At 35.8% G+C, this 60,948-nt stretch overlaps 4 protein-coding genes, 1 long non-coding RNA gene and 1 other non-coding gene across 15 annotated transcripts; 3 read left to right on the forward strand and 3 right to left on the reverse strand.

The window, feature by feature from the left end:
- The first annotated feature begins 5,592 nt into the window (after nt 1-5,592).
- On the forward strand, nt 5,593-10,603 carry LOC136205937 (PHAF1 protein At3g51130). 3 transcript variants are annotated; one of them, XM_065996813.1, is made up of 15 exons: nt 5,593-5,840; nt 5,974-6,056; nt 6,186-6,260; nt 6,465-6,532; nt 6,615-6,720; nt 6,813-6,873; nt 6,947-7,113; nt 7,333-7,395; nt 8,061-8,108; nt 8,546-8,659; nt 8,824-8,914; nt 9,019-9,068; nt 9,702-9,824; nt 9,960-10,019; nt 10,325-10,603. In XM_065996813.1, the coding sequence occupies exons 1-14, from the start codon at nt 5,732-5,734 to the stop codon at nt 10,005-10,007; spliced, it is 1,206 nt and encodes a 401-aa protein (XP_065852885.1). In that variant the 5' UTR covers nt 5,593-5,731; the 3' UTR covers nt 10,008-10,019; nt 10,325-10,603. The 3 variants fall into 3 exon arrangements, with proteins under 3 accessions (XP_065852885.1, XP_065852877.1, XP_065852893.1); XM_065996805.1 differs by having other exon boundaries at nt 5,595-5,840; nt 10,309-10,603; XM_065996821.1 differs by having other exon boundaries at nt 5,598-5,840; nt 9,720-9,824; nt 10,309-10,603.
- Nucleotides 10,604-20,781: 10,178 nt separating this feature from the next.
- LOC136211298 (probable pectinesterase 53) lies at nt 20,782-22,769 on the reverse strand. The gene is made up of 3 exons (XM_066002712.1): nt 22,160-22,769; nt 21,129-21,571; nt 20,782-21,058 (listed from the first exon to the last, which is right to left on the reverse strand). Exons 1-3 carry the CDS (start codon nt 22,670-22,672, stop codon nt 20,911-20,913), a joined length of 1,104 nt encoding a protein of 367 aa, XP_065858784.1. The 5' UTR covers nt 22,673-22,769; the 3' UTR covers nt 20,782-20,910.
- A 5,312-nt stretch (nt 22,770-28,081) lies between these two features.
- Nucleotides 28,082-34,041, reverse strand: LOC136205955 (uncharacterized). Of its 6 annotated transcripts, none has more exons than XR_010676152.1 (8): nt 33,899-34,041; nt 31,929-32,011; nt 30,798-31,063; nt 29,983-30,152; nt 29,666-29,803; nt 29,478-29,514; nt 28,571-29,289; nt 28,082-28,425 (listed from the first exon to the last, which is right to left on the reverse strand). It is a non-coding gene; the product is annotated as an uncharacterized lncRNA (long non-coding RNA). The 6 variants fall into 6 exon arrangements; XR_010676150.1 differs by having other exon boundaries at nt 28,571-28,766; nt 29,165-29,289; nt 29,478-29,803; XR_010676151.1 differs by having other exon boundaries at nt 28,571-29,514.
- A 9,172-nt stretch (nt 34,042-43,213) lies between these two features.
- On the forward strand, nt 43,214-43,286 carry TRNAE-CUC (transfer RNA glutamic acid (anticodon CUC)). Its single transcript has one exon. It is a non-coding gene; the product is annotated as a tRNA-Glu (tRNA).
- An 82-nt stretch (nt 43,287-43,368) lies between these two features.
- Nucleotides 43,369-45,862, forward strand: LOC136205962 (protein CHAPERONE-LIKE PROTEIN OF POR1, chloroplastic). 3 transcript variants are annotated; one of them, XM_065996840.1, is made up of 5 exons: nt 43,369-43,552; nt 43,872-44,015; nt 44,104-44,204; nt 44,901-45,345; nt 45,511-45,862. In XM_065996840.1, the coding sequence occupies exons 2-5, from the start codon at nt 43,891-43,893 to the stop codon at nt 45,665-45,667; spliced, it is 828 nt and encodes a 275-aa protein (XP_065852912.1). In that variant the 5' UTR covers nt 43,369-43,552; nt 43,872-43,890; the 3' UTR covers nt 45,668-45,862. The 3 variants fall into 3 exon arrangements, with proteins under 3 accessions (XP_065852912.1, XP_065852921.1, XP_065852928.1); XM_065996849.1 differs by having other exon boundaries at nt 43,878-44,015; XM_065996856.1 differs by having other exon boundaries at nt 43,884-44,015.
- Nucleotides 45,863-51,988: 6,126 nt separating this feature from the next.
- LOC136205980 (probable serine protease EDA2) lies at nt 51,989-56,531 on the reverse strand. Its single transcript, XM_065996865.1, has 12 exons — nt 56,254-56,531; nt 56,012-56,137; nt 55,635-55,790; nt 54,994-55,176; nt 54,750-54,866; nt 54,572-54,625; nt 54,420-54,491; nt 53,679-53,884; nt 53,470-53,564; nt 53,113-53,187; nt 52,665-52,748; nt 51,989-52,428 (listed from the first exon to the last, which is right to left on the reverse strand). Exons 1-12 carry the CDS (start codon nt 56,431-56,433, stop codon nt 52,313-52,315), a joined length of 1,464 nt encoding a protein of 487 aa, XP_065852937.1. The 5' UTR covers nt 56,434-56,531; the 3' UTR covers nt 51,989-52,312.
- Nucleotides 56,532-60,948: the final 4,417 nt, after the last annotated feature.

Below are 60,948 nucleotides of genomic sequence, written 5' to 3' on the forward strand. Positions count from 1 at the left end.
ATTTCTGGTTTTTATACTGAATACATAAACATTCTGAAATATGAAGATTAAATTATGTATATCAATGGTTTTAATTTTATTGGAGACCAATACTCATAATATGTTTATATTTGTGCCTAACGTCAATCCATATATCTTGAATAACCAATACATTTCTGAATTAAAACACCAAAATAATAACCAATACATTTGTGCCTAACGTCAATCCATATCTTCCATAAGTCAATCCATATCTTGGAGTAATAATTAGGCCTATAATCCCAAAGGTTTTGCTATCTGCAAAAGCCAAACATGTCATTAATATTACACACAACCCTAAACTCAGTAGTAATTACGTGACCCTTCCCCTAACATGACCTTTCACTTACCACAATCATATCACTATAAATATATGCATCATAATTCAGAATCATACCTTCAACAACCAGAAAACTTACCAACAATGGATCCCCTTGTTAAAACTCCAGGAGAAATAATTACTGACTTGAATAAGTTGTACATGAGAACCCAGAGTGGCTTCTGGCCATCAATGGTACGTATGTCAATCCATAGTTGTTCTGTAACCCTTCCTGGTTTCTTTTATGTATTTCTAATGATTCTTCTTGGATGATAACATACAGGTCCTCTCGATGGTAGCTTCTTCAAATGGTTGATCAGAATGAAAGGCCCCCAATACACCCCATATGAAAGGGGTGTATTTGAAATCAGAATCAGCTACCATCTGGATTTCCCAAACAGACCTGCAAGAGTAATATTAACTCATATTAGTAAGATATAATCACCTATATGAAACATACACTAATACATCTCTCCTCTTAATCTCAGTTTTGGTTCTGGAATAGGATATATCATTCTAACGTGGCTCCTCAGGGGTCGATTCATCTTCCCCGTATCCTTAATAACCATCGCTTTTCCACTGCCATGGTATAATGCAACCATTTATCCATTTCATTTGATAAACATACAATATCATATTTTTGTTCTAATTATTCTATGCATTTTGTAGTGTCTGTGGCACATATATGATCTACTTCTACAGCCCCACAGTGAGGAGCCATTTCCTGGGTAAGAAGCAGTTGCTGAGCAATACCGCAGCAACATGGAAGAGTATGAGGGGATCGCCCGGATATGGATTGAGGAGTATGCAAAGTGTATATGAGGGTGTCCAAATCTCCTAAACTATCTTGGCTAAGATAAAGGAGAATCGGAAGGCAATGTGTGCTCCAAATGTGGTTCTCATTCCAATTCCAAATTTCCTTTCTTTAGTCAAAATAGTTAAGGAGCTTTGGACATTTAATTCCCCCCTTTCTGTAATATATAACGTAGAGCTTTGTGCTCCTAAACTGACCCTTTTATAATGCTCCTTCCCCTTGGTAATGAGGGTTATGATGCTGTCACCACAAGGGACTCTGTTTGTGCTGAATATGAAGGGTGTTCAAATCTCCTAAGTTGTCTTGGCTAAGTGAAAGGAGAATTGAAAGGCAATGTGATATCCAAATGTGGTTCTCATTCCAATTCCAAATTTCCTTTCACTAGTCAAAACAGCTAAGGAACTTTGGACTGTCAATTACAACTGAAAGGCAACACTCATCCCCCCTTTTGTAATATAACGTAGAGCTTTGCTATTCAGTTTGTATGTATGTGCAAGTAGACTAAACTGACCCTTTTTCAATGCTCCTTCCACTTGGGTTGTACTCGTGGTACTCTAAACTTGGTAATGAGGTTTATGATGCTGTCAAAACAAGGGACTCTGTTTGTGCTGAATGCATCATAAACCTATCACCATGTTTAATGTTGTTGTTACGATATCAAACCGAGTGGAAAGGAACATAGTAAGAGTATGGCCAATGCACATACATAACCCTTTATGTAGAGCTTGTTATTCAGTTCGTATGTATATGTATATTCTATCTAATCAAAATATATCTTATCATTTGCAAGCCATATGAGTACATGCAATTAGCCTAAATTTACCCTTTAATACATGCTTCATAAACGAATTGCATTTAGAATCCTTACTTATCATTTCAAATAAAAATGAGCCAGTTGAGTCATAACATTTTCAGCTTTAAGAGTATGCCTAACATGCTATAACAAGTAGACAACTTATTCAAGTAGACATGTATATTCAAGTGAACATGCTATAACAAGTAGACAACTTATTCGTGCATGTCTATTCCTTACTTATTCAAGACAACTTATTCCTTACTTATCATCATAGGTCATGTTCAATTTCAAAAAGAGTATGGATATATCTTATCATTTGCAAGCCATATCAGTACATGCAATTAGCCTAAATTTACCTTTTAATACATGCTTCATACATGCTTAATGACCCTTTTACAATGTTCCTCTAATACTTGATGCATGATTAATAAGTTACATGCCCAAATGATAAATCGTACACATACTCATACAGAACCTCAAACATAAGCATCAACAGAACATCATACATAAACATGTTTCATACACATACACATACTCAATCACTTCTAGCAATATAACTCATAGGTGTAAGAGTAGTGCCAATCTCAATGAACATTCAAAGCTTTAGAGTATGCCTAATCAGCCACATGCTTAATGACCCTTTTACAATGTTCCTCTAATACTTGATGCATGATTAATAAGCTACATGCCCAAATGAACAATCGTACACATACTCATACATAACCTCAAACATAAGCATCATCAGAACATCATACATAAACATGTTTCATACACATACACATACTCAATCACTTCTAGCAGTATAACTCATAGGTGTAAGAGTAGTGTCAATCTCAATGAACATTCAAAGCTTTAGAGTATGCCTAATAAGCCACATGCTTAATGACCCTTTTACAATGTTCCTCTAATACTCGATGCATGATTAATAAGCTACATGCCCAAATGATAAATCGTACACATACTCATACAGAACCTCAAACATAAGCATTAACAGAACATCATACATAAACATGTTTCATACACATACACATACTCACTAGCAGTATAACTCATAGGTATAAGAGTAATGCCAATCTCAATGAACATTCAAAGCTTTAGAGTATGCCTAATCAGCCACATGCTTAATGATCATTCATACATAAACTCTATGAGTCCTAGCTTTCTAAACAGTTATATCTAACCAATCAGTTCATACCAATCATTTCACCATCACCCAGAACATCATACATATATGTAATCGTTCAGTTCAAACCCACATAACAATATATATACTAAATCAGTCTAGTTTCCTAAATCAATGAGTTCTAGGTTCCAAAACAGTACATCAAACATACACAATCACTTCTAAAGGCATGACCAATCAGTTCAAACCAACATAACATTAATATATATTCAGTAAGTTAAAGAAATCTTCCCATATGCTAAAGGCATGAACCGATTGACAATCTCTTCAGTCAGCCTTCCCATGTACTGAAGCATTCTTACTATCCCTGCAAATAGTGTTCAAATAAAAAGGAATCAGATGAGTTCATACCATCTACTGTATCAGGCACTATCTTGCCCTAGATTAAAAAAGATAAAGACCCAATCTTTACAGCAGTGAATCTAAATACAATAAAATCAGTGTAGCTAAGCGAGAGATCTAAACCTTTCAATGATAGGTCTGAAAATCACAAGATCCTTATACCAGCTAGTAAAATCGACATACACAAAAGTAAATCGGATGAGGAAAAGATAGAGTAAGGAACAATGATACATCTAGGAACGAAGAAAATATGGCTTACCAGTACCGTGTTTCGAGCTCACCCAGTGATTGCATGTTCAAATCAACCATGGAGATAGAGAGGGATGAGAGGGATGAAGCTTGCGTAACCTAAACTGGGGTTTGGGATTGAGAGAGGGTTTATATATCAGCTGAAATTACAGTCAAATGATATAGAGCGCCTAAAATTTGGTATGGTCGCGTAAGTGATATTTCATTTGCCGCTTTTTTGTTTTCGGCATACAATGACATTCATTTATTAGAAGTGTCATCTGTTGAGCGCATCAAATTTAACGAAAACACGCGTTTTCTTTGGATGACAGATTTCTGTAATCGTAATGTCATCTGAGAATCGAGCGCATTTTTTATTTCGCCTTAAGATGACATACAGTTAAAATACTGTCACGAAAAATATTCAGACGACACGAAAATAAATGTCTGTCATGTATCTTGTGTCATGTGAAATGGAAAATGGCATAATGATCTGCAGGACTAATTTCGAGAAATTTCTCGAAAGATGTCTCCCAGACAATCCTAAATAATTAAACGAAGAATATTTTCACCTCCAATAGGCATTCGTTCCACTAAAAAAATGCAGGTCAAATGACCAATTAATCAGCAAAGAGGCGAACCCTCTAAGATGAGACAAATCTCAATCAGCACCAGCAGCAAACCCTCTAAGACGAGGTAAATCTCGAACAAGCCAAAAGACGAACCCTCTAAGACGAGACAAAACCCGAATGGCTTCAATAATGACATCTCTAAGACGAGGCAAATATCAAACAACCAAGAGGCAAATCTTTTAAGACAAAATAAACCTCGAACAACTCTAGAACAATCCTTCCAAGAGTATGCAAACAACTTTGTTGCCAAACATCAAAGAAAAAGTCGACACCAAACCCTATCCAATAAGAAAGAAACCAGTCTTTTTAGGTAAAAGTCTAACAATATACCAGTTAGGTAAGGATTGGAACTGTCCTGTTTATCCTTCAATCGAAAAAGTAAGTCCATTAATTTTCTAAAATCTTCATTGATTGAAAGATAAACACATGACTAAATTAGTAACAATAATAATAAATAGCTAATAACAATAAGTTAATAGCAAACAAGTGACAATACAAAAATTAAATAACTATTAACAATAAATAATAAAATAATAACAAACAGTAAACAACAACAGCTGAACTAAACATGTTAAAAAAATGTTCTATGTAATTTATAACGGTAGGAAGATAAACAACATGATTGAGATAGTTTGACACATCATTAACTCAACATGTCACATCAACAAAAATTAGCAATTCAAGATATCACATTAGTAAAAATTAATGATTCAATATGTTATATTCATAAAATCACCATATCACATTAATAAAACCAATGTATCACCTTAGTGTAACTAATACTATTAATTAAACTTTTTTTATTTTACTAAACATAATTTCTTTTACAACAAAATAAATATCATATCTCTTATTTATAAATGCGAAAATTTTAACAACTACGGAGTCCGATAAGAATCCCATATATAAAACGACACATGTCATTTTATCTTCTAAAACCCGATCCAGACTAAAACAACCTCTAAAAAATGCGATAAACACTTTGTTTTTCTTTTCAACCTTTCTCCGGTAAGCCGCCGCCGGTCATATAGAGCGCTCCGCCCGCCACCTCATGTTATAGTATCTTTTGTACGTAAAAGAAAAAATTCTACTCATATTGTGTCATACGTGCTACTCATAATTTGGCACAATCTACAATCTAGATTGACCATAGTGAAATCAATCAAGCCTAAAGAGCAAGGGGAAAAGAAGTATTGAATTATTTTCAGCCTCAGTACAGAAGTGGGACCCAAGACGTTTAGGTGGCATTCCGTGCAGTAGATGGCAATCAAGCTCCAAAACCAAAACTACATTCATATAGATTTTTCTCTGTCTAACGATTGAAGCTTCTGTCGCGAAAGAATCGGAGTCGTAAATAAATCCTATTTTCTCTTAACAAAACTACCTTTTTTACCCCCACATGTTGCAGCATCAACCCCAACGACCTCGACGCCGGTGCGAGGGCACCGCCATGGGCGCCATCGTTCTCGATCTCCGACCAGGCCTTGGCATCGGTCCTTTCTCGCTCGGTACTTCCCCAATTTCCTTATTTTTACTTCCTATTTTATGCAATTTTTTCCGATTGTTATGTTATTGGCTTCTAGAAAAGAAAAGAGAGAGTGTCAGCTTTTCTGATCAATTTAATTTATGCTTCGTTTTCAGGGATGCCGATATGTGAAGCCTTCGCGCAAATTGAACAGCAACCGAACATTTACGACGTTGTTCACGTTAAATACTTTGATGAGGTTGTTCTTTTAGCATTAAAATCTGTCATGTTTATTAATCAGCTGTTACCTCTAAATTTATTGAGTTTCCGATTTTTTTATATACAATTTTGGATTATTTCTGCTTATTCCAATTATGATACACTCCAGGAACCTCTAAAAGTCGATATTGTAATTAGTTTTCCAGATCATGGTTTTCATCTACGTTTTGATCCTTGGTCTCAGGTACTTAAATTTAACCTTAATTTTTCATTTCAATTTTTTCCCCATTATGTATGTCTCTGTAGTAATTTGCATTTTGGAGGAGGATTTAATATGGAGTTCTCCTTATTTTGGTTCTTAACACTTCAATTTTTATGTGACAAACAATTCATATGTTCGTTCTCCATCTAAACCAGTTTGTTTATTGATCACTAAATGTTCTTTTAGAGACTCCGTTTAATTGAGATTTTTGATGTGAAACGGTTGCAAATGCGCTATGCTACTTCTCTTCTCGGGTAAGGTTATTTTCTGAATTTTATTTCTTTTTTTTTTTTTGGTTCTTTATATATAAATGTTTGTTGTTGTTTTAACATACAGGGGACCATCCACTCTAGCTACTTTTGTTGCTGTGTATGCACTATTTGGTCCGACGTTTCCTGGAATTTATGACAAAGATAGAGGAGTTTACACTCTGTTCTATCCAGTATGTATATGGAACTTGCTAGTGTAAAATTAGTATTTCTTGCAACAAATACTTCTTTAGTAATACTCATTTTGATATCTGTAATTGTATAGGGTCTATCATTTGCTTTTCCAATTCCTGGCCAATACACAGATTGCTGTCATGATGGAGAAGGTGATCTGTTCCCTCTTATGCATATTCTTTTAGCAAATTTAATATTCTAATTATTTTTATTTCTTTCTGGCAGCGGAATTGCCGCTGGAGTTCCCTGATGGAACTACGCCAGTAACTTGCCGAGTCTCAGTATATGATAGTTCTACGGACAAAAAGGTTGGTGTTGGGTCCTTAATGGACAAGGCTTCCGCTCCTCCATTACCTGCAGGCAGCCTGTACATGGAAGAGGTGCATGTTAAGGTTCGGTACTATCTTAATCTGCCTTAACATTTTCTTCTGATTATCTGGATAAACATTTGACCAATAATCCCTAGTTGTAAGGTTACTGGCGTCGTTTTTAATCTATTGATTACAAATTTGTGCTGGCATACTTCATAGTTACATCATTTTATTTTTGAGGGCTGGTTTTATTCCTTCAGTTTTGTCAATTCATTTGTTGATTTCACTTTATCTGTGCAGCTTGGAGAAGAGTTATATTTTTCTACAGGGGCGCAGCATGTTCCTTTTGGTGCATCACCGCAGGTAATTTCTGTTTGTTATGGGTTCGCCTGCTAGCTGTCTGGCATATGCATTACTTATTTACTTATGTGATATTTTTATTTCTTTGACTAGCATAAAGAAATTGACAGTTGTCTTATAGCTCATCCACTGTTTGAATTTAGATGCATTAGTGCATCCACTTATCATTCAATTGCTATCTATCTACCCATAAAATGGATGTCTTGGATAGTCCTTTCTGGTTAATATGTTTTCTATAACTTCGCTTCTTCTGAATAAGATTTCCTTTCTGCCTGATTTGAGAAATTGTTGGAGTTGTAGAATATGCCTTGGATGCTAAAACAGGCAAATAATCCTAGAAAAGTAAGCAGTAAGGAAGCAATGAGTTCTTCCTTGTTACATTTATGAATTTTGTGGATTGTAACTTAGTTTGTATTTTGTAGCAGGAGTACCTTGTTTGTGTAACATTGGAAATCGGGTTTAGTCTTTTGTTGTTGCCATATACTTGGTGGTGGGGTTTTATTGGTGAGAGTTAGTTGTCCTGAGGAAAAAGCCTTACTATTTCTGTACGTCTCACATAGCACATCGAGTTTATGGTGTGCATGTGTTTGCATAGTCATTTATGAGATTGTGATGAAACTGATATTTTCGCCACTTATCTTGCTAAAGCCCTCTTCTTCTAAATGCAGGATGTTTGGAGTGAGTTAGGTCGTCCTTGTGGAATTCATCAAAAGCAGGTAAACTGATAAAAAGTGGTTTAACTACATTTGGACATGCAATCCTCTCTTGTATAAGCTAAAATTCGATTGAGATAATTGGGACTAGTAGTTTATTAGACAGTGTATTTTAACCTATTAAGAGGTACTTAAGTTATCAACTGCTCAATCTAAATTAATGACAACGCATTGGGGTGGCAATATGAAAATTTCACCTATTTTGCGTTGAAAACATTGTAGAGGTATAGATGCATATAGCATTCATGTCAAATTAAACGACATCAAAATCAAGTTGTTGTTAGAAAGTCCCTCCCCCTCCTTATTTTTCTCTTACCTACTGGTATAGTTATTATTATTTTTAACTGAGAGATTATCTTATACAATTCAATTAGCATATTCCTTTAAATTCATTATGGCATATGGCAGGCAGCTCTGTGCTTACTTCTTTAGTTGTACAGGTTGACCAAATGGTCATTCATTCTGCATCTGATCCTCGTCCTCGAACAACCCTTTGTGGAGATTACTTCTACAATTATTTCACTCGTGGTTTGGACATCTTATTTGATGGACAGGTACCAATATCTTTCACTCTCCTCTTCTTTCTCTCTCCTTGCAAGTTGTTGTCCTCTATGATTTCGAACTCTGTAGCATGGGACGTTATTTACAATTTCATAATTGGATTATGTTCAATAATCATTTTTGGATGAGCACACTGATTATCATTTTGGTTTTGCAGACTCATAAGATCAAGAAGTTCGTTTTGCACTCTAATTACCCTGGACATGCAGATTTTAATTCATATATAAAGTGCAACTTTGTTATTGAAGGTTCTAACTCTAATTTTGTATCTTAACTTGGAAGCTTTGTCACTTCTTAAATCAGAAATGATAAACTAATTTAGATCCCCTGTTGCTTCGTGTCTGTTTTGAAGTACATAACTCCAAACATATTACGCCAAGCACAAAGTGGGACCAAGTTAAGGTATTCTCTTAGTACTTGTTTAGGCCTTTATTTTTAATTTAATGATAAAATTTCTTTCACTAAAAAGTGACTAGAGCTCGAGGAAGATTGATGCCTATACCTATTATAAATGCACCTTTAGTCCACTACTCACATGGAACAGGTTCCATGAAAAAGTGCAGCTGCTTTCATGTGAGTGTGGCATACATGCTTGGGGTGTGGGCAAAATTTCACTGTAGAAAAATATATATATGATGATAAGATATGAGCTGGTTATATACAACTGATTATCTAAATTAGCTTTTTAATTTTTTTTTTCTTATGCCTTATATTGTATTCTAGAAAAATCTTCTGATTTCGCGCCCTCCCTTTCTCCATATTAACGTTTGGGACCCAATTGTACTTTCTGTTGCTGTTTAATTTTGTAACAGCTCTCCCCTTGTAGTGTCATTCTTTGGTTGCTAATGTTCACAGTTGAGCTTTTAATTTTCTTTTCTTTTTTACAAAATTTGGTTTTCCTGTTCTGGGGTACACTATCTATAAGTTCTATGTGACTCATTATCTTTTAGTTACTTTTTAAAAATATTTGGTATGGGGATTTTTGTAACATAAGCAATCTTGTCCTCCACTAATGAAGGATTTTTGTTACTAAAGAGTAACTATTCACCTCAGGAAATCCTTGGAGACTGTGGGCGAGCAGCAATCCAAACGCAAGGATCTACAAGTAATCCGTTTGGATCCACGTTTGTATACGGTTACCAGAATATTGCTTTTGAGGTGAGATAGTGCTATTATGTACTTGACCAAAGATGCATTATCATATAATTTGCAATGTACATGTTGATTCTTACCATAACCCACACGTTACAGTTTCATTCTCGCTAACAGATACCACTTTTTTATGGTTAACAGGTTATGAAAAATGGTTATATTGCAACTATCACTCTCTTCCAGTCGTGATTATTTATTCTGGTATATTTAACCATCCAAACTGAAGATCTCAATCTACTTAAAACTTATATATTAGTAGAAGCATCACATCTTTTCTTCCTTTTATGCAACGGAACCTTTTATATATTCGATTTCTATCCTTGTGATTCAAATCACTTGCAAAAGTCCCTGCATTTAAACTTGAAACGTTTTGAAAACTTTACAGTAGTGCAATGAAATTATGTGATTGTTTCCTTTCAAGTTAGTAGTAATTCCTCAAATTTAGAAATTGCATTGGCTGATTATCCGTCTGTGTTTGATTTGTATTTAGTTGGGTTGTGGTGTAGCTTTTGATGGTGGAATTGGCGAATTCCGTAGATAGCATCTTTCACATGAGATGAGGAGGCAAATATTGGAAGTGTAAATAACGTTGTAACTTTGTAATGGGTTCATTTGTAAATAATTAGTATGTATTGTATTATTATTTGCTTTCTCCTTGTCTGATTGTTCAACCTGTTGAAGAAAATTAATCACACACAGGTATTACTTATTAAGATAAATAAGTTGTCATTTGACTTGGGATAAGAAATCACATATACTAATTGAAGTTTGTTTTCCTTCTACCACTTCCCGTCTATTATTTTATCCCTACATTTTTTGTGCTTTTTCTTTTTATGTGCGTTTAATTTGTTTGGAATCCATATATCTCATTAATTTTTCTTTCCTGCATATGCTATTTATAATTTTTGCATTTGCACCTTCTTTGGGTTCAACATGATACTCATGGTGTATGCAATGCATATTATTAAATCTTCGTGATTTTATAGGGATTAATTCAGATCCTCGTGATTTTATTAGGATTAATTTAGATCCGTTTGTGGTTTTGTATTTGCGAGAAACATGCGATTTATAGTTATTATTAGGATTAATTTAGGGTGCCTTCTACGGTTACTTTGTTTTTGACAAAGTACCATTACTTGGTGTGTTTTCACCATTGGATGATGGAGTATAAAATTAATCCAATGGTGAAAATACACAAAGTAAGGCTTACTTTAATTTAGATCCGTTTGCGGTTTTGTATTTGCGAGAAACATGCGATTTATAGTTATTTTGTTTTAGGTTTTTCTTTTATGGATTTTATTATTTTTTAAGTTTTAACTTGGATTTTTGTGGTGTGTTTTAACTTGGATTTGGATTTGTGTGGGTTTTTTTTTTATTTTTTTTTATACTGCTGTTTTTATCCAAATGATATGTGCTTTGAAAAGCAACATCACGGGATCAATGATGGCTATAATGAATTTTGGAAGGCTATTGCAAATAAGTACTATTTAATGGGTGAGTTTTCTTTTCCGATTTGATGTTTGCTATAGAAAAGGAAATAAATGATCCAAAAGAGCTCATTTTGTTTGAGATGCAGAGGAGGGAAGCAGAGTTAATTACAAAACTGCTCCTATTGAGTTTGTTTATATTTTTAGATTCATTACAACACATGCTATTTATGGATGATGATGGGTACGCTGTTCACGCATATCTAATATTATTCGACTTTAATGAGATTATATATATTGGTACGATTTTAAAAAAATTCCTTGTGATCATAGTTGTCAAATCGTAAGATTTGGTTCCAATCTTAATATTATAAAAAAAATAAAATATAAAATATTTAGCATGTTGAACCAAAATATTAGTTTTGAAATGCAAAATAGAAACTAATTATTTAAAATTCAAATTCAAATCTAATACAATCTTAAATAAAACTAATTCACAAATCGTTCATCATCATCAACGGATGTAAGTGTACTCTATAAGTGTTGGACGTCTCGACGTCCACCATGGAAAGAAAGAAGAAAGTTTGGTAAGAACAGAAAGAAAGTTGGAAAAGGGTTGTATTTGTGAATGTAAATGGAATTTGGAAAGTTACAAGTTATTTTTTTGAACTTCCAATCGAAAATATTATTAGATAGCAGGATGTGCATCCTCAAAGATAATGTTCACCAGCCAATGTGGTGTTACAGTCGAAACAAAGTCGCTAGTATTGGAACAAGTTTGCCTTGCTACTAAATGGGCAGCACCGTTCGCTAGGCGAGGAATAAATGAGGCTTTAAAGTTAGAATAAACTGATAGAATATGGTTACAGTCTTGAACAATTGACCCAAATTCAGAAAGATCAGTCTGAGAGGAGTAGATGGCGTCAATTACCAATTTGGCGTCAGATTCGAATTGCACAAACCTGTAGTTTTGGTGTGCAAGCCAAATCATGCAGGCGCAAAGGGTCAACGCTTCCAGTATTGCTGGTACCTTAATTTCGTGCAGCAGGCTGCTGCTGTAGAAAACCAATGACCCTGTGACGTCCCTTACCACCGCTCGGAGCCCGCTGTCGCCTTCATCCGTAAAAACCGCAATATCTGTGTTGCATTTCAGAAATCCAGTCATCGACAAGGTCCATCTAGGTGGTGATGTAGCTGTAGTGCGTGGCTGAATTGATGGGGTAAATTGGAACGCCCGCCATTCTTTAAAGCCGTCGAATACCTTGCGTCAGGTTTGTGTTACCGACCACCATTCGCTTTCCCAGAGAACCTGATTTCTGTGCTCCCAGATGTCCTGCAACCCGCAACAAATCCTCACCGCTATGTCCTGATTGGCTCGTTCTAGTTCTCGTATTAGCCACTCCGCCAACTGCATTCCGCCAGTATCAGGGATCGTTAGAGCCGCCTCCCGCCATAACTCACCTGCAAAACATCAACTAGTATATAGGTGTAAATCTGTTTCGTCCTCCACCACGCACACCAGTAATTCAAGTGGCACCGGTACCCTTTTTTGGATGAGTCTTGATCTAGTAGGTAAACAACCCGCTACCACACGCCAAACAATAATTTCAGTTTCGGTGGCATAACTAGCTTCCACAAGCGCTTCCAACCCCCACACAACGCCTCGCCTTCTCTACTCTCCATCCCTTTATGGTAACCCGCTTTAACGCTATATATCCCATCTTTCGTCTAGTGCCACACACAAATATCCTCACCACCCCTAAACAGTAAAACAATATCACAAATGGCCCCAACTTCAGACTTGCTAAAATAACCCTGCAACTTGTCCAGATCCCATCTCCTCATATTCTCAATTAATAAATCAGCTACCCTTAGATCTTCCAATCCAGGGACTGGATATGAATTTATGAAAAAATTACTTAGACTAGGCACCCAGGGGTCTTCTCACACTTTAATTGACTGACCATACCCCACTTTCCATCTAACTCCTAACTTCAGGATATTCACTCCTTCCCAATTACTCCTCTAAGTCATACTAGGATTATTGCCTAATTTGGAAGTCAATAGGTTTGCCTTAGGGTAATATTTAGCTTTGAACATTCTACCTACTAAAGTATTTGAGTTATGCATCAATTTCCATCTCTGCTTCCCTAATAAAGCTAGATTAAATACATGCAAGTCTTTAAACCCCATCCCACCTACATCTTTAGCTCTACATAATTTAATCAAATAAAACCATTGTATCCCCTTTTTCCCTCATGTTTCGACCCCCACCAACAAGAATTCATCAGTTTTTCTAACTCATCACAAACGGACTTTGGGATAAGAAACGTACTCATGCAAAAAGTAGGAAGCGCCTAAGCTACTGATTTCAACAAGATTTCCTTCCCAGCTTGAGATAGAAAACGCAAACCCCAGCTGCTGAACTTCCTACGCAATCTATCCACTAGGAAGAGGAATATACGTCTTTTAGATCGACCAATCAGTGACGACAACCCAAGGTACCTGCCCGTATCAAGTGGTGAGTACATATTAAGGATCCCTTTAATCTCATCTTTCGTCTCCAATCCAACATTGGAGCTGAAGAACATGCCTGATTTGTTTAAGTTGACCGCCTGTCCCGATGCAATTTCATATTCAGTCAGGATTTTAATGATCTCCCTTGCCTCATTGACTTTGGCCCCAAAGAAGAGAAAACTGTCATCAATAAAGAACAGATGCGTTATTGAAGGTGCATGCCTTGCAACTCTACACCCTGATATAAGATTCTAGTCTTCTGCTCTCATTATTAGCTTAGACAGCACCTCTGCACACATGATAAAAAGGTAAGGTGACAGTGTATCACCTTATTTAAGCCCTCGGCCAGGTACAATTTGATCCGTCATGTCTCCATTTACTGCCACCCGATACCTCACAGAAGTGACGCATAGCATAATCCATTGTACCCATTTCGCATCGAACCCCATATTTGTCATGACCTGTCTCAAGAAAGTCCAATCCACCCTATCATAGGCCTTGCTAATGTTAATTTTCAAGGCCACCTGCCTTGAACTGCCTCTGGTCTGCCTTTTCGTATAATGTATGGTTTCAAATGCTATCTGCATAATATCAATTATAGATCTCCCAAGGACAAAAACAGATTGGGTATCTCCAATTATGCCTGGAAGTACCTTTTTCAATCGATTAGCCAACACCTTCGCAACAATTTTATACAGGACATTACATAATGAAATAGGCACATATCCTTTAATGATCTCAGATTTTCACATTTTGGGATAAGTACCACAGTGGTGTCATTCATCTCCTGTGGGAATGATCCCTGATCTAGCCAACCCTGGCAAGCCGACCCTACATCCACTCTAATTCTTTCCTAGAAAGCTTGATAGAAGCCCGAGTTCAAACTGTCCGGCCCAAGCGACTTATCCGCACCCATAGAAAATACTAAGTCCTTAATGTCTGTTCCGTCAATTGGAGCCGTGAGGAATGCATTAGTATTATCATCAATCAAAGGAGAAAGCACTGACCCTGTGTCTGTCGCTCTGGTATCAACTGCAGAGAAAACTGAGTTGAAATACTTATGTGCGAGGTTGAGTAGTCCATCTTGAGTGTTGATTTCCGCCCCGTCTCACCAGCTAGGGACCTAATTAGATATTTTTGTCTTCTTGCCTTAACACTAGCATGAAAAAATTGTGTGTTCTGTCTCCCTCCTTTAACCAGTATGCTTTTGCTCTTTGCTTCCAAAAGCTCTCCCCAGCCTCCAGTACATTATTCAGTTTTCGTTTAACAATGAAGAATTGGGCAATGGATGCTTTGTCTTTTTTATCTTGTAACCTGTCCATCTGACCCCTCCATTTCACAATTTGGCTCTTAAACCGGGTATTATAGTGTCTGCCCCAATCTTTCATATCCTGAACACAATCTCTCAGCCTAATCTCCAAAGGGCCTGGACCATGTTTTCCCCACCAACTCCTTACTAGTCTAGGGAATTCCTTCTCCTTTAACCAACTTTCCTCAAAATAGAATCTCCTCCTCCTTTTACTATGCATTAGGTCACCTAGAGTTAATAAAAGTGGTAAATGGTCACAGTATCTAGACAAAAGCGTAGACAGGGTGAAATTAGTAAACATATCCAGCCAATTGGCTGAGGCAAAACCCCTATCAAGTTTCTCCCTAATCCATGCCTGTGTTCCTCTCCTAATCTCCCAAGTGAATTGGCTACCCCTCTGACTCAATTCATGTCATCCACAATCTCCAATTGCTCTCTACAAATCCTGCATTAAACAGTCAAGTACTGCTGCTCCTCCCTCCTTTTCCTCCCCCCGAAGAACACAATTGAAATATCCTAAAATGACCCAGGGAAGTGTCGATTCCCCTGCTAGTGTGCACAAGAGATCCCACAAATCTTTGTGCCTGTTACGATCAACATAATCGTAGAATCCGACCAACCTCCATTCTCCCCTTGATTCATAATTTATTACTACATCAATATGATGCTCCAAAAAACTAACCACAATAACTCGAACACCTGCCTTCCACAAAACCACCAATCCTCCGCTTCTACCCCTCTTGTTAACTGAAAAACATCCATCAAACTGTAATTGTTGTTTAATTGTAGTCATACGTTAATCCTCCACTAGAGTCTCCATCAAAAATAAAATATCCGGTTTCTAGGAACAGACTAACTCTTTTAGTGACCAAACTGCCATGTGGTTTCCCAGGCCACGACAGTTCCAACTTAGACAAATCATGGCGCTCGGCAGCCCTGGCTCATAGGGCTCGCCATGAGTTGCTCTTCCGAAATCCCTTTATCCTTAGCTGGAACATGGACTCTTCTTCCTTGATTTGAGACATTTACTATCTGACCCTCCCCTATCTCTCTTCTCCTTTTCTTTGCTTCTAACAATTCCATCTCAGTATCTTCTTCCACAATATCCTCACTACCCTCCTTCTCCCTATGCACTCTCTCCTTGTTCTCCACTCCCTCCCTCATAGCACAAGTTTTTATATACGGGCTCGAAACCGCACAAATAGCAACTTCGAACTCACACACTCCATGCACTCCTATTTTCCTTGGTTCCCCTCTCCCTCTCCCCATATTAGTAATTTCTTTCAAAAAAACTCCACCCGACCACCTCCTCTACTTCCTTCTCCCCTCTGTCCCCAATTTGACCCTCCCTCCCCATTTCCCTCCCTCGGCCATTGTGCACCTACCTGGTTCCCCCCTTCTTTATTGTTGCCTTTAGCTAATCTCCCCATCCTCTAGACACCTCCATCCCATGTAATTCAAAAAGTTTTTCACAATAACGGTCTATGTGACCCATGAGCCCACAAATGTAACAAAATATCCCAAGACGCTCATACTTGAATACTGCTAGAGACCAGACATTCCCTGCACTTTTAATCTTCTTAAAATGTTTCAAAGGTTGCCTACAATCAATGCTCACCCTTATTTGCATGTACTGTCTATGGGATCCATAATTGTTACTTAAATCATATTCCACAAACAGTCTAATAAAATTACCTAATTGTTTCCCTACATACTCAGACATAGCCCCAACAAGCAATCCATATATTTGTACCCAAATTGGTACATTAAACATTTCAACCTCCTCCGAGTCGTCCCGTAGTCTCCAATTATTCATAACCAAAGTATAATTATCAAAGGTCTAGGGTCCTCCAGCTAGGACCTTATCCCTATCAACAGGGTGGAAAAATTTAAAAGAATAAATATTACTGCATACCTCCTGTATATTGATCCCACGTCCCAGCCTCCATAGTAGTGCTAGTCGGTTCCATATAATTTGAAAATTCAGCGGTTTATCAGCCAAGAACCTACCAACGAACAGTAGTCCTTCATCCTCCACATTTACTGATTTGACAGTTGCTGCAATTTCTAAGCAGTCGTCCTATTCCCTCCCAATTGCCAACCCTGCCATCCTAGCTTCCATTTTCCTAGCTAAGAAGCTCAAAATCCCTTCCTCGCAATTACGCCCCCACAGAGTAAACTGACAGTCAATAGCAGAGCACAACCCACATGTTTGTCGAAACACAGGATATCCAAAATCACCCCACCAGTTAACAAATCTTCTCCGTCTCGACAAATTTGTTGCCAAGATCGAAAGTTACAAGTTTTAACTTTTAATGTAATCTATTTTTTTAATTTTAATTTTAATATTGATTTTTTTTATAAATTTACTTTAATTCTTAATGGTTGTATAAGGTCCCACAAACGTCTTTATGAATCTTATATTTAATGGAACCATTCAGATTCCAAAAGACTTGATTGCTGGCAGTTTTTTCTTCACATTTGAGAATCGTTAGAATCATGCGACTCAGACAATTCAGTCGATTCACCACCGAGTTTTCCGATTCACCACTGATTCTCGATGTTTAGATATGTTTAGATTCTACCTATAGAGTCAACTCGACTCAACTCGTACGATTTGAATCATGAATGCATGTGACATGTATTAGATGGGTATGGGAATACCCTCTAGGGTACTCGTTATATAGGAATACCCTATATAGGGTGTTTGTTATGAGGGATAAATGAGATGAGATAGAGATAAATAATATATTTTACTATATGAGATCGGGATAAGGATAAAATAATATATCTATTATGAGGGATAAAATAATATATCATCGGAGAATATCAAGACAAGATCTATCGCGATGTGGTGGATATGGATGCTTGCCACCTACTCTTGAGAAGGCCACGACAATTTGATAGGGATGCCACCCATGTCAGAAGGAAGAATAACTATAGGTTTGTGAAGGATGGAGTGAGATATATGCTTACACCTATGATGGGGGTACCCAAGTCGAAGAAGAAGGCGACATTAATCGTTTCCCTTACTCACAAGGCATTCATCAATTGTAGTTAATCATAAGAATAGGTATAAAACCTTGCTCTCAAAGAGAAATTGTGTTTTTGGTTGCTAAAGTTTCCCATCCTTACAAAGTTTGGGGTTTAACTACTTTCCCTAAAGAAAGACAAAAGACACTAAAATGACACTAAGGTTACAACCCACAACTAACCAAATAGGGGTAAGGTGGGGCAAAATGGCAAAACAACAATTATAGAGTGGAAAAATAGTAAATAGATTGAAGCAGGATTATAGCAGGTTTGTCTCCTTGGTGATGAACTAATCCCACATGGCGTGTGGTCTGTTTGACACATCATGTGGCTAATAAACTCAGGCAGCTCGCATGGCCTCAATGATCATACTCAACAACTTCTCCAAAATACTCATTTAACGTGTGAGGAAAGCCACAAGCCGTGTGAATTAGTACAAAAGTTCCAGGAGCTTCAACAAGCCAACAACACATCGTGTGGCCTCCCAACACGCTGTGTGGTTCAACCTCCATATGCTCCTTCCTTCAGTACCATGCTCACATGACGTGTGGCTTATGTTACACACCGTGTGAACCCTTCCTTATCCTTGGCTTGGACTCCTTGAGGAGATTCCCTCATCATTCTCCCATTCTTCAAAAGAGTTGGACCTCGACTCGCCCTTAGTAACTAAAGAGATCCATTATGCTTCCATAGGCTTAGATCATGTACGTTGAAGGACGATGATATCTTACCTAGCCAATTGGGAAGAGCCATATGATAGGAATTTGTGTTGACTCCCTTGGTTACCTTATATGGACCATACTTCTTTGGCCCGAAGTTTGCTACTTGGTGCACTAATGAGACTCTCCTTACTTAGGTATACCATCACCTCATCTCTGACTTCAAACTGAAGGTCCCTTCGGTGCTCATCAACCTTTGCTTTCAACTTTTTATTCCTCTCTTCAAGGGTTTCCTTTACCTCTTAGTGCATTTGTTGGTATTCGTTCGTAGGCTTGTCAGTGGTCACATTCCCCCTGTCTCCTTTCATAAGGTCTACAATGTCTAGAGTATGGTTGGGGGTCTTCGTACATACCATCTCAAAAGGCGACTTCCCCATTCCTGAATAGATGGCTCCACTATAAGCAAACTCCACTTGGGCCAATACCAAGTCCCACATCCGTGGTATATCCTTACATTTTCTCCTCAAGAGGTTTCCCAAAGTACGGTTGACTACCTTGATTTGTCTGTCAGTTTGAGGGTGGGTGGTTGTTCTAAACTTCAAGGTAGTATCGAATAGAGCCCACAAGGTGCGCCAAAAATGGCTTAGAAACTTTGTATCTTTATCTGAAAAAATACTATTTGGTACACCATGCAACCTTACCACTTCCCAAAATAATAGTTTAGCAACAGTCGAGGCATCATTGGTCTTCCGGCAAAGGATGAAGTGTGCCATCTTGGAGAATCGGTCCACCACCACAAAGATAGAATTCACATCCCATTGTGTCCATGGTAGATCGAACACAAAGTCCATTGACAAATCCTCCCATACGGAATCTGGCACCGGTAGTGGCATGTGTAACACCGAATTAGTAGAGTGCCTTTTGGAAGTTTGACAAATGTAACAATGCTCCACAAGGTAGGTCACATCTCTTCTCATTCTTGGCCGAAAGTATTGGGAACTTACCATTTCGTAGGTCTTGTCTCGTCCAAAGTGTCCCCCTAGGCTCCCCCCCATGAGATCTCGGATCACTTTCTCCCGAACGGAGGTGCATGGTAAACATAGTTGGTTGCGTCGTATGAGGTACTCATCAAGTATGTGATACTCTCCATCCCTAAATTTTCCCAAATAGCCCCGAAGTCCAAATCCTCTTTGTAGTCTCCTTTCACGTGCTCAAAATAGCCTACCTCAAGAGCCAACGTCTTTAGAAGTGTCACCCTTCGGCTAAGGGCATCAAATACCTTGTTTTCTTGTCCGACCTTTTGAATAAGTTTGTAGAGGAACTATCCACAGAGGTGGACCATCTCCCATACATGGAGCTCCTAAGTAGTATCATGGTCTGGAATAACTTTCTAGTTCTCGTAGACCACAACATCTTCTAAATTAAGACGAGCATTCCAATTTGAGGCCAAGTGTACTCAAGTAAGCACACCCTTAGCATTCTTTTTCACACCCTTCTTATTCTTGTTTGGATTAATGTAGGTGTACACATGTACTGCAAAGGCTTCTTAGTTCGGGATACTCCAACCTTATAGTCTACAAAGATTTAATTAATGTAAGGTGTACGCATGTACTGCAAAGTGAAGCGATAAAATGTTGCTATGATACCATGAGACAGAAGCAATTAAAAATAATTCCCAATGGTTTTATTGATACTAACACTTGTCTATTTGTAGTCTACAAAGATTTAATTAATGACTATTTAGGACTTGTAATTATAAAGGATATTACAATAATACCGATAAAACTATATAATCTAATACATTTTCTCCTATATAAATGTCCAGGAACCTTGAGGTGCATTTTACATTACATTATGAAATAGTAATTTTGCTATTCATTACTTAAAATTACCATTTATTAATCAATTACGAACTTGGATATTGGAGAGTTTTCAGCTCAGACAACGATCACTCTCTTTATTTTGTAGGTTAATCCAAATCCTCAGAAGAAGAAGCCTGAGATTCAACTAGACAACGAGTGTATTAATTTATTTCTTAGTTTTACATGTTGGTGGCAGTGTCATTTATTTAAATAAGAGGAAGAATTAAGATCCCATTTGACATAAAGTTATAGAATACACTAGTTAAAAAGAAGAGAATATTAGTATTAGATGGGAAGCCAATCTTGTCCATCAATGAAATCAATTGAAATAAACGGATGAGCCTGTTGTCGAGTGAGCTCCCTAGACCACCACACTCTTCCTCCAAACTCCGCCCCGGGTCCCGAGCACTTGTATTGCCCGAAAAACACCGTCCTGCACCACAACTCGGTTATTACTCCAGGAGTATAGTAGAAGAAATAGTGAAAGTGACAGTGATACATACATTTGCCTGTTTTTATCTCCCCAATCATACCATCCAGTAGGAGTAATGATCTTGTCCATATAAGTATAAGCAAAGACAACTCTAGAGAAAGTGCCCCAAGCTCTGCCTAAATAGAGAGCACCAGAGCCTGTGACCTTGCATTTTAGGAATGAAAAGCCTGTTTCTTCAAGCATGCTTCCTCTTTTCTGTGCAGTTAATGCTCCATAGCTATTTGTTATGGCATGTAAATGACATTCTTCATAAAGGGAAAGACCATTTCCGAAGATGAAGTCAACTGAACCTTCAATGTAGCATTTTTTGAAATAATGTCTGCCAATGTGATCATAGAGAGTGTCTTGTGCTCCTATGAACTTGCAACGTATAAAAGCTGCTGTGTCTGCTGATATTCTTAGTGCTACTCCTTGCTTTCCTAGTGCTCCTGAAGGTGGAGATGGAGCCTTGTTCTGTACTTCAATAAACTAAATCACCATTTTCATATCTATGCAATCTAATAATAACAAACTTCATTTCCCTCATTTCATACTAAAGAAACCCCACAAATCTTTTGTTCAAATGTCATTAAAGTAAATAAATGGTTCTAATAATATCAGGAATTTTCACCGAGCAAGTGAATTTGCTCATTCACCGTTAGATATAAGCTTATTAAATCTAAGCCTCAGGATGCTTTGAATCTCCACCTTAGGATTCTAATAAGCCTAGATCTAACGGTGAATGAGCAAATTCTACGTGCTCATTAAGGTGCATGTGATCAAGACTGCTAATAATATTGTTATCGATACATTTTTAAGGATATCATAAATATATATGTTTACCATTTTCATTAGTAAGATAAAATAGACAATGATTGATTATAATAGAATGTCTCGGTAATGAGTGAGGCCAGCTTTTTGACCTCATATGGATTTTATGATTTTAATAACAAAGTAATATAAAAATTATGGAGTATAAAGGAAAGGCATTTCTTACTTTCTATCAACTGGGTATCAATTTAACTAAAAAACAAGTAGTAAAAAGTGAAAAAAAAAACTGACCTTAAAAGCAATGTTCTTAGCAATGAAAAAGGGAGAATTAATGGCAAAAGTAGCAGAACCATAAGTGCCTAAAACATGTCCTCCTTCCCCCATTTTATCAGCAGTGTCATCCCACTCTATTATTGTACTATCTGCACCAGCACCCTGTATGGTTATGTAAGCCATAGTTGCTGGAATTTGAATCTTCTCCCTGTAAATCCCAGGCCCAATTGAGATTACAACTCTGCAATTATTCACAATTGGTATAGATTTAATAGCCTTTCCAACACTGACAAACCCTGATTTTGATTTTTTGTTCACTTTTATAGTTAAACAAGGCTTCAACTTGTTCTTCTTAACTTTCTGAAACAAACCATGTTTGAATGCTGAGTCTTGCCTTCTTTTTACCCATTTCATATACCCTTTTTCTTCATCTTCTACTTCAAATTCAGACACCATAGAGTTGTTATTATTAGACAAACATTTTGTAATTCCAAATAATAAACTCAGAACCAACAAATTGAGCAACATCATTTTATTTTAGAAGAAGAAGATAAGAGAAGAGAGAATTGAAATGGAGAGGAAGGAATCTTGCAGGGTATGGGTATGGTATAGTATGGTTATATGTGCAATAGTCTGTCTGTCTCTTGTTGTTATTAGACTTGGCAGTGGCTTTTTAGACATCCTTGTCTGTTTATGTGTTTTTGTCAGATAAGTCAAAAACTTAAGTTTGCATCCTCATTACTTCTAATTCTTCAAGTGTTACTAACCGTAGGATTTGATGGTTTTAATTTATTAGATTGTTGAAGACTTGTCTACACATGTATATGTATTCAATAACTTTCCCGTTAATATGGAAATTAATCAAATCATTATGTGTTTAACCAAAAGGATTTTGTGTTTACAATTGCACATTTTTGGTTAGTCACATCACATCCTATTAGAATGGAATTATTAATTCGTTAGATTCTCATACTCAGGTTTAACAAACACTCATTTTTTTATGGTCATTTATATTAAGTGTATTCCATAGCCCTAGCCTCTCTGTCTGACGGTGTGAGAGTGCTATCATTGTTGATTTCTTTTCGTTCTAAACCTCTATTCCTTTTGATCGAAAATGAGTCGTTAGAATTGGCGATTACTCCGACGAGTTTTGTGGTGAATAACGGTGGCCTATCTGCGGTCGACAGGTTCATTATTGATCGTCCAGTTAATTTTCAGACTATGAATACTAGATTTGTGAACCTATGGTGATCTGGACGTGGAATCGCAATCTCTGAAATTGAAATATACCTCTACATATTTGAACTCTTCCATGCGGTTGATCGAGATCGAGTTTTGGGAGGAGGCCCATGGTCTTTTGATAATAACATGCTTATTCTATCCGAATGGAAACTGATGTAGCTCTGGAGAGAATTAACTTGGATGTTTGCCCAATATGGATTCAAGTGTATGACTTACCATTCGGGACCATGTCTGAAGTAATTGGGAAACAAATAGGTAACTTTATTGGCTGATTCCTAGAATATGGCGTCAATAACAATGTGGGTATTCATAGACAATTCATGAGGATTCAAGTGCTAATTGATGTTCGGAAGCCTTTAAAAAGATATTAGTGGGTTCTCATAACTTTCAAGTATGAATGGCTATGTAACTTTTGCTACATTATCATTGGACATACAAACAAATTCTGCGAGACATTCAGAGTTCCGACTGAGGAAATTACCTGGGAATAGGGGGAATTGTTGAAGGCGTCTATGAGAAGAGGTGGTGACCTGGCATGCTCAAAATGGCTAAGAGAATCGGGTGGCGGCGGAGGCAGTGTAATTAGGGGTAGTAGTGCAAGCTTCCTATTTACTAAGCCCATGCAACCCTTTAGTGTAGCACCTACATGCCACGGGGTGCAAGGTGAAAATAGTGGCAGACAACAATCTAAAAATCCTTCTATTGATAGCATCTTAAATATCCGATATGGACTACTTAGGATTAGTGTACTAGGCTCGACAGATAAAGTGGATCTCGAAGCAGATTCAGAGATGATGTTTGATGAAGAGGTTGTCATAGAACTCCAAGACCACAGAAAGCGGTAAAGAGAAGGGAATGTGACAATTAGCATTACGGGAGCCACTAGGACAGAGAATGTTTCTGCTCACAACACATTAAACAATGTACATGAGGGTGATTTTCCTTGCTCAACGAGGTTAAAGAGTCTTCTATCCACTGTAATATAGCGAAGTCTGAGGTTCAGACTCACCGAGCATCATGAGTTGCCTATCATGGAACTTTCAGGGTCTGGACAACCCTCGGGCAGTTCGTTGTTTGAATGAGCTTATTAAGGCTCATAATCTATCCGTAGTGTTCTTCATTGAGACCTGGGTGGAGAAATCGTGTATTGAAGGTCTTCGTCGAAAATTTTCTTTTAGTTCTTGTTTTTCAGTTGATGTTAGAGGTAGAAGTGGGGGACTGGCAGTCTTGTGGAGAGACTCAATGGATGCAGTGATTAAAATCTTTTTGGATCACCATATTGAGCTGGTCATTCGGGATAATATAGATGGGGATTAGAGGCTTGTCGGTTTCTACGGTTATGCTGACAGGAACAGACAAAAAGAATCTTGACAACTACTTACTTCAATTACGGGGTCATCTTCCCTCCCATGGGTGGTTATAGGCGACTTCAACTGCATTTTGGATCAAAGTGAGAAGAAAATTGATTGATACTGTAAAAAATGTTGGGGACCTGACAAGGTGCAAGATTTGCAGGGAGGCACCGAGTGTGACTCAGTTTTTTTTGCAGATGAAAACTTTCTAGTTTTTAGTGCTACAAAGAAAAAAGTATTAAAATTTCCAGTATTCTAACTATTTATGAGATGATCTTTGAGAAAGCGATTAATCTAATGAAATCAGGCATTTTCTTTAGCATGAATGTTCGGGACGATAATAGAGAGGAAATTTATAACACCATTGGCATTTCTGACCCGCTAGACGTAGTGAGATATTTGGGTTAACATCCTTAATTGGGCGATCAAAGCAATCTATTTTCAATTTCCTCCAAGATAGGATGAGGAAGAGACTGAACAGTCAGAACTTTCGGTTTCTATTGTTGGAGATTTAAGGGAAATGGTCTTTTAGTCATTTTCCATTACTCTTGTAACTTTATGTATCCCACATGGGAAACTTGTGAGGAAGTTGAAAGGTTTATATTGGGTTGGGCTTTATGTGATATTAAATTGTGTTAAGTGGGTTTTACAAAATACACCACACGCGCGCGCTCGTTCGTTCGAACGATGTCCGCCCGTCCCGACCCGACTGGGCCCGATTTTTATTTTGTTATTAAATATTTTAAACCTTTTGACTAATTCTTTTAGCTGTTGAAGTATTATCTTCACTATCCCTAATTTTATTCAACAAACCACGTTTTACTCTCATGAACGTTGTCCACTACAACGTTCGTTTTCCAAACTAAAATAAATGAGTTTTTTAGAGCATCGTAGAATATACAGTTTTCGATTATACAGTTTTTGCTCTCAAATATTATTTTCTTCTCTGGGCATTAAAATCTTGTTGTTCCAAAGCTTCGCCATAGAGTGCACTAGGTCGGCACTTGCTGTGTAAACCTTGGTTGACGATCGGACTTCCAGATTGCACCAGAGTATGCCGTAATCATTTTCAACGCAGTGGTTCTGTCCACGACACATCGTTTATATTCCGATAAGTTTATTCCATTCCCTCTTTTGTACTTACAATTTGAAAACGATTAATTCTGTCTGTCATCATGTCTGCTCTAATCTCAAAAAACATTCCCGATCTCTCTAAATTAGAGCCCTTAGACGGTCTCAACTACAAAAGATGGTCTCGGAAAAGGCTTATATTTTTTGAACAATTAGACCTTGATTATGTTGTTCTTTCTGACCCCCCTGTCGACCCAAACGGTCCTGCTATGTCGCTTATTGTTCAACAATACGATAACCAGTCTGCTAAGTATGAAAAAGATAACAAAACAGTCAGAGGACATCTCCTTAATCATATGTCAAACCCACTGTTTGATATATTTGTGAACAAAAAGTATGCGAAAGAAATTTGGGTCTCATTAAAAGATAAGTATGGATCTGATGATGATGGAAAAAGAAAATATGTTGTTGGCAGGTGGCTACATTATCAGATGGTTGATCAGAAACCAATCATTGATCAGATTCACGAATATGAGAACCTTATTGCTGAAGTTCTCATTGAGGGGATGAATATGTGCAATATGCTTCAAGCCAATGTTCTGCTGGAGAAGTTCCCTCCTTCCTGGAGTGACTTCAGAAACCACCTGAAGCACAGAAAGAAAGATTTCAGTCTTCAGGAGCTTGTTAGTCATATGCAAACTGAAGAAGCAAACAGAATGAAAGATAAGCAACTTTCCTCTATTTCTGTTTCTATTAATGCTAATGTGGTTGAATCTGCTATGATTCCAAAAGACAGATCAAAAGGACATGCAAACAAGTCCTAAAAAGGCTTCAAACAGAATAAGTCTTTCAATCATGGAAAGGTCCAAAAGCGAAAGGTTGAATGCTTTGTGTGTGGAAAACCCGGGCACAGAGCGTTTCAATGTTTCCAAAGGAAGAACCAACAGAATTCAAATCAAAATGCTAACACAAAGCCTACCAGACAATCCAATTTGGTGGAGAACGGTGAAATCATTGCTGCTGTGGTGGTAGAGTCAAACTTGGTGGAAAACAAAACTGACTGGGTACTGGACACTGGAGCCACCAGACACTTATGTTCGAACCGGGAGCTGTTTCATCATTTTGAGGATGCTGCTGATGGAGAGTGCATCTACATGGGTAACACTGCAACTGCTGGTGTTGTTGGTAAAGGAACAGTCTTACTCAAATTAACTTCTGGAAAAAGTTTGTCATTGAATAATGTTTTGTATGTGTCTTCACTTCGTAGGAATCTGATTTCTCGTAGTTTATTGAATAAGGCTGGTTTAAAAATTACTTTTGAGGCTGATAAGGTGATTCTTACTAAGAATGGGACCTTTATAAGGAAAGGGTACCTAGGTGATGGACTCTTTATCATGAACACTGTTTATGTTAACTCTGTTGAAAATAATGCAAGTTCTTCTGGTTCTGCTTATTTATGTGAGTCTTTGGATGTTTGGCATGGTAGATTAGGACATGTGAATTATGCTTCTATTAAAAGGTTGAAAAATATGCATTTTATTGATATTGTTAATTCTGAGCATGAAAGAAAATGTTCTATTTGTGTAGAAGCTAAATTTGCCAAGAAGCCTTTTCCATCTGTTACTAAGAGAAGTACTGACACTAGTACAGAAATGGCCTGTGGCTACGGTCGTTTACCCTCATTAGCCACGGTTTCGCGACCGTGACCAAAGGCGGCGTGGCAAATGCTTGGCATCTTTAGCCACAGTTGTTCGACCGTGACCAAAGGGGCATTAGAGTCGGTTTTTACATAGAACCGACTCTAATATCTTATGTTTTGACCATGGTTGTTACAAAAAACCATGGTTAAAGGGGGTCTTTAGCCACAGTCTCTCGTAACAACCGACTCTAATGCCCTGATCATTAGAGTCGGTTGTAGAAAAATCGTGGCTAATGATAAAAGCATTGGAGTCGGTTGTGGAAACAACCGACTCCAATGCTCTAATCATTAGAGTCGGTTGTTTTATAACCGTGACTAATGTTAATTATATTAGAGTCGCTTGTTTTGCAACCGTGGCTAATGAGGGTGGTTCAAATTTTATTACGAACAACCGACCTTAATGTTATTGTTTTTAGCAATTTTACAGAAGCAGGTTCAAATTGAACCTGCTCTATTTTTTTCCTACTATATTACTGTAATAAATGGTAAACGAGATTAGTTACCCTAAGTCGTTTATCATAATCGAGATTGATCCTACTGTATTACTAGAATTAAATGCAAAATAATAAAAAAATGTACATAAATATAGGGTAATTAATTAACATATTATATATATATACAAGCTTTGATATATTCACAGTATTCCTGTTGTATATTACTGAAATTAACTGCGAACACAAAAAAAAACCCGACATATACTCATCAATACTCTAACATACTCTATAAAACAGGATGTTAAACATATCTGCAATGTTGAAATCATGCACTCTCCTCTGCTGTCAACAAGTATTCATACTTTTATCATCTTGTTCAGCACATTGCACTTAGTCTACCAACTCTAGTGAAGCTTTAAGCTTGAGAAATCAAAGAGTATTTTGAAGCAACATGAATCCACAATTTTCCATATCAACATCGCAAATCTGCACGTGTCATCTCTGTGATGAGGTATAAAAGGAATAGCATAGCCTAAAGATGCTTGTATAAGTCACATTCTTTTGCATTCTAATAGATAAGCAAACAACTCCCAGTTTTCAATACTTGAAAAAAAAGCAGATGAAAAGGTACCTGTCATGTATCTGATGCTAAGTTCTAAATTTTGTAACACAAGGAAATAATCACTTGCATAAAGCATACTTCTGCAATAGTTAACAAGTTCAAAATCTCCTCATGACTGATGCCAACAGAAAACCTTTTGCCTCAAGTTCAAATTCTCCTCCTGACTGATGCCAACAAGCATCCCCTACCTAAGTTAATCAAGCTCCTGCTTATGGGGTTGAGATTAGCTGTATAACAATTTAACTGAAGGAATCCATACACTAGTGGCAAAAATACCATTTGCATCGGCCATTTAGGGCTATTTGCGTCGGCCATTGGCCGATGAAAAAGCCCTCGCCATCGACCAATGCAATTGGTTGAATAACCTTATATAGGACTATATAGGCATACAGTGATCACTTATGTGCAATGCCAGAAACTCAATCCTTATCTAATTGCACACTCTTAGTTATATCATATAAATTGCAGCACCAATCACCGATTATTCCCTTATGTCCTTTAACTGAAGAGTGCTCAATTCAGAAAAAGACACTTCTATGCAAGCTGATGGCATAAGGCTAAATTTATGTGAAGTTTTTGGCAAAACAGGAACAAAATTCTTGCCTTTTGCATATTGAAGCAACCAGGTTTGCTGTGAAGTTTCTAAGCTCCCAATGATTTCAGAAAATCGATTCCCCAACCTTTTAGCAACTAGGCAGGTAATTGATAGATGGCATCAATTGATGCAGCTGAAGAAATGACAGGAAAACTAAATTAGATGGAAGGAAAATCAAGCACCTAAATGTTAAACAGCATGAGTGAGCACTGAGCACAGGGCATAAAAATAACAGATCCAAAGAACAATGACTTTGATACTTTATTGGATTTTTTTATCAATTAACCTGTGCATCTCGATTGAATAAGTCAATGAACTTACATAAGGTTCTACATGTATGTGTGGATTTTGAAGAAGGCTTCTTGTCACACGCACCAGAGCAAACAGGATAGGAAAATTATTCAAATTTTGTGAACCCGAGATCATTGTGGGAAAAAATAAAATATAAGCTCAGGAAAACAAATAAATATCTTCACCAAAATAGAGTATCTAAAGGTCATGTACACTACCTCATCAGCAATCAAGTATGTGAAGTAAGGAAGTAACCGATGCAGACCATAGTCTGATGCCAAGCTAACTAAAGCTTGTTTGAAGAGTTTAGAATCTGACTTCTTCAGGGTAAGCTCAGTAATTTTGTGAAAGTACAACTGAAAATAAATATATAAATAAAGAAAAGGTTTTTGCTATTTAATTATTATTTTTTAAACGTATAATTCTTACTCATCAATCATTCTACAATTATAAAATGTTAAACCCACCTAATTGCATCATTAAGCTTAATATAATATAAACTATATAATATTTGAAGTAAATAGGTATAACATACCTTGAATTGGGTAGATTTGAGGTGCGACAGCATAAAGTGGATCAACGCCTTGAATTTCCCACAGCATATTTTGCAGCTGAAAATTTCTCCATACTTTCTTCATAAATTTGACAGGCCATAAAACACTCAATTTCATCACACCTTTTATGATATCATACAATCCAGATATCCTACAGTCCCAAACGAGAAAAATTAAGAAGTTGTAACGAACTACCACCCAAGTTTATTATAAGATTTAATAATGTCTTTTGCACTCAAAATTGCATTTAATATAGACACCGAAGTCATAATTTGTGCTTCCTGTCTACATATTTCTATGTTTGATCCTCAAAGTAAATACGAGCCTACAATTTAGTTAACTAAACTTTGGGTGTGATGAATCTGCAGTTACAAAAATCTATAAAATGCAATGTTTTTCAATTTTGATTTCTGAGACTGGCTCCAAAATTCTAAGTCAAAAAAGCATAATACTAATAGCGTCACTAGCATTCAGAGGATAATACTGATTTACGGCAATGAGTTTACAAAATAGAAGGGAAATTGCAGTTTAATATTCCACAGTCACAAAACAACAAAATTCAACAATAACACATTAAAACTCGAACTCATTGATATAGCATAATTTCATTTGTACATCAAATTTGAGCTACTAGTGTTTAATTCAAAAAGGAATCAAAGGAAAAGTTCATATCTAAAGAATCCAAATTATGATATACTGTAAACACCCTGCACATAGCTCATCTTCTTTTACTCCTTGTCTAATAATCTTATATAGGACTATATAGGCATACAGTGATCACTTATGTGAATATCACCTGAAATTGAAGCACCAAAACAATGGGTTCCAGAGGCTAGCACAACTTTGGCAGCAAAAATTACTCAAACTCAAACTCGCTGGTTATCATGCCCTGACAGTTTCAGTTTTTCTCTTGTGATTCTCTCTATTCCAAAGCATCGATTCCCGCCATTGGTAGTTCGCTTAATCCAATTGAAGAATAAAGGCCTGTTAGCTTTCTTTCAAGCCGGAGTTCTTTTCCTTCACCCTGCCTATCTTTCTGCTTCTCTTTAAGAAAAGTTGTTTCTGAAAGAAGGCATTTTATGGCGTTAGGTGAATATGGTCCAGCCAATAGTTCCAAAGTCATAATTAGACGTTTAGCTTAAATTGGATATATTTTGTAAACGTTAAGCTTAAATTCGTATTATTTTGTAAACGTTAAGCCTATATTGGTGCTATTTTGTACATGAGGCCTAAAATGATGCTATATTGTAAACGTTAAGCCTAAATTGATATTATGTTGTAAACGTTAAGCCTATATTGGTGTTATTTTGAACGTTAAGCCTAAATTGGTACTTCCCCAAAAACCTTAGGCCTATTTTGATATCTTATCCGTAACAAAATTCCAACCTCTGAATTAAAGCAAACAAACCAAGATAAAGAATGATCACTATTTTAGCAAATAAGATAACAAAAATCTCTGAACTATTTTATAAGATACTCCATAGTTAATTGTCGAACAGTTTGCTTGAACATGGAATTTTTTTAATCGACCACATCACTTGTTATATCTAAACAGCCAGTAAATTGGCATGGAGATCACTGTCTATACCTTGACTTATATGGTCTTGTTTACAACAAAACATGAAGTGCCAAACTTTTTCTTGATTAGAGGTGCAAGAATTCTTAGAATGAAGCAAGCTAACTTCTTTATTTAGTATGCATTAGAATTGACTGAATAACAAAATAATGTACAAAAGCAATTTCAATTGAATCCAAAGCATCATAGTATAGCTCAAACACATTTGTTCATGGCTAGCCATAACAAAGTAGTTCTGTTCCATTAGTTCATATCATATGATTACTTGTGAATAAAATATTTCCTATGACTATTGAAAGGAAAGAAATGGGGGAAAGAAAAGTATGAATAAGCACAAAGATGACAAATAACCTGTGATCCTGTTTGTGCAACTGGCCTTGGATAAAATAAGTTTCCTTTACTATTTTCACTTCCCTATGATTGTAAATCAGATTCTGCAGAAAGAGTTTTCATGTTAGAAAGGATCCTGAAATGCATTAGACAAATGTAATATGTAAGGAGCAAAAAGTATTAAAAGGAAGAATCTTGTCAAGGAGGAAGGTTTTGTCTTCAATAGCTAATTAAGAAACATGAACATGATTTTAGGTACACTAGGATTAGAAAATCTCTCTCTCTCTCTCTGTGTCTCTTTCTATGAAGTGAAGAGAAAGAATGATCACGAAACCCTTGTGTCTTCTCTTCTCTCTATGAAAAAAAACCCTTAAAAGGTACCCCATTCAAATACATTTTATTAATTATCAGATGCATTACTGTCTATTCTTCTAACCATACGGTTCATGGTGTGAACGTGGCAGCCCGAAACAAGAAGCGGCTCTAAAAGATCATGATAGGAGTGTGAATAAACTGATTTCCATATTGACAATGGAAAAAAGTTGATTGAGGTATATTATTAAGAGGAATTTCTAATATATATATGTACATTGAAATCCATAAACTAAGATAAAATATACATTTAGCTCTATGATTATTAGGGAACATAAGATTTAGCCTTCACATATAAAAACACTGTCATTTTAACCTAACTTCAGTAATCCAACTAAGATAAAATCCAACTACATCAATTGTTTATACTTCAGAGCTTCCCTCCAATTACAGAATAAAAGCTTAACATCTCATGTTCTTCCTCATGTTCTTATCTTTCCAGCACCAGGCCAAGGTCATGTTAACTCTATGCTTAAACTAGCTGAGGTTTTATGTCTTTCTGGTATTAATCATATTACCTTCTTCAATTTTCAGATTATCCATGAAAACCTTATCCGCTGTTCAGATATTGAGCCTTCTTTTGTTTCCAAGTATCCTGGCGTCCAATTCAAAACAATTCCAGATTGCTTCTCAATCAGTGATGGGCCAAAAGATCCAGCTGATTGGTTAAGAGAATTCTTAGATACAACAAAGAAGAAAAGCAAGCCTATTTTGAAGAAAATGTTAATTGAGAGTAATCCACCTGTTACTTATATTATTGGAGATATGATTACTAGTTTTATCCATGATGTTGCTTCTGAACTTGGAATTCCATCAATTCAATTTTATACTATTAGTGCTTGTGCGATGTGGATCTTTTATTCTGTACCTAACATCATTGCTGCTTATCAACTTCCCATCAAAGGTACCTAATCTCATTTTATGCAATATAAATCCAACTTCCCATCATTGCTTGTGCGATGTGTTCGTTTTTCTTCTTTCTTGCATCTAAGAATTCTCTTAACCAATCAATTGAGAAACAATCTGGAATTGTTTTGAATTGGAAGCCAGGATACTTGGAAACAAAACGAGAATGGGAAAACTCAACTTCGTGAATGGGTTTTATAAGATATATATAAAATTAGCATTTGCAGATTATCCATTAAAAAATTCTAAAACATATGTTTAGCTCCACAGAGCGTGTTAATGTGCTGTATCCATTCAACAAACAGATCCCAAAAAATCTCCAATAATATATAGTTTAATGAATAATAAAGAGTGCTTAAAGTACATCTAATTAATTAAATAACATGTTTCTCACATTAAAGAAATAGGCAAGAAATTAAAGAAGAATGAATATGAACGAACATGAACAGAGACGGAACCAAATCCAGAAGAACGAACATTAACAGAGAGAAATACGCAATTATAACCAAATCCAGAAGAAAGAACATGAACAGAGACAGAACCCAGAAAACCGAAACCAACAAAATCCAGAAGAACCAACACTAACCCGTATGGAACCCAGAAGATCGAACACCAATAAACTCATATAAACCCATAAGGAAGGACAAAAAAAAAAATCAAAATCATAAAGTAGCGCAGAAGATAGAATACACAATTCAAACCCATTCATTAACCTCTTTTCCGTTGCTTCTACCGCAATCGAAACACGAACGAAACCAATGGATGAAACTTCAAACCGGGCTAAGGAGAGGAAGGAAGAGAAAGCTGCTAGGTTGCGCAAAAGGAGAGTAGAAGAAGGAGGAGCGTGCTTAACTGGGTTTTTAGAGTCTGCTATTTAATTAACCGACTCTAATAAGGAATTGGCGTCGGTTTTCTTTTGAACCGACCCAATTAATCCAGTAGTTCGTGCCAAATTAACTCAGTAATTGGCATCGGTTCAAGCGGAACCGACTCCAATTACTGAATAATTAGCTTCGGTTTAAAATAAACCGAGGCTGATTATTGGACCATTGGCCTCGGTTCAATAAGAACCGAAGCCCCTGACCGGCCAAACCACTGATCATTTTCAAAAATTGCATTTAAAGTCGGTTTTTAAAAAAAACCGACCCTAATAATGTATTTATTGGAGTCGGTTTTTTAAATAACCGACTCTAATTACCTGTAGCCACGGTTTTTTAAATAACCGTAACCAATAAAGCGTGGCCGTAGGCTATTTGTGTACTAGTGTGAATTGCTTGAATTAATTCATTCTAATCTAGCTTACTTTAAGAATTCCATTAGTAAAGGTGGTAAAAGATGGTATACGACCTTTGTTGATGACTTTTCTAGATACACCAAAGTATATCTTTTAAGATCAAAAGATGAGGCTGAAAGTATGTTTCTAAAATATAAAATGGAAGTAGAAAATCAGCTAGATAGAAAAATAAAAAGGCTTAGATCTGATAGAGGTGGAGAATACGGAACCAATTTCCTTAAAATGTTTTGTGAAGAAAATGGCATTATACATGAAACTAGTGCGCCATATACACCACAACAAAATGGTATAGCTGAAATGAAAAATAGAACGCTTAAGGAAAATGATGAATGCCATGTTGATTAGTTCTGGTATGCCTGATAATATGTGGGGGGAGGTTGTTTTGTCTGCATGCTGTATTTTAAATAGAGTTCCTCATAAAAAATTAGATAAAACTCCTTATGAGCTTTGGAAGGGGTATTCGCCTAATTTAAATTTTTTGAGGGTCTGGGGTTGTCTTGCTAAAGTTGCTTTTCCATCTTTTAGAAAAACCAACATAGGGTTAAAAACCTTTGATTGTGTTTTTATTGGATATGCTTCTAATAGTGCTGCCTTTAGATTTATGGCACAAAATGACTATACCATATGTGTGAATCTAGAGATGCAGAATTCTTTGAAAATATTTTTCCTTTAAAGAAAAATGTTGTGTGTGATGATGTTGGTCCCTCTAATTCTGTACCTGCTAGTGATTCTCTTGCTTCTAGTTCTTTGAAAAAACATGATGAATGTGAACATGAACCTAGAAGAAGTAAAAGAAGGAAAATTGCTAATAGTTTTGGACCCGACTTTGTTTCCTCTTTTCTGTTAGAAAATTCAGATAGAATAGATGATGTTTTTATGTCTGCCTATCTAATAGAAGAAGATCCTAAGACATATAAGGAGGTCATGACCTCTATAGATGCTAACTTTTGGAAAGAGGCAATAAAAAATGAATTAGACTCTATTATGGTAAATCACACTCGGGATCTAGCCTCTTTGCCTAAAGGGTCCAAAACTATAAAACTTAAATGGATCTTCAAAAGGAAAAGAAGACCCGATGGATCCATTGAAAAGTTCAAAGTTAGATTAGTTGTCGTAGGCTATAGTCAAAAGAAAGGAATTGACTATTTTGATACATACTCTCCTGTAACTAAAATGTCTACTATTAGAATCTTAATTACAATTGCAACAATACATAATTTGGTGGTACATCAGATGGATGTAAAAACAGCTTTTCTAAATGGTGATTTAGAAGAAGAAATCTATGTGCAACAGCCTGAGGGAAATGTTGTACCTGGTCATGAAGATAAGGTATGCAAACTAAGGAAGTCACTGTATGGCCTGAAACAGGCACCCAAACAATGGTATGAAAAGTTTAACTCCACTTTACTTTCTGATGGGTACGTAGTTAATGGATCAGATACATGCGTTTATTCTAAATCATTTGGATCAAATTATGTGATTGTATGTCTTTATGTGGATGATATGCTGATCTTAGGCAATAATTTAGAAGTAGTGAATAACACCAAAGCCTTCTTATCATCACAATTTGACATAAAAGACATGGGAAAAGCTGATGTAATTCTTGGTGTCAAAATTACAAAAACTGAAAATGGTTTTTCTTTAGGACAATCATATTATATTGAGAAATTATTGAAAAAGTTTGATAGCTTTGATGTAGTGCCAGCTAGAACACCCTATTATCCTAGCATATGTCTTACTAAAAATAAAGGACATAGTATTTCACAAGAAGAATATGCTAAGATTATTGGGAGTGTTATGTTCTTAATGACTCATACTAGACCTGACATTGCATATGCTGTAAATAGATTGAGTAAATATACTCACAATCCAAATGTTGAACATTGGAATGCACTTCGTCGTTTACTTCAATACTTGAGAGGTACCATGAATTTTAATTTGCATTTTAATAAATTTCCTGCTGTTTTAGAAGGATATTGTGATGCAAATTAGTCATCCAAAAATGATTTGGTATGTTCCACTAATGGTTATATTTTCATTTTGGGTGGTGGTGCCGTTTCTTGGAGATCATGTAAACAAACCTGTATTGCATGCTCAACCATGGAATCAGAATTTATAGCACTAGAACTAGCTAGTCAAGAAGCAGATTGGTTGAGAAGTTTATTAGCAGATGTCCCATTGTGGGGGAGATCTAATGCACGTATCTCACTTCATTGTGATTCTCAGGCAGCCATAGGTACTACAAAAAACAGTGTCTATAACGGAAAGAAAAGACACATTCGCAGTAGACATAGTGCAATAAGACAACTCTTAAAACACAGGGTAATTCCCTTAGATTTTGTGAGATCAGAGAAGAATCTAGCTGATCCGTTCACCAAAGGGTTACCTAGAAGAATTATTCTAGAAACGTCGAGGGGAATGGGCCTAAAGCCTACTGATTAAAGAAACTATGGTGGATACCATACGTGGTCAAACGAAACCATACTATCTTTTTTATACACTATATTTTACCCATTCCTATGACTTTTGATAGTGTGTGTATAATCCATAGCCCGTGGTGTGGTGGTTCATTTATATGAACTTGATGGATGCTCTTTTTGAGGTTTAGTTATGAGAAACTCTTAATGGTCTCTTATAGAGACCACCTACATGTGTATGAAGGTGGGCCACCTTCTATGAAAGACTTTGGGTTGTCTTTCTAGAGCACTCATGAGATCCAAGGTGTGCGCATGGCCATTAAAGGCGCTATTGTTTTTAGCGCGGAACAACAAAATTTTGTTTAAAGGTTTTCTTTACGTGTTGTGAGGGTCTCAGTTACAGTTGTAGAAGTTCAAGAGCAATTCACTTCTAAAACTATAACATGTTGCCTCACATCACTATGTATCAATTCAATCGAAAGATATTGATACTTAAGTTTTGAAATCTGTAACTTATTGCCCAGAAAAGATTTTCTTCTAAAACTATTTTACTAAAAAACCATTTGTGGGGGGATTGTTGGAAATTTAAGGGAAATGGCCTTTTAGTCATTTGCCATTACTCTTGTAACTTTATGTATCCCACATGGGAAACTTGTGATAAAGTTGAAAGGTTTATATTGGGTTGGGCTTTATGTGATATTAAATTGTGTTAAGTGGGTTTTACAAAATACACCACATGCGCGTGCGCGCTCGCTCATTCGTTCGCGCGACGCCCGCCCGTCCCGGCCCGACTTGGCCCGCTTTTTATTTTATTATTAAATATTTTAAACCTTTGACTAATTCTTTTAGCTGTTGAAGTCTTTTCTCCATTATCCCTAATTTTATTCAACAAACCACGTTTTACTCTCATGAACGTTGTCCACTACAACGTTCGTTTTCCAAACTAAAATAAAAGAGTTTTTCAGAGCATCGTAGAATATACAGTTTTCGATTATACAGTTTTTGCTCTCAAATATTATTTTCTTCTCTGGGCATTAAAATCTTGATGTTCCAAAGCTTCACCATAGAGTGCACTAGGTCAGCGCTTGCTGTGTAAACCTTAGTTGACGATCGGACTTCCAGATTGCACCAGAGTTTGCCGTAATCGTTTTTAACGCAGTGGTTCTGTCCACGATACATCGTTTACATTCCGATAAGTTTATTTTGTTCCCTCTTTTGTACTTGCAATTTGAAAACGATTAATTCTGTCCGTCACCATGTCTGCTCTAATCTCAAAAACTTCCGGTTTCTATCACCTGTAGGTAAGGTTGTGTTGTTAAAATCTGTAGCTCAAGCTCTACATGCATTCTATATTAGTATGTTTCTACTTCCAAAATCTACTTATGATGATCTTCAAAAAATGATGAATTCATTCTATTGAGTCACGGAGGATAGCGGGAAACAGAATATTCACTAGTTTGATTGGGCAAAGTTGTCATTGAGTAAGGATAGGGGTGGGTTAGGGTTTCGAGACCTTCAGGAGTTCAAATTTGCCTTACTAGGAAAGTAGGGTTGGAAACTCATCAATAACCCTCACAGCTTGGTAAGCTGGATGTTTAAAGCGAAATATTTTCCAAACGTGTCTTTCCTTTCTTCTAAATTAGGATATAATCCTAGTATGGTTTGAAGGAGTGTGTGGAGGTACATTGTTGTGTTGAACTGTGGTATTAGGTTGAGAGTTGATAAAAAGGAACTTGATCTTGATTTGGAAGGACCTATGGTTACTGAATGACGGGAGACACCTTATGATCTCAAATACGTTAGATGAAAATAAGTTGGCCAAGGTGGAAGACCTATTTGTACCAAGCACTCGTGTTTGGGATCGTGGCAAAATTGATTGATGGTTTATCCCACAAGATGTTGAAATTATAACGGCTATGGCCTGCTTACTGAATAACAAGGTTGGTTGTCAAATCTGCCATTTTACCAAGAATGGGGAATATTCAGTTAAGTCTGGCTATAAGTTATTTGAGCAGTCCCGATCAGAGATACAGTGCAGAAAAGATACTTTGCTATATAGACTTTGTTTTTGCACAAAACAACAACATAAACTTAAGATGATTGTGCTACAACCGGTTAACTATTAAAAATATTGGTAATTTCAATCATGACCCTTAAACTTTACCGTATTTCACACTTTGGTATCTAGAATTTATTTTTACACAAGAAATATCCGAACTCATGATGACCAGGCATTATAGTACCTATAACCAGCTACAATTGCTTAACTATTAAAAATATTAATGTGACATAGTTTAACCATTGTAGTGTTTGATGATATAGAGGAGTTGCAGTGAGAGAGGATATGGTGGAAATATTACTTCAATCAATTTTGTGATATAATTGATGAAAAAGCAAATCAATTTTGGGATATTATAAGAAAAAAATCATAGTTTCATGTTGCGACGAATTTGTTAACAATTTTTTCATTTCATTGATTCTGAATTCTTTAGAATTTTTTTCAATTTTTAGGGATTCAAAGTGGTTAGAAATTGTTTTACAAATAGAAGAATAAAAAATGAAAGACATGGAAGGGAAAGATTAGAGTTGGAAAGGAAGTGATAAATTGTCTTTAGAACTTAAGTGGGTCTCATATTTAAGTTAAAGACTTGGTTAAACTATGAATGTCGTTCGAAGCTGAGTCAATACTCGAGTGTCTACTAGGAGCGTAATACTCAGTAAGAGCGTTTAAACATAATTGACTGAGCACGATTTGAAGTTAAAACGAGCAAGTTATGCTCCACACAAGTTTTAGTCAAAGTCGATCTTTGGCCAAAACATTGACTCTTTATAGGTTTAAAATTAATAATAGGCGTTAACATGCAATGATAAGAGGCCCTAAAACTAGTCCAATAAAACTGACTAGTCTCAATTTGGATGTCAAGACAATTTTGAGAGCTACTCGAAGCCTAGGACGGTGGAATTTCGTCCCAAGATGATCTGTCATGTAGGCTACTTGGAACAAAACTTGTTACTTCACATACGTGGTAAACTACCATGTCTACATGGTAGTTAGTGTGTAGGCATGGTAACTGCCGCGCTACATGGTGATTACTCCGTTTACGCGGTAACACCAAGATAATTCGAGAATACTTGAGTTATCCGAATTTTTAGAGTTTGAGACTATCTTTTCACCAAACTCGCTCCAATTCGCTTATCCAGTATATTTTTTACCTTTTTACCCCTAGAAAAAGGTCTATAAATAGAGTTATCTACACTCGTTTTTAGGACGATGAAAATTAGAGTAAAAATGTTGTTAAATCGAGTTTATAAGTCAGATTAACATGTAATAATGCGATACTTAGTCAATATGAATTTAGGATATTTTCAGAATTTATTTTTTGCATTGTCAATCTTCCCACAATACTGCTCAAAAGCATAATCAGTGTTTTTGAATCCGACAACCTGAACTCTGACAGTACATATCCTATCTACGACTGGTCTACATCTTATTTCTATTGTTTTTGTTTTATTTCTGTAATCTTTTGGTATTACTTTGAGACAATTAAGTGTAATTCCCTAATTATGCTTAATATCTCAATTCAATGCAAAATTGCTTTGATTGATGCTTTTACTAGCTAAAATCATCATTAAGTTGTGGCTGAGACGATGATTATGTATAGAAACGAGCCTTTTGATGTTATAATCCTGGTCATTCCATAATTTGAGTGGTGTTCTCGATAATCAACTTTTTTTTCTTTCAATTTAGTCCTTTAAATTTAATTTTTATTTTAATTGGAAAATTAATACAAAAATTGGTCACCCTGGTTCTTGATTTTATCGTTGAGTAAAACTTTTTTGTGGAGGGCCGCCCAAAAAACAAACGGAAGATCATCATACTCGACGGCTAAGGGGAAGGACCCGCCATGGCCTCAACCTGCAAATCGGGCTTTTTGCATCCAGGACTATTAAGATTGAGGGCTTGCCGTCGCGGATTGATCCAATTTTATTGGATTAAAAAACCCAACATAACTCAGACCAAAATTGCATCCCATTTTCGGTTCGATCAGGTTCCATACAGGTCTTAGAAGACAGCCCTTTAAGTAATGGATTGATGAGATGCAAAAGGTAGAATGTAAAGAGTAGAGGTGGCAAAATGACACACGACCCGATTACACGACACGGATTTTTAGTGTTAGTGTTGAGCTTAATAGGTAATGGGTCATTTTTGGGTTGACACGAAACTGACACGCTAATTTTTGGGTTGGGTTAGTGTTGATATGTGAACCCGAAAATGACACGAAATGACACGGATATTGAAAATTATTGTTATATTCTCTCATGTTTTTTATGTCACTTTATTAATAAAGATAATAAAATTATAATTATTAATTGCAAATATTAATTTGAATTTCCTAAATTGTTATAAACACATTACATGACCCTCTAATATGATATTATCGAACTTTTCGATAATTATTGTTTACATACTAATCTAAAAATGATATAAAATGTTTAAAAACAGTATCATATCTTCTTATATTTTTAAGAGTTATTATTAATATATATGCATAAAAAAATTACATGTAACCCGAAAACACGATACGAAATCGACACTAACCCGAACAGGTTAACACGACTTTGACACGAAAGTTTTTGGGTTGGGTTTGGGTTTACTCTTTTTGACACGAACCCGAAATGACACGATACGAACACGACTCGAACACGATAATTGCCAGGTCTAGTAAAGAGGAAATGATGAGATGCTATCATATGAGAATTTTGGTATGGAATTGGTAGAGAGGAAAAGTTAAAGGAAAGAAGAAAAAGAAACAGAGCATGTTTTGGGGAGTAGCGTGGCAGGGAGTGACATAAAACGTGATTGTTGTTGGATTTTGGTGATTGCTTCCAATTCATTTAATGCCACCCAATAATTACCCTATTTTTTTACCTATCTTTTGGATTCCCTAATTCTCTTCTCATTTGGATTAATAAAGCATATTTATATAGTCATGTATAATCCAGTCAGAGAGTTGGTTATACCAATCAATGGCGAATACAGAGTTGTTCGGTTACACGCGGTGTGCATATTTTTTTTTTTTGCTAAATTGGTGTTTAATAGAAAAAATTCGGATTTAAAAAGAGGTGAAAAAATTAGAAATTTAGATTTAAGAAAGACCTAACAGACCAAAAAAATAAAAATTTGGATTTAATTAGGGTCTAACAGGCCAAAAAAAAATTAGAAATTTGGACTTAAAGGGTCTAGCAGGTCCAAAAAAAATTTAAAATTTTAGATTTAGAGAGGACTTAATGGGACCTGAGCTAATTTTGAGGGTACTAATATAGCACCCGAGCTAAGAGCATCTCCAAGAGCCTCTTAATTTGGCTTTAAGTTAAAATTTGAGGAGGGCGAGTTAAAAATCAGCTCCAACAGCCTCTTAGTGGCTCCTCAAATCACTAAGAGTCTCTCCATCTTCTCTATTAATAAAGAGCATCTCTCCACCTCTTAGTGCCTCTTAACTTCAATTTTTTATTAATAATTTATTATTGATGAGTCTCTCCTTTCACTATTGGTAGATAGAACACTAATTAATATTTTTAATGATAAAATAATAAATAAGGAGTGAATATAAGAGTATTGTTGGAAATGATATGTTTTAGTCATTCTTAAATCACTAAGAGTCAATTATTTATATTATTTTTAAAGAGTTCACTAAGAGTCTCTTATAGATGCTCTAAATTTATTGGAAATAGAGAGACCGAAATCACCATAACCTTAAATTTTGTGGAGACAGAGGGCCGAAACTACTCGTGGTCATGGTGGTTCCGGCCGCCGGAGGGGCCCGGACCCCCCGGTCTCCGCCCCTGTTACCAATCCTCCAAGACAAACATAAAAAGTTGGTCCGGATTCGATGAGGAACTCTCCAACGTTCAAGTCAGTTATAATCTAAAAGTGTAATAGTTGTTTATGTGATAAATTCCGAACGACTCTGTGGCCTTTGAAGAACTCTGCTTTTATATTGGAATATTTAAGGATTGTAGTAATTGATAATGCATGAGTTTGTGAGAAGATATGTCAGGTTCAATCTTATAAAAAAGTGAATTAACTTTAAATATAATTACATCCACACTTCTCTGTATAAAAAGTAATTTTTTTTAATTGAAAAAATGGTATCCATTATGAGTTTAAAATAAATGTGATGTAATAATTAAGATATGTTTGACCATTTAAGGAAATTTTACATTAGAAAGAAAAAACATCATAATGGTATGAGGTGTTTTAACTTTGGTGATGACACAGGAAAAATACAAAATAAGAAAGCCTGTTTCACATGTGTTCCATTGTAGTCTAGTCGGTTAGGATATTCGGCTCTCACCCGAAAGACCCGGGTTCGATTCCCGGCAACGGAAATTTTTGATTTTACATTAAGGGATATAAAACGGTATCGTATAGGACAATGATAAGACGACGACTAACATTTAGCATACGACATAGGTAATAGGTTGGTGTAGGCCGAATCGGATCAGGTGGTGCTCGCTGTTACCTCAGAGAGGCTAAGCAGCAGCGTTTAGTGCCCTGCTCCCTTCTCGCCGTCCTATCCATTTCACCGAATTCATCACCCCTTATTGCACTGCTTTTGATTATTTAGCCTCTCGGTTGTTCCTACTTCGTTCAGGTAACTTTAATTTTTCATTCCTTTCTTTTTGCTACTTCTTCAATCAAAATTGCCTCTCAATTTTAGTTTTCTCCCGTGTATCTTAGTTCTTCGTGTTCATGGGGTTTTAATTTTCATCTTCTTTTTGCTGAAACTGTAGGCAAGTATAGCGGATTCGAAGTTTAGTAGTAGTTTTGCAGTGGAAATTGATATGTTTTACTTGTGTCTTTTATTTGTATTCATTTGGATCCCCATGCTATTTAGTAGTAATTACATCTTAATTCCTGGATGGGTAGTACAGAAATTCTGTGAATTTATTAGTGGCATTTTCTTTTGCAAGTGTTAGTTGCAGTTTGAAGATGTCTGTTTCTGGAATAACTGGTAGTCCCTCAAGGTGTTGTCTTCGGATATCTTTGAATAGCCCAGGCTTATTTTCTAGGGGAGTTTCAGCTGAAGGACGACTAAGTTTACCCCGTTTAGCTAGGTATTCTTCAACTATTGTACTTTTCCTCAGGGAATATGCACTTGATTTTCTTAATAACTTATTGAAAAACTTAGTTGGAATCACACAGATTTTGTTGGGTTGGTTCTGCAAAACCACACAATGCAAAGCAAATGGTCAAATCTGCAATGGATGCTTCTTACGGTAGCGACATGGCAAATGGTCAACCTGGTAATGATACTTTCTTTATTGGTTGAATGCTGTATGCATTTGTATATGCTGATTGCTTGGATTCCTGCTAATTGTTAATAGCTATTTTTCTCGCTGTTTTTTTAAGCATAACCAATTTTATTTGCTGATTTTGTAAAATTCATAACATTACTGTCAGTTCTTTACTAATTTGCTATCCACTAGATTAAAGAACTGACTAATCTAGTGAAATGTTCATAATACCTCCTCCACATAAGACCCTGATCGCTTCTCGCTAGGGATATCTGATGGATTACATATGCCTAGGAACACATGTGAAAGAAATAATGATGCCCCAAGAAATGATTTGCGGGAAGAACTAAAGATTTTGGATAAATTGAATAAGGAAGTTTGCTTCGTCTGTGAAGACATCAGTGAGCAGGTCTTGCAGGCGTCCTTTGTATTTTGGTGCTCATCTATGTTATATGCTTTGAAACGTGTTTGCCTTTTGTCTTCTTATATGATGTGAAGTGTTAAGATCCATGACCTATTGTTTACTTTCATGTCGAGGAAGTTAATAACTGTTGGTCAGTTAATATGTATGTATCATCATTATATGCTCATTGAAATCAATGGTTTTCAAAAGGAGTTTTTCATGAAATATTGGGGCTCATCTCTGCAATATCCTTTGAAATTGATTGCTTAATCTTCTCTGAAAAACTTCCTTTGCAAGTTCAGTAATTTTTCCTAGAATTCATGTGAGAGATCCGTATAAACGGCTTGGGATCAGTAAGGAGGCTTCTCAGGAGGAAATTCAAGCAGCAAGAAACTTTCTTATACAAACATATGGTGGGCACAAACCAAGTATGGATGCAATTGAATCAGCCCATGACAAAATAATCATGCAGCAGTTCTATGACAGAAAAAACCCAAAAATTGACATTGGGAAAAAGGTTAGGGAAGTAAAGCAGTCCCGTGTTGTGCAGGCTGTCACAAGCAGGTTTCAAACCCCAGCCACACTTATCATCATTAAAACATCAATCACATTTCTAGTCCTTGGAGTTCTCACATTTCTCTTCCCCACTGAAGAAGGTCCAACCCTACAAGTTGCTATTTCCTTGATGGCTACAATATATTTTTTTCATGATCGGCTAAAGAGCAAACTCCGAGCTTTTCTTTACGGGTATGTTAATCATAATTGGTCTAATTCTGTATTTCCGTTGTTAAATCTGTGCCTTCTTACTTACTAAGTTGTTGTCTTAACCTCGAGATAGTTTCTGCAACACTGCTAAAAATGGCTTTAGAAACAGCCTGTCTGTTGAATCATAAGTCTGTTTGTTTGGTGCAGTGCTGGAGCTTTCATATTTTCATGGCTATTGGGAACCTTCTTGATGGTTTCTGTGATCCCACCATTGCCATTTATAAAAGGAGTGAGGAGTTTTGAAGTTACTACTTCATTGATTACTTATCTACTACTCTGGGTTTCATCAACCTATCTAAAGTAGTAACACTTCTATTCTAGTTCAGATTTTCATTGCAAGACCTCAAATTTTTGTAACTGTAGCATTGATGCTTGATAGAGAGTATTAGAATTTTTGTTGCTGAGCTTCTGTTTTGTGAAGAAAAGGTTTGTGAAAATGAATATTTATACAATTTGGAGAATGTATGTAAAATTAAAATGAAGCAACATATTGCTTGCACATTTTTCCATGGCTTCACACATTCTCCTTCCTACATTTTTCTTTTGGGCTTTTTGTGAAACTTGATCCCGTGAACCAAGTTAAAAGGGCTAAATTTACTCTTTTTATCTTTTGTTTTGCTTGGTATGGTAAAAATGTAACAGTGAAGGTTATTAATGGTAAGATTGATAGTTTATGGAAGCAGTTTTGGAATCATCTCTAGCTAGGTGACATGATATGGACAATTATTTGCCCTTGCCCTGGACAACATAACATGCTATCTGGAAATTACTCGGAACTTGAGCTCGTCTCTCTGATAATTTGTTTTCAGATGAAAGAAAAGGTTTAAAACCATATTTTTTCAATATATATATATATATATATATATATATACCCTGTTAATTGCAGATTTACCAATTAGTAGGGCTGTAATTGAGCCGAGCCGAGCCTTGACCTGCTCAAGCTCGACTCACTATAAAATTAACGAGCTCGAGCCCGAGCCGAGCTTTGGCTTGCTCAACGAGCTCGAGCCGAGCTTCGAGCTTGTTTCGAACCTAAAATCCTCTTTAAGCTTGGTTCATTAAGAAAATTATCTAACCATAAATTGTTTGTGAGTAAATCATTAATTATATTTGTGAAGTTTGTTCGCAAATAACTCTTTAATTGTGTACATAAACAAGCTCACTAGCAAAGTTCGTGAATAAATAAACAAGATATTTATAAATAGTTTGTCTATTATTCATTTATTATGTTTGTGAACGACTTCATCTAATAGCAAATGAATAATATTTTTTGGGAGATAGGAAGGCTTAACAGCCCACGAACAAAAAAAAAAGGAGGAAAAAAGGAGAGAAGAGAAAACTAAGAAAATAAGGATTCTGATTGAACCATAACCATTCTTGAGAAGGCCCTGCCTTGCCGGTCTTCCCGTAGAATGTACTGGAGGCCTGCAGGAGGCGCATCACACTCGTGATGCCCAAGGCTAAATTGCCTACGAAATTTGCCATCCAGTCAGCGGCCTGGTATCCTTCACGATAAACATGTTGAAATTTTACTTCCCAGTTCCTATCCCGCACCCTCCAGCATTCCCGGATCAGCCATCCATGGGATGCCTGATGCTAATGTCTTGTTTCATGAACAGCAGAGCCGAAGAGGAATCCATCTCAAATATAACTCGTTTGTAACCTTCCTCCCAGGCTAAACGGAGACCAAAATACAGCCCCAGATTTCCATCAGAAGAGCTGTGCACACTCCTCGGTTGACCATAAAGCCTTTAATCCAAGCTCCCTCTGCATTTCTCATTAAGACACCAGCTGTTGCTAGACCCGGGTTCCCTTTACTTGTCCCGTCAGTATTTACTTTGACCCACTCCTCCTCCGGCGGGATCCATCTAATCCAGTGTTGCAACTTCTGGCTAGATGGCCTCGCTGCTGTCTCACAAACCGCTGCTGCGAGAACCTCCTGCGCGTGATTCAAGACGAAGCTCGACGATATGTTTAACCCATTCCCTGCATCGAAGACATACGCGTTCCAGCTTTTCCAAATCCACCAGAGGTCCATACCAAAAATAATAGACCACGGAATCCCCTGAATGGTCGCTTTGGTTTTAATATTCGTCGTTATCCATTCAGTCTGACAGTTCAGAAAGAAATCCGTTTGCTGCGCCGATATTGGAATTAACTGCTGCCATAATCTCCGCGCAGGCTCGCAATCACGCAAAGCATGGAGGGCGTCTTCCGTTAACCCGCAGAAGTCACAACGAGCATCAGTAGTAAAATGCCGTTTCACTCTCACTTCATTAACCAATATTGCATTTACCTGGACTTGCCAAATCAACATACGAATTCTTTTCGTAACTAACACAAAACTATATAGTTTAGATATCTGTGAATTAACACAAAACTATATAGTTTTCTAGAAAATTAAAATTTGTTCATAAATGTTCTAATCGAGCCTGCTCGAGAGCTTTCGAGCCGAGCTTTGGCTTGTTCAAGCTTGGTTCATTTATGAACCGAGCCAGTAAATCGTGCTCACGAGCGGCTCGTTTACAAATCGAACCGAGTCGAGCCGAATTTTTATCGAGCCAACCACCGAGCCGAGCGGCTCGGCTCATTTACAGCCCAACCAATTAGCATTAATACAATAATGAATAGTGTTTTCCTTTTTTAAAAGAAATTAAAAAGAAAAAAGAAACATAACTAAATAGTAGTCTACGCCTAGCTTTTTTTGTGATTTAGTAGTAAGCAGAAGAAATGCCAGAAAAGAAAAGAAAGAAATGATACCTGCTTATGAATGAGAAGAAAGACCATCCAACTGCAGTGGCTTCAGCTTCACTCTGAATACCTCATCACTTCTACTTTTTAAACAATCTATTAAGTTGTTACATGTACAACATAATGAAGTTTGTTGTTGAAATATATATATATAGAGGGGAGGGATCAAGTGAGAACCTCCTCTTAGGTGAGGACACTTCATAATTTTGAGTCTAAAAATTAAAAAAAGAGTCTAAAAATTAAAAAAAAAACGTTGCTACCATGGGGGTTCAAACCTTGGACCTTTTGTTTACATTCTAAATTACTTACCACTAAGCCAATTACTTTCCTTGTGTAATATGTGTCGCGCTGATTAATATACCATCGCACTGTAGCTTTCATTGTTTAATATTTGACGCATGCACTTATTAATATTGATTAAATATGCATAATAATGAATTATTAATAGAAAAAATTCAAGAACATGCTCCAATTTCTTATTTATTTAATTCCTTTATATTTTGTAATTTATGTTATATAAGAAAATATATTTTTTCAAACATACGTTATAACTTATAATTTAACTTTTTTTTTAAACAACATATATTTTAACTTTTAAAACACGAACTATGAAGTTTAGAACGTACGACATATTTTTTAGAACATACGTTATGTTTTTTAGAACATGTGTTATGTTTTTTCGAACATGAGTTATAAATTATATTTTTGGAACAAATGAAAAAACGATCCAAATATCTACTGATTTTTTTAGAACATTATACTTAATTTTTGGAACACAACCTACAAACTTTAGAATATACGTTATGTTTTTTAGAACATACGTTATGTTTTTTAGAACATGTGTTATGTTTTTTCGAACATGAGTTATAAATTATATTTTTGGAACAAATGAAAAAACAATCCAGATATCTACTGATTTTTTTAGAACATTATACTTAATTTTTGGAGCACAAACTATAAACTTTAGAACATACGTTATGTTTTTTAGAACATGCGTTATGTTATTTAGAATATGAGTTATAAATTATATTATAGAACAAATGCAAAAATGGTCCATATATTTACTGTTTTTTTTAAATATTATACTTAATTTTTAGAATACAAATTATAAAGTTAAGAACACATGTAACAATATTTAGAACATCGTCCTTAACATTTTAAAACATAAATTACAAAAATATGGAGGAATTAAATAAATAAGAAATTAGAGCATGTTCTTGGATTTTTTTTCTATTAATAATTCATTATTTTGCACGTTTCTTTTTTTTTCTATTAATAATTCATTATAATGCACATTTAATCGATATTAATAAGTGCATGCGTCAAATATTAAACAATAGAAGCTAGAAGTGCAGTGGTATATTAATTAGCGCGCAACATAACACACAAGAAAAGTAATTAGTTTAGTGGTAAGTAATATGGAGTGTAAACAAAGGGTCTAAGGTTCAAACCTCCATGACAGCAGCGTTTTTTTTTTAATTTTTAGACTCAAAACTACGTAGTTTTAGTGGTTCTCATCTGAGAAAGGGTTCTCACAAGAGCCCTCTCATATATATATATATATATATATATATATATATATATATATATATAACGAGCGGCATCCGATAATCTTCATTTTCTCTGCTTCGGGGGCCTAAATGAATCGATGTATCATTATGAGAAGATTGGAGGTCAGAGAAAGAACGATGCTTGGTTGGATCAGTTCAAAAATTGTATTGAGGAAGCAAGGCTTCATGATTTAGGTAGTGTGTTTTCACGTTGGATAATAATCGGAGGAAGTGGACAACGTTAAAGAACAACTGGATAGTTTCCTCTAGAATGAATGGTGGATTGATCTTTTATCAGCTGTGATAGTTCGTCATCTTCCTATCCTTGCGTCGGACCATGGCCCTGCTACGATCACATGGGACCATAATGAAGTAATTGTGCTCAAATTGAAAAAGAATTCTTGAGTTATGTTAGGATTATGATGTCTGACAATAAGAATTAGGGCAGAAGTGGAGTTAAGAGAAAGAGAAGAATAGAAAAGAAGAGAGAAATAGAGAATTAGGAGGAAGAGAGCAGAGAAGAAGCTAAATTTTCCTTATGATGATTTTCCTTAAAAAGCATGACCCTTAATATATGAAAAGGTATTGCTGATGTGACATCAGTATAAAACTCACAGCTGTAATACTTACAGTTGTCCAACTAAGAGCATCACCAATGGTTTATACTCCCAACCATTCAATGTACATGTCACATCATCAATTTAATAAACTTCATTTTATTAAATTATGTAACTCCAATGGTTAAACTCTATAACTACTCAATCATAATGGACCCACCAATCACAAAGGATCCACCAATTAATTAAACCAATCATAATTGATCCACCAATTAATTAAACCAATCATATTATTTTAAAAATAAAAATATATATATATAAAAATAAGCAAAAGCTCAATAAACATTGAATGGTTGATAATCATTACTTTTTATCATACTCTCTCCAATGGGAGAGTATGATACAATGGAGTATATTGAGTGGTTTATTATACTCCATTGGAGATGCTCTAACTTCTAAAACAAATAACAAGGCAAATAATTACTGCCAAGCAATTGTCCAACTAGCAAATAACAACCTAATTAATTCCCCTTTAATTCCTATTCGATATCGTGACAAGTTACAAAGAAGAAAAGAATTGATGTGGAGACAAAGGGCCCTTGGCTACGAGAAGGGTACAAGAATACAAAGTTCTTTTTCACTCTAGAGCGACTGCCAGAAAAATGGTTAAAAGGATTGTGAAACTAAAAAATTCAGCAAGGGATTCCCATGCACTTCATTGTTCTGATTAAACCATGCAAACCAACACGTACAATCAAAATTTCTCAGCTTTAGCCACAACAATTTGAGCACAATTACTTCATCATGGACTACGTTGTGACTACTAATTTGTTGTAGGCAAGAAATTTTGGCAATAAAAAACAAAAGAGTGGTTGATTCTGGCAGTTGAACTGTGATCCTGCCTATGACTGTCCCAGGTGCTGGAGGATTAGGCTACGTTGTTGTTTGTAATTCTGAGGGGCTGGTAATGGTTTTTTTGTTTCTGCTCTTTCTGCGATTGTCCTAGTGTGGAAGTGGCAGAAGCAATGGCTGTCTTTTGAGCTGGAAGTTTTGTCAGGTTGCAGGTTCCACTGGATGCATGTTGAATTCAAGGTATTCTTCTGTTGGATTCAAGATATTCTTCTGAAGCCAAGTATGGTCACTCCCAGCACAAAATGCAAAGACAGCCACTTCTCAGCAGGTTGCAGACTACACTCTCAAGCACCTCAACTGAAGAATTCCTCCAGTTGTCCCCGAAATAACAGCAAGTGATAAAACCCATTTCTTACCATATGGATTAACGACTTTGATTTTAGCTCTGAGCTGTTTAGTTTCTTCGGTTGTGAAGTTTTTATCTCGATAGTCAATCTAAAGTGGAGACAACCATGAACTTGAATGCAGTGAACCAAGCTCCCACCCCATGGGATGTATCATTTTCATACAATAGGGCACTTCAGAACACTTGCCTGAAGAAGTGGGGAGGCAGACCTGAGAATGCAAAGGAGGCTCAGAACGCTTTGCTTCTCCGAGCAAAGGCCAACTCTCTTGCTCAGCTTGGTAAGTTTTCACAGAACGCTTTGCTTCTCCGAGCAAAGGCCAACTCTCTTGCTCAGCTTGGTAAGTTTACGAGTCCAAAGAATCCAAGCAAGGAATGTTTGTGAAGGGCTATGTTTACTAAGAGACTATTGGAAAAGAACACAAACTATAAACAAACAAATAAATAAAGAGACAACATCAAGGAAACAGAGTCTGACTGAAGCCCTAATGGGATCCTGCAATGTTGATACAAGCTTCTGAAAGTTATTTCTCATTGCATCCTCAATTTGCATTTCTAAAATATCCATCTCTAAATTTCTTTAAACATTTTTCTGCTTTTTATTTTTATATTCACAAAGCAGAGTTTATAAGTTATGTAAGTTGTACAGGAGAATGATAAAAAAAAAAAATTACAAATGATGTATCGTGTACATGAAATGAAAGGATGTGCGAAATGACAACTCATACAGGCATTGTTCTCTGTAGATCAGCTGCTCAGACATCATATGTGAGGTTAATATATATGCAGTCAAGGTTGGTGAATTCACACGCTAATTTGTCGAGTTCTAGATAGAATTACATGTCACTCCTGCCGCTAGAATGACACTCCGACAACCACAAGTCTATGAGTTCCGAGATCTGATGCCTTACTTTGTGAACTGCATCCGGGGAACTGCAGTTCTGGGCATTACCTGAAATCAATCATAACTATTTACAAACACTGAAGCAAGACATCAAAGTTAAAAGTTAAAAAGAAGGCCACGCAAAAGAAGAATGCGATAAATGATGTCAAATAATTGACAACTGAATAATGACCCAGATCTTTTAAATTGCTCCAAGCAAGAAAACACATAAGTGAAGTCTATAAAGTTATAGGTGGAGATAGCAAAGTTTATCCTGAAAAAGAGAGATATATATGTTTTCGTACCTTCAATGTTTAAAGGAGCTTGGGGACATCCCCGCATATCAGTCCCATGACCACAATTATGGCACGTGATTACATAAGAAGGCACTGCAAAGTTACAAATTAACTTCTTAATCAATATATTTATACATACAAGATGCATTGGATTAAGATACATTAGTGATTAACAATAAATATTTTTTCTACGAGGGTAATTCAAGTTGTACTAGCTGAAGACTAGAAAAAGCAATAATGATAATGAAAGCTAACATATTATAGTGGTTCTATTGGAAAATTGATCATATCTGAGTAAACTAGTTCCACGTTTAAATTTGTGCAAGGGTAGATACTGACAAACTAAATTTTGACTAGGCTAAATGCATTTCTGACATTTAGATGTCCTCCGCATTTTTTGCTATCAAGTAGAGAAAAACAAGGAGAAATATTCCCACATGGATTATCAAAAACTTACTATCAGGAGATGAAACCTGTTTTGATGCATGGCGCCAGGGATCTTGTGATCCATTTGCAAAAACAATCTTGGACCCTGCAAAAGTGCAAAAGATATAAATAAAGGGATGTTTAGTGATTGTTTCATAAAGCTATATAACTCTCTTATGTATTGTGAAGAGGAAGGTATTTGGTTTCAAATCTCAACCAATTTTAAAGCAGAAAGTAGACGCCCAAGTGGAAAAAAAAAAAAAAAATTACATGACAAGGAAAGGAACCCAAAATGACATGCATTTGTAAGACTATACATGGAAAATGATACATGCTCTAGAAAGTGAAAAACAAGGGCAATAAACAAAACTAAATGGTCAATGTAGACCTTCTATCCTTGTGCCCCCATAGTATATATTTGTTGCATCAACCTCAGGATAGATGCCCGCCCCAAAGACGTTCTTGCATAGGTCCAAATGGTATCTGCAAGTTACAAATTCATAGATACACAAGGAGCACAACAGATCATATTCTCTAGAATAACAGAGTCTAGACTTATATGGCATACTCATAGAACGTAATGGATTAAAAACATACTTTGTGTCAACTTTTGAGGAGCGGATACTATCATTTGAGGGTGCCACTTGAAAGTAGGCAACTTCGGTGCAAACTTGAAACCACCATAACCTATCAGAACTACTTTCAGTAATGGCAGTGCTTTTCAAATGTTTTTGGTTATATGTTTGAACATCAACGCCAAAACTTCCAACATAGTAATCCTTAACATATTTAGCATAAGCTTCCTGTAATAACAAAGTTTTCTTTAGCATTACAACCATATCAAACAGCAAAGGAAAGCAAAGAGTATCGATCCACAAATTAATCTATCAATATCATGTTAGGGGGTAATAATAATATAATCATATAGACAAACAAAATTTATAAGCAGCATACTGAAGAAACTACAAATTCATAAATCTCGACCTATCTCAATCTCACCTCCCAACCTTAACAGTCAGGCAGCAACCAAGCGAAGATTGCTGACCAAATCAATCCAATTCTAGCATTGCAACCCACATTTTTGATATCAAGGTGGCAATGACTTAGAAAAATGAACACAGAAAAACAACTAAAGTAATTGATAGACCACAAGTCCAGCAATTATTGTCTAATTCCATTCATGCACAAGCAATTACCGAAAAGATGTAATCCAACATTTCTTTCTTTGATAGGAGATGCCATACAGATAAGCTATATGCTCATTGCATAAAAACAACAATTAGGTAAAACTTTATAAATACCAAAATAACAATGGCAAGAAATGATAGTAATGCTTACCACTAAATCCTCTCCAGTTTTCTTTGCTTCAACAAGAGGAACACATAACTTATCTGGATTACCATACTGAAACTGCAAAGCTAGGAGAATAACATAATTAATATGACTGTTTATAAGTAAGCATCAAAACTTAAAAAGGAAACGAACAATACCGCAGTAACTGCAGCATCTGCAAGGAAATACAGGAAATCACCATCAATCTCAAGCTGCAAAATGGCAGAATGTAAACATGTCAAATGACAAGCAAAACTTAAACCTCATCAAGTGTTTGTTCATTATAATTCGGGGTGTAAAACAATGAATACAAATCACTAAAAAATGAAAAAACACCTCAGCTGCTTCAAATAATGCTTTTGCTGCAATTTTATTTGATGCCAGTCTTTCTTCAACAAGATGAGTTGCTTCCTGTAGAACAGCTTTGCATTCGGGACCAGCTGACTCACCAATCTGGTCAAATTTGGACATGAGCAGCAAAGGCTTATATAAAAATGAGGCAGCCGTAATGTTTTTATGGAAGCATCATGCGAAGAAAAAAAAACAGCTCTTCAGATTGCAGAATCAACATTATGTTCACCTGTTGATCAAATTCAGTGAAGTCGTAAACTGCAAGAACAACTGCAGAACTTGCCAGACTTCCACATGTTAGATGTGGAAACTTAAGACGAAACCATGCACTTAATGCTCCAGAATATGAAACCCCGAAAACAAACCATGGATTCTCAACACCTGTTCTGTTGAGCTTCAGGTTCAGAGATTCCTACACGAGAAAGTATTGTTGAAGTACAATGAAAATTTGAATAGTACCTAAAATTGAAAATGAGTGCCATGGGGATTCATATTATAGTATGATCTTCATGAGAACAAGACATTAATAGAGTCAATTTTGACCCTGGTTGGGAATCCACTTTGACAACGGCTGGACAAATTAAGGATGGAAATGGTGAAGTGATACCTCGTTACAAATACAAAGAATTAAAATCTTCAGGAAGTGAAACTGTATTTTAACTACACTTTGTACTTTCATTTAGACATTTGGAATTGCAAACATCCATACACAGGCATAACAACATAGAATTGCGCACATAAATATCTAGACTTGACATGTTTTGAATCTGCAGATATGCACATTATTTGTTGAGACAGAAAATAGATATGAAAGATAACTCATGGAACTTGAGGTCCAAAGCAACATGCAGGCATTGTGATTATGCTTGCCTGATATTGTTCACGGAAAACAGCCAAGTCAAAGAGCGCTTGTTTAGATGAAAGATATCTCAAATTCTTGGTCTCTGTCGTTTTGAACGGTGTGCTTTTACCATAGTATCGATGCTCAAGTGAAACGACAGCTGCTCCAAACTTTTTAGCCAAAACCTGTGCAATACAACAATAATACCCACTTCATTAGAACCAAAAGAATTCATTTTTCCAAATTAAAATAAATGCTAGGAGTGCATATTATGTGAGTTTGTAACAAAAGTGGAAAAGCCCAAAAGTTCCGTTCGTTTAATACTACTAGTAAAGTAGGATACCATTAAAAACCACCATAAATGTCAAGGTCAATACCGAAAATCAATGAAAAGATAAAAACTTACAGATATATAATCATTGGCAATACCGTTGCAAGAAGATTCACCACAAATTTTCAAAAAAATGGGTCCATCTGGCATTGTAAAGTAGTCAAGGAACTCATAGTATCGCTGCTTAAACGTTCGATGGTCCTGGAAATACGAAGCCAAAAGAATAAAATTTCGAACCCAATTTTTATAAATTCAAGAGAGATAATTTCAAATTGAAATTGAAATTGCGAAATGAAGAAGTAAAAAAGAGAGGTTACAAAAGCAGAAAAGTGATCGAGAGTCTGAGTGAACCAGAGTTCGTCAGTGGTCAAGGAACTGTTGGTTCCAGAGAGGCGATGAAGCATCAAACGAGGCGGGGGAAAGGCATGGGATATGGTGGCGAGAAGGAAGACGCATGAGAAAGATGCGATTAACGAGGGAAGCTTCATCGTCCACATTGCGTTGCGTGCTGTTTGGTTGTACGTCGGAATAAAGGAAACAAAAGAAAATCGAAGTCGGTGGACTGGTTTTGATTTGATGCTTTGCTGGTGGATGAGTATTGTAGCTTATTTAATATTTTATTGTATATATACACCACTTCTTCTAATCCTGTATTTTCGTTTTACTACATATACAAACCAATCCAAAAATTGATAATGTTCATCTATTTAATCACATTTACCATTTAACCTATTTCAATTTGTGCAAATCTCATCCAATTTGAATAGCCATCTAAAAACATTCTCAATGGTGGTTGTTTGAAGAAGTGTTTGCTAAGGTGGTAATTAATTAGGAGAGTGTTAAGTATTGGAGCGGAGATATTTTAAGAGTACCATTGTCAAATTTTTTTAGAGATAAGATGAACTTTTATTAAAATCCTCAAAAATTACATCTTCCATTCAAATCGATAGAATTGAAAAAAAGAAATTGTTAGTATTAGAATTTGTCTGTTTGGCAACTAAGTGGGTTGCATCGTTCGTTAGACCAGAAACAAAAAAGACTTTAAAGTCTAAATTAAAACTCAAAATACTTCTATAGTTTTGTATTAAGATACCAAATTCTGACAGATTAGTGGAATCAGAATTAATACTATCAGCAAAATTATCACAAAATGATAAATGGTTTTTTTTATTATTTATGAAATAATGATATTTGAAATTATAGTGAAAACTTTTAAAATTAATTAAAGCATTTTTAAAGGTTGGAAGTTTTTAAACTTCATCTTTCAATTCAAAATACTTTTCAGAAATCTATAGCAAGCCATTAGATAATTATACCGTATTTTAGTTGGCTTCATAAGTCGTATCACATTTTTTTATTTTAATTTAATTAATATTTTTATATTAATATTATGAATAATATTGAATAAATAAATAATATTTATTAATTGAATAAATATTAATAATTTCATTAATTTATTTAATTGAATTAAAAATTTTGAAAAAATCACTCTTATAAATATTTATTGAATAAATTATGAAATAATGAAAATAAAAAAAGATATTAAAAACAATATATATATATATATATAAACATAATTTTGAAAAAAAAACAAAGATAATGCATTAAGTTAAAACGATAACATGCATAAATGAAAGATTAAGATTTGTCGACAATCAATCAGTAAGGTTAATGATTCTAGAACATTCCTAAAAGTATTCTATTAGATCCAATTTGAGTTGGTCGTGCATTCCTCTATCACGGATCTCTAGATCCATTACGAGATAATGCGTAAAATCCATAATATATCCACTTTGAACGTTTTCAGAAAGTATTGATAGAGAATTTTTTGAGGAAATTCTCTTAAGTATATGTGGCGCTCATCTTCGGCAATCATGTTATGTAATATGATACAATCATTCATAATGTCGTGGAGCTTTCTTTTATCTCAACTCGGTTTTGGTTCACGCACTATTTCAAAATGAGTTTGAAGTACCGTGAAAGCTTGTTTTACATATTTTCTTGCACTCCCATGTATATAATTTTTTGTAACTGAATCGTTTAGGTTCATGAACATATGGAGAACTTTTCACAAAAACAACTCATTTAGGAATAGATATTATCTGTTAGGTAGTATCTCACTTTGTAAGTCTTATTGTTAACATTGAATTGAACTATTGGAACTATTATTTTTTGTAATTTGTCATTGAACAAATTCGATTTATGCAAAACATTCAAGTTGTTGTTCGCCCTTTACCACACCAAACTATGTGTGCCATATCCACATGTCAACTGAAGTTGATGCTTAGAGCATGATTGTTGGACAACCATGATCTCCTCATGTGTATTACTCTTTCCATACAACTGGAAAGTTCTTCCACACCTAGTGCATGCAATCAAGACTGCCAATCATATTAGGAAATCCATTGTGTTCCTTGTGCATTTGAATCAACCGTTGAACATCAGCTGGACAAATTTTCCACTTCTAGTGCATGCAATCAAGACTGTCAAGCATACTAGGAAACTCATGGTGTTCCTCGTGTATGTCAATCAAGCATTGGACATCGACATCATTAGGCCACAAATCCATACAAATTGATAACTCTACGACAAAATTTTCAACGTATTGTAAGTCGTACACTCACTAATTTAATGTATTCATCGGGAGCATTAACGAAATATCCATAGGCAAATATGTGCATAGTCATTGTGTATTTTTGTAGTGGACTTAGTCTGTTCCTTTTGCATCACCAACCCTTTGTTGAAAATATGTTATGTGATTCCCTAGGTCATTCATTATACATTCAAACATTTGTCTCATGTGGTATCTTCTGGTAATATTTGTTTCTTGAAGTATTCGTATAAATGACATTTAACCTAGTTTGAATGAAAAGTTAACTGATTTGATAACTTTTGTCATATGACACAATTTTTAATATGACATATACACCACACAATTATTTTAATTTTTCTTTTTTTCCATATTAACTTAATATGTGGTTAAATAAGAAAAAACTTATTTTCTTATTTTTCCAAATTAAAACAATTGTCACGAGTACATGTCAAAATTTATGGCATGTGGTAAAAATTAATAAATCAATTAGTTTTTCATCTAAAACGAGTTAAATGTCACTCATTAAAATAACTCATGAGGCAAATATTACTAAATGACACAATAAATGGAAAATGATAAGATTTTGAATATCACGTTGACTAAATATATAACTTTAATCCTCCTTAAAAAAATATAACTTTAATCATAACTCTTATTTGCATTTTATAAACTATCAAACAATGTTACTTTTTAACTTTAATTTGCATCATTTCTCCTATTATTCTATTATCTCTTATAGCTTTTACTTCCGTTAATCTCCCATAAAAAAAAATAGAAGTTGTTAGAAAATTTTAAATTTTCACTTAACTTTTGAAATTGTTCATCTTCTAATAACATTCCCTTCCCAAACAATGTTTGCTAATAACCTTTGTTTAACATTTAAAAATCTCCATTCAAGTAGACATTAAATAGTTACCTTAATTACTCGAATCAACCTTAAGCTTTTGTTTGGGAGTTTAGAGGTTAATGAGAGTGAGAGTTAAAAAGGTAATAGAATGGAAAGGGAAGTGATGGAAATGAAAGTTAAAAACTAACTTTGTTTGAGAGTTTGTAGAATGTAAACGAGAGTTAGAAGTTTAATTTCGTTTGGGAGTTCAAATATACAGGGAAAAGAATGTTAAATTTACTCAACAGCGATAAAAAAAAAATTAATGAACTGTACGTTAATTACGTTAATCCCAATTTGAAGGTTAAAGTTTGAAAGTTGAGTAAATATTTAAGGGATAAGGTACCAAAATAGGCCTAAGGTTTTTGGGGAAGTAACAATTTAGGCTCAACGTTCAAAATAGTACCAATATAGGCTTAATGTTTACAACATAATATCAATTTAGGCTTAACGTTTACAATACAGCATCAATTTAGGCTCTACGTACAAAATAGCACCAATATAGGTTTAACGTTTACAAAATAATACGAATTTAAGCTTAACGTTTACAAAATATATACAAATTTCTAAACGTCACAACTAAGTTAACCATATTATATCTTTTTCCTATCAATTTTATATATTATCTTTTTATTTAATTCTATTTTTTATTTATTATAATACAATTAATTAGTATTCTTACCCATCAAAACCTTATATTTGTTTTTCATCAACTATTCCATGACTCCTAAATTTCATGGCTCATGTAATATATACAAACTAAAAGTAATTGAATATTTCGAACACTATATATTCAATTACTTTTTTTTTTGAACAGAAGGAAGGGCCTAGGCCCCGAAAACAAAACACAGAGGGAAATCAAACCAGATTCCGCGCTCTCCTAATAATGACAGCACCAGAGTGGTCCGTATTAATGATGTCCATTAGGCCTGCAGGGGGATTATCACACCCGTGATACCCCAAACTCATAACTCCTGCGAAATTTGCCAAGTAATCTGCTGCTCTATTCCCTTCGCGAAGGGTGTGAGTAACTTTGACATCCCAATTTGAACTTATCTGTTTCCGACATTCCTCAATAAGCCAAACATAACGATGAGAGCGATGGCCTTTCTTCTTCAATAGTTCCATAATTGTCTGGGCATCCATCTCAATCAAGACTTTTTTCCAACCCTTTCTCCAAGCTAACTCGAGACCATAGTAAGCGCCCCAAATCTCAGCCAGATCTGCTGTGCAAATACCTAAATTGCAGCAAAAACCCCCTAACCATTCGCCATTGCTGTCACGAGCTAAACCCCCACAAGCAGCCCACCCCGTACTGATGCTGTGCGCTCCATCACAATTGATTTTTATCCATCCCTCCCCTGGAGGAGACCACCTTACCAGACGATCTGCAGCAAACGGCGGAGCCAAACTCATGTTGTAGCTGTTTAAAATCGCAGCGGCTTGTTCCGTGGCATGGCGGATCACTTCATCGATTTTCTCTATCAGACCACGTCCCACGCCTTCGAAAATAACTTCATTTCTCCACTTCCA

The sequence above is a fragment of the Euphorbia lathyris genome, chromosome 1 (assembly GCF_963576675.1).
Source record: "Euphorbia lathyris chromosome 1, ddEupLath1.1, whole genome shotgun sequence".
In the NCBI taxonomy this organism is placed as follows: domain Eukaryota; kingdom Viridiplantae; phylum Streptophyta; class Magnoliopsida; order Malpighiales; family Euphorbiaceae; genus Euphorbia; species Euphorbia lathyris.

Excerpts from the sequence above, each read along its gene's own strand:
- LOC136205937 (XM_065996813.1), top strand. The coding sequence starts at position 5,732 with ATGTTGCAGCATCAACCCCAACGACCTCGACGCCGGTGCGAGGGCACC. Across the intron at positions 6,261-6,464 it reads GTTTTGATCCTTGGTCTCAG|AGACTCCGTTTAATTGAGAT; the intron begins GTACTTAAATTT and ends ATGTTCTTTTAG. Across the intron at positions 6,721-6,812 it reads TTTACACTCTGTTCTATCCA|GGTCTATCATTTGCTTTTCC; the intron begins GTATGTATATGG and ends GTAATTGTATAG.
- LOC136211298 (XM_066002712.1), bottom strand. The coding sequence starts at position 22,672 with ATGATGTTGCTCAATTTGTTGGTTCTGAGTTTATTATTTGGAATTACA. Across the intron at positions 21,572-22,159 it reads CTAAGAACATTGCTTTTAAG|AACAAGGCTCCATCTCCACC; the intron begins GTCAGTTTTTTT and ends ATTGAAGTACAG. Across the intron at positions 21,059-21,128 it reads GGAGATAAAAACAGGCAAAT|GACGGTGTTTTTCGGGCAAT; the intron begins GTATGTATCACT and ends GTTGTGGTGCAG.
- LOC136205962 (XM_065996840.1), top strand. The coding sequence starts at position 43,891 with ATGTCTGTTTCTGGAATAACTGGTAGTCCCTCAAGGTGTTGTCTTCGG. Across the intron at positions 44,205-44,900 it reads CATGGCAAATGGTCAACCTG|TAATTTTTCCTAGAATTCAT; the intron begins GTAATGATACTT and ends TTGCAAGTTCAG. Across the intron at positions 45,346-45,510 it reads CTCCGAGCTTTTCTTTACGG|TGCTGGAGCTTTCATATTTT; the intron begins GTATGTTAATCA and ends TGTTTGGTGCAG.
- LOC136205980 (XM_065996865.1), bottom strand. The coding sequence starts at position 56,433 with ATGTGGACGATGAAGCTTCCCTCGTTAATCGCATCTTTCTCATGCGTC. Across the intron at positions 53,885-54,419 it reads AAACTGGAGAGGATTTAGTG|GAAGCTTATGCTAAATATGT; the intron begins GTAAGCATTACT and ends TTGTTATTACAG. Across the intron at positions 52,429-52,664 it reads AGCTCCTTTAAACATTGAAG|GTAATGCCCAGAACTGCAGT; the intron begins GTACGAAAACAT and ends GATTGATTTCAG.